The sequence below is a fragment of the Akebia trifoliata genome, chromosome 11, assembly GCF_017979445.1.
Source record: "Akebia trifoliata isolate Shusen 1 chromosome 11, ASM1797944v1, whole genome shotgun sequence".
Classification (NCBI taxonomy): domain Eukaryota; kingdom Viridiplantae; phylum Streptophyta; class Magnoliopsida; order Ranunculales; family Lardizabalaceae; genus Akebia; species Akebia trifoliata.
Window position 1 is genome coordinate 38432341 of NC_141385.1, and position 72089 is coordinate 38504429.

Sequence of the window (72089 nt, forward strand, 5' to 3'; positions counted from 1 at the left end):
ATATAATGGTGTTTTCATCACCACACTCTCAATCGGACTCCAATCGACTAGAAACAGGTCTTGAAATGTTCGAAATTTTGAAAGGAGTCTAGACTTGATGGTCTAAGACATCAAAACTTCTTCCATAGACCGTGGTGATCGATTGAATCAAAATCTGAAAAACACCCCCAATATTGATTGATCTTCAAAAACACTTGCAAGATAGTCTCAAAAAATTCCGAAGAAATCACCAACAATTCCAGAAAAAATAGGTTTTCTAACACTAGGTCCAAACGCAAAATTAGAGTTTTTACTGTTGACGTCAGCAGTACAAATGGTAACATCAAAAGTATTAGAACTTCTTTGGTGAGATTTTCTAGTCCCTTTTGTCTTCTGTACTTTGATCTACTCTAATTCCAAATTGTAAGTGATGAAATCTGTTAGAATGAACCCTCAAATCTAAAGTATAAATCAACAAGAACACAAATAATCTTACACAAGACACAAGATATATATGATTCGGTTAAAGCATCGACCTACGCCCATGGGCGAAAACGGCAATTTTACTATGATAATCCAAAGAAGAACAGGATTATAATCTCTCTACCTCTTGTATATCTCTCTCTCTAAACCCCTTAGGGTTTCATCTCTTACCCTTTATATACTTAGGGTTACAAAGAGAGTAAATGGGTCGGATCCAAATCCAAATCAAATAAGTCCAATATTTTGACTGGATTAAACGGGTCATTAACAAATCATCAAAAGATCCGAGTTGAATCCATGGCAACTCTTCATATACAAGAATTGAAGACATAACCCAACAAAATCTGAAATTAGATCGTGGGGAAAAATAGAAGAATGGAGAACTGGAGAGCATAAAATGATCTCATGTCTCCAAGAAATTATTTATATTAGGATAAATTTCGAGTAACAAAAATACCCTCTTACAAAGACTGAAAATACTAATAACTCAATAATATTAAGGTAAACGACTATTCTACCCTTAACAAAAAAAAATTCACCATTGATTGAAGGTGAGAGGAGAGTGGATTTTATCGAATTTAACTAATGGAGGAAGGATGAGAGGGCATGGAAACTTCAACAGCTCCTTCTAGCATCTGTGTCACCTTTCTCATTGAAGGCCTTAAAATTGGATCCTCCTGAATGCACCAAATAGCCACCATGACCATCCTTTCTAACCTCCTACCATCATTCTTTGCTTCCTCATCGTTCTCCACTAACAAATGGACCGTCCTTTCTACACAACAATCATAAGCCCAATCTGACAGCATAATTGCATCTTCATTCCCCAATCCCAATTCAACATTCCTCCTACAACAAATGATCTCCAACAACATGATTCCAAAACTATAGACGTCCACCTTAGCTGTGATCGCCATCTTCTTGAACCACTCAGGTGCAACATACCCTCTAGTCCCTCTTATAACTGTATTAGTTCGAGTCTGACCACTCTTCAGAAGTTTTGCTAATCCAAAGTCTGAAATTCGTGCAACAAAAGTGTCATCTAAAAGTATGTTTTGAGGCTTTACGTCGCAATGGATGATCTGGGTGCTGCATTCTTCATGAAGATATGTGAGCCCTTGAGCAATCCCAAAGGCTATTTGAATCCTTAGATGCCACTCAGGCCTTGAACCTCCAAAGAGGAAGCTTGCCAAGGAACCATTTCTCATGAACTCATATACAAGTATCCTGTTGGTGCCCTCGTCACAGAATCCGACTAGTTTGGCTAGATTCTTGTGATTGGTCTGGCCGATTGAACTCACTTCGATTTTAAATTCCTTGTCGATTTCTTGCGCCAATCTGTCTAACTTCTTAACCGCAACAAGACTTCCAGTATATGATTCTATAAGTCCTTTATAAACTATTCCACAACTACCTCTACCAAGTTCTTCCTTGAACCCATCTGTAGCTTCTTCAAGCTCTTTATAAGTAAAAGACCTTAGGTTCACTCCAACTGTGTTGGAATTTGGCTGTACTTTTGGCTGTTTCTTACGGTTTGAGCCATAATAAATAGCCAAAGAAATTGCCAATAAGTTGAGAAACAGAGAGCTGCCTAAGACAATCGATCCGGGCAAGATCCTATTGTCTCTATTATTCTTCTTATTTCCACCGAATCGAGGAGGAAGATTAGCTTGAGGAGAAGAGTTAGAATAACCCACCTTGATGAGAGTCTTTGATTTAAAGTTGGGATTCATCCTCCCAGACGATAGCGGGAACTTCTTCAAATAGCAATCTCGATTCCAAACGACGGAAGCAGCACAGTAACAATCATTCAAGCAAGTTTGTCTGCACCAGCCTTCGTCCACATCGGTAAACCATTCGTAGTTAGATGTCATCCAAAAAGTGTTAAGAATCTCCTGCATTTCAAATCCATCCGCTACACTTGATCCTTCTTCAGTTGCACAACTCTGTGGACGAAAGTTCTGTTGACATCCTTTGAATGTATCGTTTGGATCCGAGTAGTTATACCCAGTTGGGCATTCACAGACGGGTCTGGCCTGATCTAGTCTGCAGTAGCTGTTAAATCCACAAACTCCGCTCCCGACATCTCCGAAATCTGCTGTGCAAATGTCTCTAGGGACAAACCATCCTATAGACCAAGACTTAGTTCCGGTGCTCGAGGAGGTTTTCGGGTAGGTGTATTGCCTGAAAACTCCATCAAAATCTAGTGTGGCTCTGTGGTAGAAGTCCCTTGATGAAACTGACCTCTCCGATGTCAAGTTTAATAGGCTCCCATCTGTGAGATTTAGATAAATAGCGCCAGATTGGTTGAAGACCACCTCTGAGCCATTATTCACCGTGCCACTTACCCAATAAGCTTTGTAGTTGTTATCCATAGGACGAGCTTTGGGATGAAGAATAAGATTGCCATCATCTTTTAGCAAAAGCACGAATTTCCCAGACGAGTAGTCGTCCTTGGTTTGCCGAGAGATGAGTTTACTGCCACGAACTAGTATTTGGGTAGGCAAGATTGTGTCAGTTGGTTCGTCAAAGCTTGCCCATTTGATCATGGATCCAATGTCCTTCAGCACCAAGTTTCCTGTGTCGAGCATTGCAACGGAGGCAGCTCGACTATCGTTGATGGGTTTAGCCTTCCAAATTTCTGTACCATTTGGAGAAGTGAGGACAAGGGTACCATTTGATGTCAGCTCAATTTTCGATCCTTTTTGCGCCGGGGTATCTCTATTTGCTGTCCAAACAATGTTATCTACATTTATTTTAGCAAACCAGATTGCTAGCAAGAAGTAATCTCCACCTTGAATGGGATGGAACCCGAAAGCAAATTCGCCCGAAGGTGAAGAACAGTATGGGTTTTCATCAAGAGTTGATAGAGATGTGCCCATAGTTACATTACAGTAAGTTTGAGAAAAAGTGGAGAGAGGGAGCAACAGAAGTAAGAAACAGAGAAGATGAGGAAACAAAAAAGCCATTGTAGGAACTAAGGGTTTGTTACTAAAGCTGAATTGAAAGCGTGCAACTGTCAAATTTATAACTGATGTGTTCAACTCATCTTTGTAGGGTCATGGAGTTCTTGGCTTCTTGCATAAATTCTACCATTGTTATAGTAGAATTCATAATTTCCAATTAAAAGTATAAAAGTTAAAATTGATCAAGATTTTTTTAGTTTGTGACTATTCTATGTTAGATTTGAATTTCTTTTTCACATTTGAATCTTCAATCGTTCTTCTCTGAAGTTTAAAATTTTCTCTCCCCATCTATACGTTTTCAACTTAAGAGAAAAAGATTGATTTGTGTCTTCGAAAATGCCTTGTGGCGTACTAACTTGGGCCCACCACCGAATCTATCTTGGTGGAGCTATACTGCATTAGCACTCAGTTTCATGTTTCATTTGATGCAATTAAGCACCCACTTTTCTATATTAGAACTTCACATGGTTTACTTATTTTCAAAGTCGTCTTTAGTGGTTTTGGCCTCTTTTTTTTTTTCCCCCCCTGGAAATGCCAGGTGGAATTTTAAGGACATCGATTACCTGGATCGGGCTTGGGCTGATTGATATGCAGTTTGGATTGGGCTTGAGCCATCGATATTATCCAAACCTTTCGACTTGCCCTCCATAGTTTATAGAGAGAGATACGACCAAAATAAAAGAAAGCTAGGATTGTTAGTTAATGGGCTGGGCCTTAACCTGGCCCTTTGTGGACCATTTTAGTTAGTTTTTATCAGCCCATTTAGTAATCAGCCCTGTTTGAGTGTGATTCATGTTTAGGCTCGAGCTCGGGCTACCAATGAAGGGCCTAGTCCGACCCAATAACTTATATTGTAGTTTTATACATAAAAGTATTCTAACTTATATTTATGTATGCATGGACTCATGAAAGGGCCTTATAAAGTAATACAAAATCCTGATTGTATACAGTTGAAATCCAATGTTTGGGATTTATTTTGGAGATATGTGCTAGGAAAAAAATAGCACTTCATTTGGATTACAAGGATAATTTCAATCAATGTGAATCTCGGTGTTGGGATTGAACTAGTATTTGTCTCAAGGACTAGACTAACATATATCTCGATACATGTACCCAACATGTGTGTTATGCCACATGGCATGATTGAGTTTTGATCTTATTAAGTGGAAAGACATTTTAATTGATTGAGGTGGTTGCTTTATTGGTAGAACGATGGATTTGGTAGGGTGGATTTTAGATGGATTATGATTTATTTTATGATGTGTTTTTTTTTCTATTTAAATGGGGGTACATTTAATGAAAAAGGGAGGAACAGAGGCTATGTAATTTTTTTTATTTTTTATTTTTTTTTTGGGAATTTAGTTGAATAGCTTTGAGAAACCCAATAAAATAGTTGTTGGATTCATGATAAATCTCATAAATGAATCTCTTTTGAGTTCCTTATTTGATTGATTGATGAAGGGATTTGGGAAATTAATGGCATCCAATGTTTTTTTCTCAACAAGATGCATGAATGTATTCAATACTTACAAGTCAACATGTACTGGTCAAGATCAAGGTTAAGATTATTTATTAATGGGTGTGATCACTTTGAGATTGCACCTCTAATGGAGAGCGTCGCATCAACAAGACTACAAAATCCCTTCATTTTTAAATTTGGGAGGTCGATGACTATCCATTTTCAACCATTTGATCAACTGGTAAAAAAAGGTTTATTTTGTTTAAAAATAATGCTGAAGTGACCTCAAGATTGGACCTCAAATTGAATATCGAGATATGAAAGTGTATGAAAATCAAATATGTTTTTCTTCAAGATACAAGTGAAAAAACATATATAATTCCTATCCACTTTCATGTCAAGATGTGCAGTCCAATCTTAAGGTCACTCCAACACGACTCTTTTTTTAAATTGATCTAGGATTGAGGTGTCATTTTTTTTCAATGTGAAACTCTTGTGACTATAGAAAAATGCTACAACGAGCTACAAGAGAAAAGAGATATAGAGGATTAACTTTCATCAATTAGTCTCTTTTTTTTTTTTTTCTTGCTTTGACGGGCTGCACGTACAAATCACTCTAACACATTTTTAACAGTTAAATATAATCACTTTTTATGTGGAAGGACATATAGAGATTCAAATGTATGATTTAAGGAGTAAATCCAGTCGCCCTTACCATCTCAACTAACCCTTGATGGTTACTTTCATCTATTAGTCTAATTGCACTCCAACAACAAAAAGTTGCACTTCCACTTCTTTTTTCTTGTCCTTTTCTTCAAAGCGAGAAAGAGAGAGAGAGAGGTGCAAAAGATAGGATTTTTTTATTATTATTAAAAAAAATGTATATGAAGGTTGAAGTGCAAGGGGGACTTGAGATGTGCAAGTAGTTTCTCCTTTTATTGATCATTGAAAGTCAAGACAGTTTCCTACCTTTTTTGTTCCTCTTTCTTTTGCTAGGCAAAGCCAAGACAGTTTCCTACCTGTTTCCCTTGAATCTTTGCTTAAAGTGTTTCTCATTTTCCACATCTTCAACTAGACTTTTTAAAGTCAGTTTCCTCACCATGTGTGAATTTGTAGTCCTCATTTACACAAAACCTTCTTAGTCATCCCTCCAGAAATTACCATTTTTGCACCCTTTAATTTTGGGCCCACCATCTAATTATGTTAGTGATTAACATATTTTTTTTTTAAAACTCATCATTAAAGCATATAATATCCAACAATGGGGATAGAATATGTATCTCGAGGATACGTCATGTAACACTTTGTTAGGATCATGAGTCAACTGCTATCAGCCAACCCTCTAAACAATTCATTTTAATATCATAAATGGCCAAGCTGACTAATAATCAACTATAAAAAGGATGCTCAAATGTAATTATAAAAAATTATTACAATCAAACTGATTGTTTATGCAAATTGGCCCACCAAATGATCATCTTATAAGATTAATTGGCTAAATTACATCATGGCTTCTATTTGTATTGTATAATTATCTTATGTGAATCCCTGACATTAAACTACTTGGTCATCACTGATGATTGGTACTGGCCTCATAAGTTTTTGGGCACCCTTTCACTACATGGTTGGGATCTGTTGATTCACAAATAAACACAAAGTCTCAATCATTAAAACACAAAATCCAATTGTCAAAACTTATTATTGGGATATGTGATATGTGATATATCATCAAGATATGGGGATGGCAATTTTGCCTCATGTCTTTTCGAGATACAAGATAAGGCTGCAGTGATTTGGGAAACTGACAAAAGATTGTAATCTAAAGATGGAACAACTAAAACGGAGTCCAAATTCAAAGTATTAGTAAGGGTTAAGGATCCTTCCCCAGTAACTGGGGTCATGTTACCATTGGCTGTGGAAACAATTTTTTGTGAGGAAGGTTTAAGGGGTGAGACATGTCTAGAATCAAAAGTCATATGATCTGTAGCACCAGAGTCAATTATCCATGCGTTATTAATAACAGATGCAGAAATATTTAAAACGTTACCACTATTATCCGTAGTAGCTACCAATGCAGAGGCATTTTCGGCAACATTATCCTCTGTATTTAGTTTGGCAACAGCTGTAGTCGAGGTCTTTATTGAATCCTTCTTCTGTTGATCGCGATTATGATCCCACCATTCTGGATATCCCACAAATTCAAAGCAACGACTCTTGGTATGATCAGTCTTTTTACAATGAGTGCATTTGAAGGTTGACTTATCAGTACTAGGATTCGTCTTAAGATGGTTGGTCTTGGTTCGGTCCTACCAATTTTGGGTTGATCGTTGTTGAGCTATCATTGCTGAGGTGTCATGATTGTCAGATTCTCCTTTCAAAATAGCATGACGTATTGCCTCTCGTCGAATCAATGCATAGCATTCTTCCAAATCGGGAATTGGATCTTTACGTAGAATCTCTCCTCTAACTTGGTCGAAGTCACCATCCAATCCAACAAGAAAGATGTGCACACATAGTTGTTCAATGGATTTTCGATATGCTGCAATGTTGTCAGGATATTTCATGACTATCTTATCTCAATGATCCAATTCGCGAAAAATCTCAGTCAACTCTCCATTAGTTGTGACCAAATATCATAATTGGATTCAGTGAGGATGATTCCTGCATTAAAACTACTTTCTGACTGAACAATAACTGGAACTAATTTTGTCGCTGATGATTCCTGCATTTCTTTTTTGGTAAGATGCAGTTAAATAGATGAAACACTAGGCTTCGTACTGAAAACTCAAAGCAATACAGTTACTTCTAGATAGATCAATACAATAACTTTAGATTTCTGTCCTGCGATTCAAATTAAAGATATCCGCCATTATAGAAACTCTGTGAAATCGCATATAGACTATAGAGAGAGAGAGAGAGAGAGAGGATCTTTTGGTGATATTGGACGTTAAAAAAGAAAAGGGTTTGGTGTTCAATGTTAAAATAAAAAAAAGGGTAAAGGATGAAGAAAAAAGGGATCACGGCTATCGGTCGGATGTAGGCTGTTATGAGGGTGCTGGCTATTATGAAGATGAGAAATTCCAGTCTTCGTGCCTCTGTTCTCACAAATCCAGAGGTGGTGGAATGCTAACTTGCTCCATAAATCAGATCTCCAAGGCTAAAAAGTAATCCAATCAGATGACCCTAACCATCCAATCAGTTCAAAAGTTTGATTTCACAAGCTATAGAACAAGGAGTTTCTTTGTGCTCTTCGACGGCGGTGAAAATGGCATAGCGATGGCTATGGTGACGGCGGCAATACCACATTGGCTATGGCAGTGGTTTCGGCAGATTCAGCCGAGGCTTCGATGGGCGTTTGTGAGTTTCTAAGAACTCTATTTTTTTTTTTTTTTTCAATTTCTGGGTTTGCAATTTCTGCAAGTTGGTTTGATATTTTCAAAGAAAATTTTTTCCTTTTCTTTCTTCAACGGTTTCAAAGAGAAGGCTCTGATACCATCTTCAAAAAAAAGGGATGAACGATATTTTTATTCATATTAATCTGTCACATTACAACCAATATTTAAAGATGGTTTTCCTACAATTAAGCTCCTATAATCACTCTAATTTACAATCATACAATCACACCCAATCATACCCAATTAAGCATGATCTCACAGCTATTCTCACAGTTAATATACAACTAACAAGGAAAGAATCATATAGGCAATCAGACTAAGAAAGGAAAGAATCATAAATCTTCTAAAATCTCGATCGAGGAGATTATCCTTGCAAAAATTCTGCCCATTCTGAAACTTCTAACCCTATCAAAAGTGATTTACAAAAAATGGACGGTCCAAAATTCTTCAATTTATAAACATGGGGCTAAAAATTTTAGAATAGGCTGGTGAGGATGATCTCCTCACTATAGATATGATCCTCACAAAAAAATCAGTCCATTCCGAATATTTTTGCCCATATAAAACAAAACATACTGTAGTTTTACAAGTAACTTTATGTATCTACAGATCCTGAGTTATATATATAGATAAAGGGTGGTTCATGGGAGAATAATTGTGATAAAATCTATGACAATGTTGTATTGTAAACCACTTTTGACGGGGTTAGAAGTTTCAAAATGAGATGATTTTTAGTGAGGAATTATCTTTATGGTGAGGAGATCATCCTCACCAAAATCAGCCCATTCCAAAACTTCTAACTCTAATTTACAAATTGAAGAATTGTGGACCATAATTTTTTTGTAAACCATTTTTTATGGGATTAGAAATTTTGGAATGAGCTGATTTTTGGTAAGGAAATCATCTTCACAAAAATATCAATCCATTCGAAAACTTATATATATATATATATATATATATATTAAAAAAAATCAAGAGTCAATTTCTCTCTCTCTCTCTCTCTCTCTCTATATATATATATATATGATCAGGTTCAAACGACAACCATTTCAACACACATATAGACAACGTGTTTTGTCTTATATGGGCAAAAATGTTTGGAATGGGCTGATTTTTTGTGAGGATGATCTCTGTGGTGAGGAGATCATCCTTGACAAAAATCAGTTCATTCCAAAACTTCTAGACCGTCCAATTTTTATTGAAAAATTATAGACCGTCCAATTTTTGTAAATCAATTTTGATGGGGTTACAAGTTTTGGAATGGGATGATTTTTTTTGCCAGGATGATCCCCTCATCACAGAGATCATCCTCACAAAAAATCAGCTCATTCCAAACATTTTTGCCCATATAAGACAAACACGTTGTCTATATGTGTGTCGCAATGTGTGTTGCAGGAACCCGACCCATGTTCAAGGGCCAACTTTTTAGCAAACTTTTTGGCAAAACATTTTTCAAAACATAGGTTAGAGGTTTTGGAATGGGCTGATTTTTGGTGAGGATGATCTCTATGGTGAGGAGATCATCCTCACCAAAAATCAGCCCATTTCAAAACTTCTAACCCCATCAAAAACAGTTTATAAAAAATGGACGGTCCACAATTTTTCAACTTGTAAACATGGGTTAGAAGTTTTGGAATGAGCTGATTTTTGGTGAGGATGATCTCCTCACCGTAGAGATCATCCTCACCAAAAATCAGCCCATTCCAAAACCTCTAACCTATGTTTTGAAAAATGTTTTACCAAAAAGTTGGCCCTTGAACGCCCCCCATATATATATATCAACATCAAGGGAACATCCACAGCCCTGTTTTTTAGTTCAACTTTTGTTTTGCTATTTAGCTGTTAAGCAAGTCACACATGGACAACAGTTGAAACTTCAACCCTTAAGAAAATTCATTCCTTCCTAATTTAATGGCGACTTCTTCTTTTAATGGCAACTTCTTCTAGAAGAGTGCTGATATTCTAATTACTTGAAATACACAACTGCAAATCCCATAAAAAATGTGCAGTTTTGTATCTAGAAGAAATAGATTTATGATTCCGTGTCTGTGCCACAACAGCCGAGTATGGACCGCTTGAAGATTTTCGAGTTAGAAAATCATTATTTCTTCTGAAATTGAAAAATCTTGATATCTAATTAAACTTGTATTTATTTTTTTACATTAGTCAGTAGAATTAGGGGTACCATTGGATCTTAATATAAGTTAAGAGATGAGAAGAGTGGGCAGTTAAAAAGCTTTAGCCCTTTCTTTCAAACTAATGAGAATTCAAGACTGAATATAGATTATAAAAAATGAGATCTTAAGCATTAAGGGATGCAACATAAAAATATTTCTCAAAAGAAATTACAAAATTATCTTTAAAACTTAAAATATACCTTAAAACAAATAAATTATTCAAACAACTTCAAAACGCAATTTTGAAATCTTGAAAGGTCGAAGAATCATTATACCATTTTGGTTGGATTGGAAATTTGATTCCACCCTAAATGCATATACTATCTATCTGGAGAAAATTGGCAACCGTAGTACAAATGACGACCAAAAGAAGTTACGATAAGATTTTGGCACGAAATCAAATCTGAAATCCAAATCTTGGGCCATAACATTCCCTACTCCCTAAAGAAATTCTTGAAATCAGGGAATCTTTGCTGCAGCAAATGCCACTTTTCCCAAGTGGATTCTTTAGACGATGAATGGGCCGGGCCCAATGGACCAAAAACTTTGTTTAAGACAAAATATGAGACATATGAGATTTTTTAGAATAAGATAAAATAGAGATTTTCCTTGTTTTTTTTTTTTTTTTATAAACTTTTATTTCTTTAGTCATTCTTTCAACTTTTACCATAATTGCTCTTCCATCCTTTTGTAAATTTTCTTCACCAAAAATCCATATTTAACCTTTTTTCTCCCCATGGAACCTTCAACACATACAAAAAATAAAAATTCAATTAATTATGTTTAATTAGTATTTTAATTAATCACTATAAATTGAGGGTAAATAATAATAATGCATGCATTTATTAGGTGTTATTCAGTCCATTGGTTTGGCTTGGTCCCTACAAAACATCTTAGGTAGGTTTCAATGCATCAATTAACAACCTTCATTTGATAGTCCGTTTGTGGGTGGAAAGAAGTACTCATTTTACACATAATACCATTCAAACACCAAATTTCCTTCCAAAAGTTACTAGTCAAAATGGGATTTCGATCACTAAAAATAGATGATGGTGCATCATGTAGTTTAAGCCACTTTTGAGGTTGTGTATGGGTGAGATAGGGTTATGAAGTGTGCATATTTGGAGAGACGGTCTACAACAAATTAACACTTTTACCTTTTGATTAAGGAAGCCCATCAATGAAATCCAGGGAAATACCTGCCAGTACCAATTAGGTAAATGTTGGAGGATTCCTAGTGTTCGTAGAGAGTAGAGTTTGTGTCTTATTTCTTTGGCACACCTCACACTCAGCTACATATTTTTGAATATCACTCTTCATGCAACTCTAATAAAAAGTGCGTTGGATTAATTTATAAGTCTTATTAAACCCTGAATGTCTCGCTGATGCTGTGTTATGTGACTCATACATGAGTTGTTGGCAAATAGGAGATATGGGGGTTAGAACTACACAATGGTTGTAACGTAGGAGACCCTTGATGAGGGAATATTTGGAATTCATGGACTCATTATTTTCAAGCTTCTGATGTATCGCTTCCAGTGATGGGTCTTGGCTGTAAGATGCTCATATATGGTCTATTCCATCCCATACAGCTCTTGATATTGCTGAAACAATTGGTTATTTAAATTGACGTGACAATGCATCTGCAACTTAGTTTTCTCGATCCCTTTTGTAGACAATAAGTGAAATTCCTAGCAGGATGAGGCGTTGAGTGGTAATTAAAACTAGGAAAGGAAAAAAAATTAACATATTTGTGGAAATTCAGAAATATCTCCAATAGGATTAGGCTTAGTAGTTTGAGATGCTTTGGGAATGAGCAAAGCAAACCGGCAACAATACTGATGAGGAGTGTTTCAGGGTAACTTGGAGATCCTAAAATGGCAAGAGGACTAACATGACATGGATGAAAATAGTAAGATAATATATGAAGGAACATGCTTTGACTAAAGGGATAGTTCATGATATAGTTAAATGGTGAAATACGACTAGTAATTTGAATAGGATGTAGACGATGATAATGATCAAATGTTTTAAGCTTACGACTCACTTTGCGGTAAAGTTGATTACAAATCAAATCTAATTCCACCTCAATAGGTAAAGTTCATCTTAAGTATAGATCAGATGCAAATGATAGATTTAATGGGGACCTAGGTTAGGATTGTGATCCAAATCACCAACTTCATTATGTTATTTAGGTACTTGTGTGCAAGCCAATACAAACTCCATAAAGAAACTAAATTATAAACCATTCAACATATATACTCTAACATCACAGGCTTCGGAGAAAACATATGAGAGTAGTAGAGATGCTTAAATTTGTGGAGGATCTTATAGATTTTATCCAATTGAGCTAATGAAGGACAAAGGATCAGGTGGCATGGAAATTTCAACAGCTCCTTCTAGCATCTGTGTCACCTTTCTCATGGTAGGCCTTAAGGAGGGATCCTCTTGAATACACCAAATAGCCACCATGATCAACCTTTGCAACCTTCTGCCATCATTCTTTGCTTTTTCATCATTCTCCACTAACAACTGGAGATTCCCTTCAACACAGCAATCATAAGCCCATGCTAACAGTATCACTGCATCTTCATTCCCCAGTTCAAATTCAGCATTTCTTCTACAACAAATGATCTCCAGTAACATGATGCCAATACTGTAGACATCCACCTTAGCTGTGATCACCATGTTCTTGTACCACTCAGGTGCGACATACCCTCTTGTCCTCTGATACCCGTACTTGTTCGAGTTTGGTCATTCTTCAAAAGTTTCGCTAATCCAAAATCTGAAATTCGTGCAACAAAAGCGTCATCTAAAAGTACGTTTTAAGGCTTTACGTCACAATAGATGATCTGAGTGCTGCATTCTTCATGAAGATATGTGAGCCCTCGAGCAATCCCAAAGGCTATTTGAATCCTTCAATACCACTCAGGCCTTGAACCTCCAAAGAGGAAGTTTGCCAAGGAGCCATTTCTCATGAACTCATATACCAGTATCCTGTTGGTGCCCTCATCACAGAATCCAACTAATTTGGCTAGATTCTTGTGATTGGTCTGGCCGGTTGAACTCACTTCGTTTTTAAATTCCTTGTCAATTTCTTGCGCCAATCTGTCTAACCCCTACCCAATTCTTCCTTGAACCCATCTGTTGCGTCTTCAAGCTCTTTGTAAGTAAAAGACCTTAGGTTCACTCCAATCATGCTTGGATTTGGCTGTGTTCTTAGTTGTTTCTTTCGGTATGATCCATGGAAAATAGCCAGACAAATTACCAATATGAGTAATAAGTTCAGAAACCCAGAGCTTCCTAAAAGAATCGATCTGAGCAGGATCCGATTGTCTTTATCTTCCTCCTAAAAAATACATTTTGAAGAATTTGAATTGCCAACCTTAATGAGAGCCTTTCCTCTATCATTGGCATCCATCTTCCCTTTCGACAGCGGTAACTTCTTAAACCAGCAGTCCCCTCCACGGATGATCGCGACTGCACAGAGACAATCATTCAAGCAAGTTTCACTGCACCAAGCTTCGTTTGCTTCTTTAAACCATTCGTAGTCAGAGGTCGGCCAGTCAGTGTTAAGTATTCCCTGCATAACAAAACCTTCTGTTATCCCTGATCCATCTATTCTACAACTTTGTGGATCAAAGTTTTGTTTGCATCCTTTGAATGTATTGTTTGGATCCAAATAAGTATACCCAAATGGGCAAATACACTCAGGCCGGTCCTGATCTAATTTGCAGTAGCTGTTAAATCCGCAAACTCCGCTCCCAACATCCCCGAAACTTGCTGTGCAGATGTTTTCAGGTTCAAACCATGCCACAGACCATGACATAGTCCCAGCGCTTGGGGACGTTTTTGGGTATGTGTATTTCCTTAACACTCCATCAAAATCAAGGGTGACTCTATGGTAGAAGTCCCTTGTTGAAACTGGCCTCTCTGATGTCCAGCTGAATCGGCTCCCATTTTTTAGATTTAGATAAATATAGCCAGATTGGTTGAAGACCACCACTGAACCATTACTCACAGTATTGCTTTCCCAGTAAGCATCGTAAGTGTTTTCCTTAGGCCAAGCTAAGGGATACATAACAAGATTACCATCATCTTGTAGAATAAACTCGAATCTTCCAGTCGAATAGTCATCCTTGGTTCGTCGAGACACGAGTTTACTACCAAGGCCTAGTGTCTGGTTAAGCAAGATTGTGTCTGTTGGTACAGCAAAGCTTTGCCAATTGATAACGGATTGTGGGCTCCTCAGCACGAAGTTTCCTGTGTCGAGCATAGCAGCGGAGGTAGCTCGGGTACCGTCTGTGGGTTCGGCCTTCCAAAGTTCTGTACCATTTGGAGCATTGAGGACAAGAACACCATTGGATGTTAATTCAATTTTGGAACCTTTCTGCACTGGGTTACCTCCATTTGCTGTCCAAACAATGTTTTCTATTTGAATTTTAGTAAACCAGATAGCTACCAAGAACTGATCTGCTCCTTGAATAGGATGGAACCCAAAAGCGAATTCGCCGGAAGGCGAAGAGCAGTATGGGTTTGCATCAAGAGTTGATAGAGAATTGCAGGAAGTTTGAGAAAAAGTGGAGAGAGGGAGCAGTAGAAGTAAGAGACAAAGAAGATGAGGAAACACAGAAGTCATTGAAGGAATTATGGGATTGTTACTAAATCTGAATTTGAAACCAAGAGAAGAATCAGATGAACATTTTTCTTCCAAATTTAGCTGCTCTTGCTAAATTATGAATGGGAAATGAAAATCAAAGAGAAACCCAGATAAGAATCTCAGCTCATCTTCGAAGGGTATCGGAGTTCTTGATCAAACTATGGCCACTAATAGTGTAGAAGATAGGATTTGAATACTTCTCTGCTCTTACTATATTCCAAGTTAGAATTGGATTTCCACAATTATTCAGTCATACACGTCTCTTTTCTGGGCCAGAATTTTCTTGTAATCGAGATTAGTCAAGTCAATCTCCTGGTCCCAGCATTTGCTCCACTTGTCAATGTCTTATTAAGATTCAGACTCGTTTTCGGTCAATTTTTTTTGAATTTTTCTTACCTTATAAATATTTGGGGACCATCTTCCCATCTCTACATCATGGAGTCAAGTGGTGGGGATTAAAGGGCAGAACAACTCCGGTTTTAAAACTCGGTATTTCTTCTGGTCACCCCTATCAATCTAAATAACTTTTGTTTATAATTATTTATTAATATATATTTTTATATGTAATAATTATAAATTTATCAGTAAACTGGATTAGAAGATTAGTAGTCACAAGTTCATATTTTTAGTTAAATGAAAAATATTTAAGTTACAATAATATTTGTTTTAATTAAAAAAAAAAAAAAAAGTTCGACTCAATCAAGTTTTACCAATTTGGCCAAGACTCCAAGTCATTTATTATTGTCAACTGAGACATTGTGCGAGATGTTTCATATACACTATCTCAATCGTTATTGAACAATACCGAGATGGAGTCATCTTAGTCATGGATGAGATTTGAAACCATGCCCACAACCCTTTTTTATTACAACTTTTTTTAACTATTTCATTGTTAAGCAAATCACAAGTAGATACTTGTCAATTTAAAACATAAATAAAATAAAAAATAAAATTATACTAATACCCTCATCAAATTACTCCACACACCCACTATCTTCTCAATTTATTTATCTATTTACAAAATAAAAATCTCAATCATCTTTTCTATTCATTATCTCATTCTTTACCACTATCTACATCTCTCTTAATATTCTTGTTCTTGTTCTTGCTCTTCTTCATCATATTCATCTTTTTTTTCAATTTTGTGAGAGGTTGAATCAATGGAGTAATGGTTTTAAGGTTGTTTTTTCAATAATCTTATTTCTTGATTTTTCTTCTATATGTTTTTTACATTAAATCATCAAAGATGAAAAAATCACTATTAAAACCTTCAAAACGACGATTTCGAATAAAAAAACTCGGAGTTTTTTGACAAATTTTGTCTGATAAATTTTAGGTCAAATTTATTTTAGTCGATTCAATAAGTATCCTACCAAACATAAGTTCCTACGGAACATTACAAAATTGAATTTGTCGGAACCTGCCGAAGCATTCATAAATTTCTTTTATTATTATAGATATCGTTCAGTAGGTTAAGACAAAACTTATTTTAGAATATTTGATAAGTATCATGTCGGACATAACTTACTATCAAACATTACAAAATAGATTCGGTAGAGGTAATTGAAAGTTTTAAGCTTACACGAGAAAGGAAAAAAAATCTATAGGCGTCCACTGAATTGACTAAAACAAGTTTTGATTTAAACCTACCAAATAAAATCTGTCAAAAAACTTTGAATTCTTCATTTCAAAATTGTCATTGTGAATATTTTAATAGTGATTTTTTCATCTTCTTTGATGATTAAATGTAAAAAATAAAATAAAAATAAAAAATAAGATTTTTTTTTTTTTTTTAAATCCTAAAAACTAATCTCCACTAATTCAATCTCTCACAAAATTCAAAAGTTGATGAATATAAAGAATAAGAAAATTGAGGGACAGAGAGAGAAGTAATGGTGGAGAAGAATGAGAAATTGGATAGAGAAGATGGTTCGGATTTTTTTGATCAATAGATGGAGAAGATGATTGGTGTACGAAGAAGGATAAAAATGTAATTTCCTTAAAATAAAATAAAATAAACTTTGAATAGGCCCAGCGAATACGGAGAGCGCCAATAACAGGACTCTTATTTTGAGGAATTCCATGTAAAAGAGCCAATGAGATTGGATAAATCTAGGGAAAGAAGTTTCCTTCAAAGGTGGAGCAGCAAAGTTGATGTTTCACAAAGTGGTGGAGCAAATGATCTAGAGATAGGGGTCTGAAAGTATTCCACGGGGCTTTTTTTTTTTTTTTTTTTTTAAAAGATGTGATCAAACTCTGCTCCATCAGTGCAGCAAACTCTGCTCCATCCGTGCAGCAAACTTCTCTCACATGTCCTTTATTAAATTTTCCACATATAGGACTGCACTGCACTTCAAACTTCAAACGATGGGGACTACCTTTTGAAAATTCAACCCTTCTTTATTTTCCTTGCTTAATGGAAACTTCATCTAAAATTGAAAATTCTGGATATTTAACTAAGTGGGATTCTATTGTCACACAAACTTTTGCTAATGCCACCTCAATTCATATTAAATCATCAAAGAATTAGCCCACATCTTGGGCGGCATTAGCAAAAGTTAGTGCTGCAATAGAAGCTCTCTTAATTAAACTTGGTTTTATTTATTAGGACTAATATTAGCGTAGAAACTTGGGCCGGAGAAACCTGAACCCAATGAGTTGAATCAAACCTTGGGTCAGATTTGGGAACAGTTAGTTAGGATTTGGGCAAAACAAATTTTTGACCAAATTAAATTGAGTTGGGTTCAGGTATAGACATCACGTAATCAGATTTGCGTGAACTTGAGCTTAATATGATTATAATTTAAAAATATTTTTGTTTCTTTCTCATTCACAAGTCACATTTCAAAACTTTAGATGATCATCATCATCTTTTTCTTTACATGTACTTATGATTTTATATATATGAACATTGAAATATATTTCTATGACAAATAATTGCAAATTTTATATCCCACCTATTTTTATATAAGTCATTATTATTATTAAATTATCTAGTAGTAATGAGGAACGAATCAACCCGACTAGGGTAAGGCTTGGGTTGAATATTTCATGCCCAAGGTGGGGTTGGGCGTGGGCGCACGGGTTGGTGTTTGTTAAGTATGAGTTGAGTGCAGGTTAATCCCCAACCCATCTAAGTTGCAACCCTAACTATTAAATAGTAATAGATGAAAAATGAAAATGTCTCTCAAAAGAAATTACAAAATTATTTTTAAAACCTAAAAGGACCTAAAAATAAACTAAATGGAAAATTGTGACATAAATGACAATCAAAGGAAGGTATAATCTTGACAATCAACCTTTCGTTTTTAGAAAAGGGTCTGTCGACAATAAATTTTACAAATCTACCTCAAGATTTTTAGAATAAGATCGCAAATGATTTTATTAATTTTGATGAAATAGAGATACAAATCTCAGTATTTTCCTCTGATTAACAATCAAGTACAAAAATAGTGATGACACATGTGTAACTTTATTCTCTCTGAGCTTCATGCATGATCAATTGATAAGGTTGCTTTGACGGTGATTTTGTTTGTACTTGATCTTCTGTAGAGATTTTTCTAGATTTTTCTTATCTCTAAGTTTCGCGTTTTATCGACTGAGAATGAGAATGATTTATTGACTCTTGAAGAAAGACTTTTGAGCTTGATCTTTTGTAGAGGTTTATATTGATTTTTTTTTTTTTTTCTCCTTGAACTTAGTCTTGTAGTGGTTGAGAATAATTTGTTAACTTTTGAAGAAGGGTTTTTGAAGTTAATCTTTTATAGAGGTTTATATAGATTTTTTTCTATTTGGACTTTACGTTTTACAGTTGAAAATGATTTATTGACTTCTGAAGAAGGACTTTGAGCTTGATCTTTTCTTGAATCAGAATCCAAGTCTCTCTTGAAGTGCTTTACTTCATCTTTAGAGGAGGGCTTGAAAGTTTCTACTTCTCTAGAATGAGAACTTTTGTCTTCTAAGAGAAAGTGATCCAGATCCCCCTTTTAATTGAGGGAGACATTGGTATTTATAAACTTAAGTATAATTTAGCTTTCCAATTATGACCCGACTTAAAGATATTTGATTGGTTCATCTAAAGGAAAAATTCGTCCAAATCCAATTTTAAGGATTCTATGGATTGTTGGTGAGTCAAACCCATTTATTTGAGTGTAAGTCTCAATACTTAATGTAAATCACTTGACTTTGTTTAGATCATGGGCTTTATCTGTGAAAACTCAAATCATAACCATATGAGACTCATTATAAATAAGAACTCTATTGGATGTGTGAGTCCATTTTTTATGTAGGGACTTTCAATTGATTTGTAAAAATTTATGAAGACTTCCTCAAAATTTCGATGCATACAGAGTCCAATCTTAAAACAAACATGTATGATAATACATCGGATTAAGTCTAATTACTATTGCATCATTTCAAAACTCCTCATGATTTGATCTGAACTTGATATACTCATGTCCATAAAATCAAAGTGGACAAAAAGTTTGCTATGTTGATCATTTTACGATAATGTATAATAGTATAATAGATTGTCCAATATGATTTTCTTGTACTTCCATTGATCCAAGTAAAAGTTAAATTCAGACGTACCTCACATCTGATTCATGATTTAATCTGATCCAAGAATTAAATATTCAAATCAAGTTTTGGGGTTCCAAAAAAGTTTTGATCTGATTATATATATATATATATATATATATTAATTATAAGACTTTTAGTGTAAATATTCCATAGGTTTAAGGCAACCAAAAAAAAATGACCACTTTTATATTTTTAATACTCAAAATAGGACTATTTGCTACAGTAACTTATGTTTTTTTTTATAGAAATGCCCTCACTTGCAATTTTTTTAATAAACTCTTGAAAAATAATCTTCTAAATTGTAACTTCCTCCCTCCCAACATTTTACAGCAAAGAGAGAGAGAGAGAGAGAGAGAGAGAGATTCATTCTCTCTATCAAAACCTATCAAAAAGTCATTGGAGGCTTTAGATTTGAGGAGCAATAGTGAACCTGGTAGATCTACGAAGATTTCTACCAAAGGTATCAATCTCTCCTTTATTTCTTTCATTTTTTTTTTAAATCGTTTATATATTCTTATAATCTTTATATATTTTTCTTCCACAATTATATAAATAAAAAAATGGTAGCAAAAAATAAAAAAACTAAAAAAAATATATATTGATTTCACAAAATTTTTATGATTTTGTTCATAAGGTTCACCTAATGTCGAACCTCGACGTGGGAATATCTGATATCATTGAGGCTCAACGGTACCTTCTGTCAAACCTCGATGAAATTGTCTAATAGAAGTTTCTGTAAGTGAAAAATATTCACAACGTCGAACCTTGACAATAGGTATCGTTGAGCCTCGATGCTATAATACATTTCAACATCAATGTTTGACATAGGGTAAATTTTATGAACAAAACCATAAAAATTTTGTAAATCTTTTCTTTGTTTTCTTGTGCTACCATTTTTCATTTATATAACTATGGATGAGAAATGTATTGAGCTTATAAGAATATATAAATAACTTTATAAAAAATTAAAGAAATAGAAAAGAGATTGATAATCTTTGGTGGAAATCTTCAATAGATCGTGGATCCACTACAGTAAAATAGGGCTATAGCGACGGTCGAGACCGTCGCTATAGGTACAAAATACCGTCGCAAAAGCATCTCACGACAGCCAGGGAGGCCGTCGGTTGTTGTCGCTGAATAGTCCATCGCTGAATGTATATGAGTTATAGCGACAGCCGCGCTGGCCGTCGCTATAGAGTATTATTTAAAAAAAAAAAATTTGTTATTTAGCTACGGTTTTGGCCGTCCCTATAAAAGCTTTTGAAAAAAAAAAAAAAAAATTTAATTTTACACCAGCCCCCTCATGTATTGTTGAATATTGAAAATACCCTATGTTTTGAAATTAATGACCTTGACCCCTATTACCAGTATGAAAAGACCCAAATGCCCCTCCTATCTTCAACTTTAAAAAATCTATTTGCCAATCCAAATTCTAATCTACAATTTGAAACTCCTGCAATAAGCAATCCAGATGCATACAAGACAACCTCCACTTGCCTGATTCCATTGTGGATTAATTCGGTAGCGTGCCTCCCTCAAATCTACAATACTTCGCCTTACTTGTCGTGATAACAACACTATTTTGTGGCAATGTTTCCCAAATACATATATACTTGTCTGATTCCATTGTGGATTAATTCCAACACTTGGTAACTGCAACCACGAAAAATCAAAAAAATAAAAGATCATAAGTAGAATTAAAAAAAATCAAAACTTTAAAAGCACAATTGAAGATGAATCTATTGTGCATGAATCGGATCAAGATTTATCCCTACAGATCTGAACAAATCCAATTTCTGAGGTAGCTTTATTGCAACAAAATCGTTGCAAATATCTTATAGATGAAAAATGATAATCTAGGACTAGTTTAGAAACAAATTGCAGTCTAGAATCATACAAATGAAGATGAAATTGAACTATAAAAACCAATCCAAAGACATGATTTTTAGCACTAATTCAACTAAATATAAAGAACAAACATGAAATCCATAACTTTTAGAAAGAACAGATGAAATAGAACTCACCATCCACTACGTCATAATGCACGAAAAACGACTGTCCATGAATACCTACGTCGTCCATGAATCCCTCACTATCATTCCTACTCTCTCTATCCATGAATACCACGTCGTCCATGAATCTACACATATGCACATACATGTGTGTGTGACAATTTAAAAAAAATTCATGTATTTATTGTATTTTTTTAAGTACCTTTCCCTTAAGTAGCCAGCATTAGTGAAGTAAATAGGAGCATCAATGTGAAGTATGAGAACTCCAGGAACGGTATCGGCCGCTGGATACTGATCTACTTTCTGTAGATCATGGAGTTAGGGATGTTGCCTATGACACAGGTTCTTGGCCTTGCAGTAGCAAGTGTATTTAGAGCAGCTTTCCTAATTTCACCATCTCGTTCCAATGTCAAACCAGCAACAAGTTGCAAGGACTTCAAATAATTATAGTACCCGTCGACATTTAGAAGACCAATCTGTACCACATACACATAAAGTTAGAACACCAAGTCAGGTTCATGAAGTCATAAAATTCCCTCAAAACAGAGGTATCAATCAAGATAATAAAAAGGCACGGTAAAACTTTCATTTTGATAGGTGGTTGGTTAAGTGTAAGATGAGGTTTTGATCCCAGGTCTGGAATTGCTGCACACAGTTTCAGATCAATATGACCCATACCTGTAGCTGGAAAGCTAGCTCTAGCCCTTTCTCCTGCGAGGACTCCCCTTGTTGAATCCAATTCCTATTTTACATATATTCAATAGAACCGGTTCAATACGAATCAAAACTAAAACAATATGAGCTACTAATTCAAACCTAGTTACAAGAAGGGCAGATAAGAATGTGAACAGTGGCACACCTTTTGAGTATCATCCATAACTGCCTTGAGGAAAGCCACATCATGTTCAAGTCGTACATTGTCAGAGTGAACGATATTTGATAGGCTGTTGGCCTCTTCTTGTGCAAGCTCTACACTTGCCATCTTCTCTTTCAGCAACTCCATTTCCTTCACTGGTCATACTTCCAGCAATATCAGTATGAATTCATCTAGTGATTTCGTTCTCTGCTCCATTGCTTGAAAATATCAAAATTGGTTTTACTAGCAGAGACGATATAACCCATGTCATTATACATTGGTATATCCCGAGGTAATTCAACAATGGTTTCACACATGCTCAATATATATATTTTTTGTTAAATTTTCTAAACAATCACTGATTCAACTTATGACAGCAGAAATACTCAGCCCGCACATAGTTTTAGAATCAGGTCAAGTAAGGTGTGTCCTGTTCCTATAGAATAGGAACAGTGTCTATGTGGCACATCTTGGTTGGAGTTTAAAGCACATCGGCTCCTAACCAAACCATTTTCTACTTTGCACGCAGCCTTATGTGTTTTATCTCCAACCAAGAGGTGCCAAGTAGACACTGTATGTGGCTAATAGCCTACTATAGGAACGGGACACCGCTCTGGATCACGACTCGTAATTTTCATAAAATTATTGAAATTCGACGGATTAGAATCAAGTTTTATAATAAGAACGTTAAGGCGAGATGGTTTATCAGATATCTATAAAAAGCTCTATTGAATCAAAATTCAAGAACATTTTGTAGTTTAAAACAGACCTCAATAGGTACAAGAGCTGTTCGAATGACCCTGCATATAAGAGATTAACCAGAACCAGAAATTAACAAAAAAAAAAAAAAGCATTTTAATAAGAGCCAGAAGTTCATAGGTTGGTTTCATTATTAAATTTATATGAAAAATACAACCATCATGATATTTCTTAGTTACCCAAGAACATGGCAGCCACCATCATAAACTGTCTGAGATATCAAACCCATCAATCCATAAACCAAATCAATTCTCCTTTTCACCTGTAATAATCAATACTCATTAAACTTAAAAGAAAAACCCATAAAAGATTTCACAAAAGCAATCAAAAGAAATACACAAAAACTACCAATTAATTAACTAATATATGACTTACAACCCAAAATATGAAAAACGAAGAGGAACACAATTCAAAACAGCAAATACCCATTAATCAGAACCCTTAAAATCATTTAAAATAACTTTTCAGGGATGGCCTAGAATCATCTGCTGCCCATTCTGCAATTTAGATGGATATAAGTGTGGTCACTTTCAGAATTTAAGGGACATTTCAACCTTAACTCGACACACATTTCAGTTGTTGGAAACACCAGCCTCAACAAACGTGCTGCACAGACAAGTCATCCAATAAATTCCTTTTTTATGGGTAAAGTATGTCATATATAATGAGATGTTTCGATAATAAGGTCTCAGCATATCAGTGACGTGTGGTGCATACTAGGTGAGTGTCTCCAACCAACGCTAAATTTCATAAAATGGAATGGGTTTCTAAGTTAATGACAAGCACAACCCCTGGTAAAGAACATCAAATAGGTAGGGTCATCGTCATCTATGCCTTTTCTTTGATTCTGAAATCATTTTGTTATATTGTTTGTCTTCTTTTGGATTAGTGTTTGATCTTGCCTAACCAAATACATGTATGTATCTATATATATATATAAAGAGTTCCTTGAGTAGGTGAAAGAATTTAAAGACTGCTTTGGAAATAAATAGGGTATGGACTTGAATCAAGAAGTGAAATGGAAGCTATGATCCTTGAATTTGCAATAGTAAATGATCTTTCAATAGCAATTTTGTTTTCGAAAAGAGAAATAAAAATTGGAGGAATAGAATTACCAAAGGAGGGAGGCATTTAATGAGATAGATATATGAGAATTCATCAAAAAGAAAGAAAGAAAAAATTCTCCTTGCTATGTAATGAGAGACACACTATCAATGTCGCAAATTGAGATACAAAATGTCAAATACACAGCCCACAAACCAATTCACCAACATGTCCGTAAAGATTATTTCATATTTTGAAACATATCATCATCGATGCCGTTAACTATGCCTTATCCAACTAATGTCATTCGACTCTCCCGGAGAAATCTTCATTCATGGCATGTGTCTTCATATATTTTCTAGAATACTTAGTTCAGGTCATGTGTATAATATAGAAAGAATATACTTATATAAGCTAATATACATTAAAATCATGTACACAATACGCAAAAATAGGTAAAAGAAAATATTTGAATAAATAGAGCTCCAAACACGCGCAAGCAAACAGAGAAACAGATTTATAAGCATTTTTTTTAGCATGGGAACACTCCAAACTGTTACATAAAACACGAAGACGGGCAGAAGAACTCAAAGGATGCATCATGACTACCCATGCCCTTTGAAAAATATTCCTTATAAACAAGGAAACAATTTACACACTTTACACGCATTTTTTCACGAAATAGAAGTTCACAAAATCAACCATAAAAAAAAATTTGATCTCAAAGTTCACAAAATCTAGAGTGTTTTGGGGCATCAATCATGCATCCATTGAAATTGATGCAGCTTCCCATTCAATAGAAAATTTTATAATCAGATTAGGCACTTAAGAAGTGAATTGAGTTTACTAAAGGATATCAAACTTGCAAGAATAAGTTGTATTCCAATATTCCTAGGTTTACAATAACAGCTGTTGCTTCTGTCCAATTGAGAAGGACAGCATATGTTTATGGAAGGCACATTATTTTTGCACCTAAATTACGTTCAAGTATCAGTAAGTGAAAGTAGATATGGACACTTGATTTAATAGGAGCCATGACTTCAAGTAGAATTGAATGAAGGGACCCAAAATTTTGGGGGATGATGGTGGTGATGATTTAAGCATGTGTTGCTTCACAAATCTCCAAGCCCATTTGACAGGCATGGCCTGGTTGGGGTAATGGAATTTTGCATCCCAACCAAAGAAGAGTTGATTGGAAAATTGGTACTCACCAAATTAAATACATGCAAGATCCATCCAGCCGTCTATAATTCCCAAGTTTGACCTCAGCCATTACTTCACCCACACCACCGAACACTGAAAAATCACGAGCTTTAACGACACGAACATACAAATACTACATTTGTTCAACCAAATCATAAGTCGAACTGGTTTTATCTTTGTTCATCGGTCCACCGCCAAGGTGAGGATTAGTTTCTTTAAGTAAAAACTCATTAGAACCACCAAACCCATTAAACCCAGCACCATTAACACCAGAAACAGAAACAGAAACAGAACCAGAACCAGTCAAGGATCATATCTATGAATTGTTATAAAAGGAATTTCATAGAGATTCGTTAGAGATGATTAATCTAGCGAATCTCTATTTATAACTTTCACCAGCGAGTTAGGGCATATCTACGAATTCAAAGATATTAAAATGGCAAAGTTTAGGTAAAATGGAGGAAGCAACAAATGAATCAAATAAACTGCATATTACATTCAAGGATCCAACCAACCTACCAGTGGAATCCAGAAGCAAAGCCCTAATGTTATCTGTATGTCCTCTTAGCTTCATAGTTTTTGAACAAGTTCTTGGATCCCAAACACGAACAACCTACAGAGTGATTTTCGAAACCATTAACAACTCTTCTAACCAAAAGCTATAGTCGAGCAAAGCCAACCTGAATATAAAAACAATTATAGTTTGACTAATACATATAATAATACACAAATATAGAAAGGTTGGACATAGGAAACTAAACGTAAGCATCACATTATACCTTCTCAGTTCCACCAGAAACAAGTAAAGCGTTACTATCATTCATTGCCAACACATATACTGATTCTTTATGACCTTTGGCAGCAATGGTGCTACATCCGTGTGGCCGTGGTGTGTGCGGAGAAATACTGCTGCTTGAACTAATAGAGTGTAGACCTGTATTGGGCAACCCAGAGTTGCTAGAACTAATTGTACCATTTGAGCTATCACCCTCCATCACATCAGCTAGCTTTGAAACTGGAACAAGAGCAATGAAGTGTACGTTTTACAAGTATACATAGCATACTAACCTGGATCTTTAGCAATGAAATGCAATACTAGATTAATAAAATTGCCCAAGTTATAGAGCAACTTGCTGTTATGTTTTGCTTGCAAGTCTACCAATGTAAATAATGTGTCTGATACCTAAGTTGCACAAAAAAAAAAAAAAAAAAATTACAAATCGAACTCCATCTAAAGAGTGTCTTCAAATAAAAACCCAACTGTATGCAATTCATATGTTACAAATTTACAAATACACTTGTATGCACCACACAATATCTACACCTCAGAACAATCATAGACATTTGTGCATAAATGAGGTTTGATAATTAATAACTAAGGGAAAAAAAAGAATCAACCAAGCATTGGAAAAGGTCATAGACTATAGAGGGTCCGCAGTGAAAAATTCTCTGTTCCCACAAGAAGCATGCTCTATAAATAAATTTCATTTGAATCCATTAAAATTAAAATGAGAAAAAAAAAAAAAAAAGATTTGAAACCAAAAACTGATTATGATTATGATGCAAAGAACTGGATTGAAGTAGTTTTTCTGAAACATTCATCATCATCTAAAATGATTATGATGCAATTCCAACAAAGCAAAAACAAAAAACAAAAAACAAACAGAAGGAGTGAGATGAAAAGATATTTGTAACTTACAAGTTGTTGCCTAGTAAACTTCCAAACAAGTTTCTGAAGAAAATTGTGCAGAAAAAAGTTGTGTTAAAATAAGATAGTTAACCAAATGAAGCTAGAAACTAGAAAGAAGCCAAAATGTAACAAATGAGCATGATAAGGCATATTTACATATCATACAAGTGATTTGGTTAGGGCATTTTCAATTAAACACACGATACAAACTTAATGCTCCCAAACCAACCAAATATAAAATCGCACAAGGAAACACACAATCTACACCATACTATAGAATTTAAGAGGTGCAGATGCTGGAAACCGAGTGAAAAAAATGTTAGCTTCCCTTCACAGTACTAATATGGACATAAATCAGTCCTTATATATGAGATTTCTATAGTTAGTTTGCCTAAAATAAATGAGATTGAGCCTTCACTACTAAACTGCAAGGGTAAGATGAAAATTAAGTATTATGGAAGAGGAACTCACATTCCTTCTCCTTTCTTCAACATCCAATCAAGAACAGGTCCAGTCAACAAATTGCTAGTCAGGTACGTAAGCCATCTCATTAGTTCTGTTTGATTGCCAACTTTTTGTTACATACTAGCATACTAATCAGATCACTTACATGAAATCTATCTTTGACAGACTATCAAAGCTACTTGGAATTTGTCCTGCTAGCTTGTTAAAGCTGAGATCTTCGTGGAAAACATATCATCACAAAACATTTACGGAAAAGTTTGCAGCCCACAAGAACATGTTCAACAACAATGTTTGGTAGTACTCTATATAAGCATTCAACTCACAGGCTAGTCATGTTTAACAAGTTACTTAGTGGTGGTAAAGCATTTCTTGTGCCATTTATGTCACTAATCCTCCTACATAAAGAAATTCAACCAAGCATTAACTACTACAATGAATTGCTTAGTCAAAGATCACCAAAAAACATTTACAAAATAATTAAGAGAACATGATATACGGAAGGATTACTCACAGCCTATATAATTTGGTCAAAAGAGAAATGTAGATGGGATAATTTAGTTTACAAATGTTATAAGTTCTAGTACTACCTCTAGCTTACCTCCCAAGCCCAAGGATTATCCATTTCAACCATGGAATTGAATTTTTAAATATTTCTATAAAACATATAAGAAAAATATTTTTCATTAGAGCTCGATTAGGGTGTAAGATATGCTATATGAAATCTTAATTGACTGTAAATTTACATTGATTTACTGTTGTAAGCTAAACTCCAATCCATAACATATCTAGGGCTCAAGCTTGATAATCCATCAAAAATAAATTGAGAAAAAGAAATGAACAGCTTGAATTGGAAAAAATTACAGATTCTAGGGTTTCAAATCAAACAAAAACCACAAATTAAATTACTTGAATCAATAAAAAACTAAAGAACTAGGGTTTATCATGATGGGATTGAAGAAAACTAATGTTTCTTCTTAAGGACTTACAAATTTGAAATTCTTTTATAGATCTTCTATCATTATCTTCCATTTGACTTCAATCGTTCTCGAAATCAACCAAAGAGAATGAAATCCCTCTACCGCCCCTTTTTCTTCTTCTTCTGGTGAAACAAAGATCAGAAGCCAGCTTTCAAATCAAATGTGAGAGACAAATAGGGTTTTGTGAGAATAGGAGAAGCACAACTTTGAAATCGACTATGGTGAGTAACTGAGGATGGGAGACATTGTTTTAAAATTGAAGATTTGAAGAAATCGAAGATCAGAGATTGATTTACAGTCGGATATTTAGGGAAATCAGAGATGAGAGATCAATTTACAATCGAAGGTTAAGAGAAATAGATGACGAGAGATCAATTTTCAATTGAAGATTTAAACAAATCGAAGGAGAGAGATCGATTTACAATATAAAAAAATTTAGAGAAATCAAAGGTTTCTTAGAGGAGTACGAGTTTTGATTTCGTAAAAAATTGATATTAGAGAAAAAGACGATTTACAGAGTAAGTAACCACGATCAAAGAGTGAGAGCCGGGAGAGAGTGAGAGCCGAGGGAGAGAGAGGAAGAGCCCTTCTTCCTTACTTCCATATATAAAAAGTCACATTTTTCTGTTACTACAGATGGGTATAACGAGGGTTTAAATGTGACCGTCGCTGCAAGTCGTTGCGATAGAACTAATTTCCTGTAGTGATCGAACACAAGAGTGCGTAAATCTACAAAGTTCATTATTGTTCCTCAAATCTATAGCATCGTTGATGTATTTCAATTACATTTTGGTTGGTTTTGGTAGAGAAAATGAATCTCTTTGTATTTTGGTGGTATTAAATGTTGGGAGGAAGGAAGTTACAACTTAGAAAATTATTTTTCAAGGGTTTATTAGAGAAATTATTGGTGAGGGCATTTCTATCCAAAAACATGAGTTGTTATAGCAAATAGTCCTATTTTGAATATTAAAAAAAAAAGATGACCATTTTCTATATTGTCTTATGGAATTTTTATGCTAAAAGTCTTCAATTATATGTTTACATTTGTTGTGCACTTTTTCCTTTATTAGATAAGATTTAAATTGATTTGAAACCTGTAATCCATAATAAATAAATTGAAAAAATTACTTGGAGGACCCTGATGGAGGGATTTATTTCTAATTAATCCTTAAGTTGCAGGACTTCTCTTAATAGTTCGTTTAGTAAAAAATTCTTTCAAGTCAGTCCTTGAACCTCATTTCTCACGATTGAAATGTTAAATGTGCCTTAATCTCACCATTTTCATCTAAAAAGTGGATTTTTGGTATCCCAATTGAGTTTCAGAGACTCCATTTGGACGTAAAGGATTTGAGAAGGAAGAACAAGTCATTTCCAAGCATTTTGTAGATGTATGTAAAAAATTAGGAATTTTTCAAAATTTTTATTCATTTTTTGATGAAAATCGATCAAAGGTGGTTCTTTTGTTTTGAAATCATCTAGACAAGTAATTATACAAAGTTTTTAGTCAATTTTCCCGTATGTTTTAGTCGAAAATTTTCAAAATGGGTGAGTTTTACAAAGTCAAGTTAGACAATTTTTAAAAATTGTCAAGTTCAACAATAAAAACAATGTCAGACTTGACAATAAAAAGTGGTGAGCTCGACAATAATAAGTGGTGAGTTCGACAATAAAAATATTAACTACGACAATGACACTTTGTTTGGATTAAGAGAGGAGAAGATATTCTCTCCATTTCTCGTCTTTGGGAAGTTAAGTGAGGAGAGAATATAAAGTTTATAGAGAGAAAAAATATTCAATTTTGTTACCCAGCAAACCTTTGAGTCCATATCCACGTCATAAAATTCAAATTTATGGGGTTAATTTGTTACTTAACATACCTTAGAGTAGATTCTAATTGCATCAATTTGTGGCACCTAAAAATATGATGTGATAGCACTAGGTTATAAAGGATAAAATTTTAAGAATTTTAAAAAATATATAATTTTTTCTTTTTTCTTTTCACCATGGAATTTTAATTTTAAATTTGGGAGTTTGGTAACCATCCATTTTCAACACCTACAATCAAGCTCAAAAAGGAATTTTTTTTTTTTTTTTTTTTTTTTTTAATATTTTCCTTTGAATCTGATTTTTTTCCATGAAATTTAGAAGGCTGTGGTGTTGGATTGTTAATTTGATAATCTATGTGGGCCCAACTACTCTTAGTAAGATTTTAAGAAATCTCACTAAATTAGTCATTCTAGTATGTTTCATAAAGTAAGGTTTGGTCAGGTAACAAACTTGTTACAGTAAGGGAGTTTTTTTTAATAAAATTGCAACAGTTGGGTCTGCCAGTAAATCTCTCTGTTGTAAATTAAAAAAGTTTACTAAATGGACCGTCAAAAACAAATTCCTTGAGGATCCTCCAAGAAATTATCCCTAACAAATCCGTACCTAATTCTACAGTTTAAATTGCAAAAGTCAACATAGACGTGAAAAAAGTCAAAGTACAAGAAAGTCTTGAAAAGAGAGCAGCAACAAGAAACTGCGTACGCGATCGAGAGCGGTGTCCGTGGCATGCTTTTATTGGGTTCAACATTTTTGCGTGAACGGCTTGTTTAGGAGTCCAACGTGTTTTAAACACCAACAAATGCATGCCACGTAGACACCAAACTTATTTTGTTGGAATGAAATACCGTATTAGATCTCTGTGTTTCTTTGTGGAATGAAATACCGTACCTCAATCTTAAGAGAACCATGTAAAATCTCTATGTTTCTTTGTGTGATTGCATCTTCTATTTGTTTTCAACTCGTTTTCTTGTTTCGATTGCACTTGTTTTCTTAATAGAAGTGTTGTTGAAGGAGTGGAAGTCTTGTCAAGGAGATAAAGACCACCAGTTTTGTGCCTAGTGCCAATAGTTCTCCCTCGTACCCAAAGTCTTGAAACACCCAATATAACTGAAAAATGATGCTACAATTCAAATTTTTGTGAGTGAGAATAAGTTAATAGAAAAATTGGGAACATGGAGGGCTGAGGATGAAGAAAATTTTGGTGAAATATTAATATTCCCTTTACCGGACTTGGAAGAAAGGGTACCATCTACAATCCTAACTTTATCTCTACTTAAACAAACCGAATTAGAGGAGACATGGATGACATACCCGTCATGTGTGCGAAAGTACCAGGATTAATAATCCAGGAAGGAGTAGGAGAAGAATTGGACACATGATGAGCATAACCAATGACACCTGACTGTGCAAAGGAAGAGATAGCTAATGGTTGATCCAACTAAGTCAAGGCATGGAGAAGTTATTCCAATTCTTCATTGGGAATAGTAAGCATATCATAGTAGCAGTGTGAGTTATGGGGATCTTGACCGATTAAATTTCTGTGGGCAGTCAATCAAATCCCAATACTTCTCCTTAGTATGCCCTTTCCTGCCAAAGTGCTCACATTTGAGCTTATCTCGATCACCTGAATTTATGTTTCCTTTACCTCTGAATTTCTGGCCCCTACTTCGAATATTCCATTGAGGCGCTGAGTGCGAAATCAATGCAAATCTTTTAGTGGTTGGAACATGATTCATAGCATGCCTTTTACTCTCTACTCTGGACATAGGAGTATACTTGATTAAGGGTTAGCATATCATCCCTGATGAGGATTTGGACCCAGCCAACTCAAGCTCCGAGTTGAGTCCTGTAAGAAACTCAAATATTCTATTTTGCTTTACTAACTTATTGTATTGTTTTCCATCCCCATGACCCAAAGACTAGAACATCTTATAATGGTTTACCTTCTCCTACATGCTTCTGAGAGAAACAAAATACTCAGCCAAGGTACTCTCTCCTTGGCGCATATGAGATATATCCAAATATTCTACTTTTGGCTGTTTCTTACGGTTTGAGCCATAATAAATAGCCAAAGAAATTGCCAATAAGTTGAGAAACAGAGAGCTGCCTAAGACAATCGATCCGGGGAAGATCCTATTGTCTCTATTATTCTTCTTATTTCCACCGAATCAAGGAGGAAGATTAGATTGAGGAGAAGAGTTAGAATAACCCACCTTGATGAGAGTCTTTGATTTAAAGTTGGGATTCATCCTCCCAGACGATAGCGGGAACTTCTTCAAATAGCAATCTCGATTCCCAACGACGGAAGCTGCACAGTAACAATCATTCAAGCAAGTTTGTCTGCACCAGCCTTCGTCCACATCGGTAAACCATTCGTAGTTAGATGTCATCCAAAAAGTGTTAAGAATCTCCTGCATTTCAAATCCATCCGCTACACTTGATCCTTCTTCAGTTGCACAACTCTGTGGACGAAAGTTCTGTTGACAACCTTTGAATGTATCGTTTGGATCCGAGTAGTTATACCCAGTTGGGCATTCGCAGATGGGTCTGGCCTGATCTAGTCTGCAGTAGCTGTTAAATCCACAAACTCCGCTCCCGACATCTCCGAAATCTGCTGTGCAAATGTCTCTAGGGACAAACCATCCTATAGACCAAGACTTAGTTCCGGTGCTCAAGGAGGTTTTCGGGTAGGTGTATTGCCTGAAAACTCCATCAAAATCTAGTGTGGCTCTGTGGTAGAAGTCCCTTGATGAAACTGACCTCTCCGATGTCAAGTTTAATAGGCTCCCATCTGTGAGATTTAGATAAATAGCGCCAGATTGGTTGAAGACCACCTCTGAGCCATTATTCACCATGCCACTTACCCAATAAGCTTTGTAGTTGTTATCCATAGGGCGAGCTTTGGGATGAAGAATAAGATTGCCATCATCTTTTAGAAAAAGCACGAATTTCCCAGATGAGTAGTCGTCCTTGGTTTGCCGAGAGATGAGTTTATTGCCACGAACTAGTATTTGGGTAGGCAAGATTGTGTCAGTTGGTTCGTCAAAGCTTGCCCATTTGATCATGGATCCAATGTCCTTCAGCACCAAGTTTCCTGTGTCGAGCATTGCAGCGGAGGCAGCTCGGCTATCGTTGATGGGTTTAGCCTTCCAAATTTCTTTACCATTTGGAGAACTGAGGACAAGGGTACCATTTGATGTCAGCTCAATTTTCGATCCTTTTTGCGCCGGGGTATCTCTATTTGCTGTCCAAACAATGTTATCTACATTTATTTTAGCAAACCAGATTGCTAGCAAGAAGTAATCTCCACCTTGAATGGGATGAAACCCGAAAGCAAATTCACCCGAAGGTGAAGAACAGTATGGGTTTTCATCAAGAGTTGATAGAGATGTGCCCATAGTTACATTACAGTAAGTTTGAGAAAAAGTGGAGAGAGGGAGTAACAGAAGTAAGAAACAGAGAAGATGAGGAAACAAAAAAGCCATTGTAGGAACTAAGGGTTTGTTACTAAAGCTGAATTGAAAGCTTGCAACTTCAAGAGTCGAATCAAAATCCTAAAGATTGTTCTGTCAAATTTATAACTGATGTGTTCAACTTATCTTTGTATGGTCATGGAGTTCTCGGCTTCTTGCATAAATTCTACCATTGTTACAGTAGAATTCATAATTTCCAATTAAAAGTATAAAAGTTAAAATTGATCAAGATTTTTTTTAGTTTGTGACTATTCTATGTTAGATTTGAATTTCTTTTTCACATTTGAATCTTCAATCGTTCTTCTCTGAAGTTTAAAATTTTCTCTCCCCATCTATACGTTTTCAACTTAAGAGAAAAAGATTGATTTCTGTCTTCGAAAATGCCTTGTGGCGTACTCAGTTTTCATGTTTCATTTGATGCAATTAAGCACCCACTTTTCTATATTAGAACTTCACATGCTTTACCTATTTTCAAAGTCGTCTTTAGTGGTTTTGGCCCCTTCTTTTTTTTTTCCCCCCTGGAAATGCCAGGTGGCATTTTAAGGACATCGATTACCTGGATCGGGCTTGGGCTGATTGATATGCAGTTTGGATTGGGCTTTAGCCCTCAATGTTACCCAAACCTTTCGACTTGCCCCCCATAGTTTATAGAGAGAGATACGACCAAAATAAAAGAAAGCTAGGATTGTTAGTTAATGGGCTGGGCTTTAACCTGGCCCTTTGTGGACCATTTTAGTTAGTTTTGCTCAGCCCATTTAGTAATCAGCCCTGTTTGAGTGTGATTCATGTTTAGGCTCGAGCTCGGGCCTCCAATGAAGGGCCTAGTCCGACCCAATAACTTATATTGTAGTTTTATACATAAAAGTATTATAACTTATATTTATGTATGCATGGACTCATGAAAGGGCCTTATAAAGTAATACAAAATCCTGATTGTATAAAGTTGAAATCCAATGTTTGGGATTTATTTTAGAGATATGTGCTAGGAAAAAAATAGCACTTCATCTGGATTACAAGGATAATTTCAATCAATGTGACTCTCGATGTTGGGATTGAACTAGTATTTGTCTCAAGGACTAGACTAACATATATCTCGATACATGTAGCCAACATGTGTGTTATGCCACATGGCATGATTGAGTTTTTATCTTATTAAGTGGAAAGACATTTTAATTGATTGAGGTGGTTGCTTTATTGGTAGAATGATGGATTTGGTAGGGAGGATTTAGATGGATTATGCTTTATTTTATGGTGTGTGTGTGTGTTTTTTTTTTTTTTTTTAATTTAAATGGGGGTACATTTACTTAAAAAGGAGGAACAAAGGCGATGTAATTAATTTTTTCTTTTTTTTAATTTTTTAATCTTTGGAATTTAGTTGAATAGCTTTGAGAAACCTAGTAATATAATTGTTGGATTCACGACAATAAATCCCATAAATGAATCTCTTTTGAGTTCCTTATTTGATTGATTGATGAAGCGATTTGGAAAATTGATGGCATCCAATGTTTTTTTCTCAACAAGATGCATGGATATATTCGATACTCGCAACTCAACTTGGACTGGTCAAGATCAAGATTAAGATTATTTATTAATGGGTGCAATCACTTTGAGATCACTATTATGGATTGCACCTCCAATGGAAGGGGAGGAGGTGTCCACTTTAACTTTTTTTTCTTTTAGCTCACTATAGTGCTTTCAATGATTGGGAGAGCATCACATCAACAGGACTATAAAATCCCTTCATTTTTAAATTTGGGAGTACAATGACAATCCATTTTCAACCATTTGATCACTTGGTAAAAATATATATATATATTTGTTTAAGAATAGTGCTGAAGTGACCTCAAGATTAGACCTCACAAATATTGACTATCGTAAGATGAAAGTATATGAAAACCATAAATGTTTTTTCCTGAGATACAAATGAAAAAGCATATATTGTTCGTATCCACTTTCATGTCAAGATGTGCGGTCCAATCTTAAGGTCAATCCAGCACGACTCTTTTTTTAAACTGATCTAGGATTGAGGTGTTATTTTTTTTCAATGCGGAACTCTTGTGGCTATAGAAAAATGCTACAGCGAGCTACAAGAGAAAAGAGTTATAGAGGAATTTACTTTCATCTATTAGTCTTTTTTTTTTCCTTACTTTGGCGGGTTGTACGTACAAATCACCCTAACAAATGTTTAGCAGTTAAATATAGTCATTTTATATGTAGAAGAGATTCAAAGGTGTGATTTAAGGAGTAAACCCAGTTGTCCTTACCATCTCAACTAACCCCTGATGGTTACTTTCATCTATTAGTCTAATTGCACTCCAACAATAAAAAGTTGCACTTCCACTTCTTTTTTCTTGTCCTTTTCTTCAAAGAGAGAAAGAGAGAGAGGTGCAAAAGATAGGATTTTTTTATTATTATTAAAAAAATGTATATGAAGGTTGAAGTGCAAGGGGAACCTGAGATGTGCAAGTAGTTTCTCCTTTTATTGATCACTGAAAGTCAAGACAGTTTCCTACCTTTTTTGTTCCTCTTTCTTTTGCTAGGCAAAGCCAAGACAGTTTCCTACCTGTTTCCCTTGAATCTTTGCGTAAAGTGTTTATCATTTTCCACATCTTCAACTAGACCTTTTAAAGTCAGTTTCCTCACCATGTGTGAATTTGTAGTCCTCATTTACACAAAACCTTCTTTGTCATCCCTCCTGAAATTACCATTTTTGCACACTTTAATTTTGGGCCCACCACCTAATTATGTTAGTGATTAACTTATTTAAAAAAAATAAAAATAAAAAAACTCATCATTAAAGCATGAAATCCAACAGTGGGGATAAAATATGTATCTCGAGGATACGTCATGTAACACATTGTTAGGATCATGAGTCAACTGCTATCGGCCGACCCTCTAAACAATTAATTTTAATATCATAAATGATCAAGCTGACTAATTATCAACTATAAAAAGGATGCTCAATTGTAATTATAAAAAATTATTACAATCAAACTGATTGTTTATGCAAATAGGCCCACCAAATGATCATCTTATAAGATTAATTGATTAAATTACATCATGGCTTTTATTTGTATTGTATAATTATCTTCTGTGAATCCCTGGCATTAAACTACTTGGTCATCACTAATGACTTGCACTGGCCCCATAAGTTTTTGGGTACCCTTCACTACATGATTGGGATCGGTTGACTCGCAAATAAACACAAAGTCTCAATCATTAAAACACAAATTCCAATTCTCAAAAATTATTATTGAGATATGTGATATATTGTCAAGATATGGGGATGGCAATTTTGCCCCGTGTCTTTTTGAGGAGGTTTCAATATTGAAAATTAAAAATCGATTCAATTTCAGGGTTGTAGCAAACAAATATAACCGGAGCCAGGGACGGGTTTAGCTAAACCCCAGCTCGTTGCCATCCCTTTCAAAATACGCTTAATCATACAATTAGATTTTGTGTTTTAATGGTCAGGATTTCGTGTTTTTGATTTTGGAATCACCCATTCCTCACTCTTGACAAGGACCTATGAGAGAAAAGTTCAATTCCAAAAAGCCAAAATTCACCAATCAAACTGGTTTTGATGTGTATATTGGTCGCGTTAAGGGCCAAACAATGACGCGTAAAATCGGACACATGGCATAATAGTTTTTTCCATTTCAACATGATTTAGAGGGACACTTTGCAAGAATATGTGGTGTTAAAGTTTGAAAATAACAATAGGTTGAATCAATGGTTGATTCCATTAAAAATTTTGAAGTCAAAAGCAGTTGTGAGTAGTTCACCAGAAAAAACTGAAAGATTTTGATTACGTTGAGAAGTTGATTTCTTTATTTTTCTTGCTTGTTTTCATGACTAAAATCTTTCTGTCCACTAAACCTTTTTTTAGTTCACACTTATTGTGCTCCAATGGATTCTATGATTAAAGAATTTTTCTTAGAAAAATCATTTTTTTAGATAAATGGTCACGAGAAAATCAAATTTCTTAAAATGTATTTACAAGTTAAAATGCCAAAAAGAGATTTGATTTTTTGGTTTTTTTACTTTTTAGTTTTGTCGGGTAAGGGTAATCATGAGAGAATAACATTAGTATTTTCCTTCCCAACAATAAAATCATTTTCTAGTTGAGAAGGAAAAAATATATTCATAAAATTTGATTATTCTTGAAAATATGCATTCAAACACTTGTAAATTATATTTTTCTATTGATTTTCCTTCGCATTTGTACATATTTTTAGAAGATAATGTCATCTTTTAATTATAGAGCTCATTTTTTTTTTTTTTTCATTATATAATCTGAGCACATTGGCGTGAATGCATGGACATATCTCAATCTTCAAGGAATCACGTAAAATCTATGTGTTTTTATCAATGTGATTGTACCAGAGTTCCTTCAACATGTAAGGCACGCATTGTTCAATAATCTAAAACAAGTTATCTTTATTTGAACAAACCAAATCCCTAATTATGATACAATTTAAATTTGATTTTAAAAAAATTATATTTATAAATCATATTTATTTTTTTACTATAAAGTAGATTAATATAAACTCTCATTCACAAAATATTATTTCATATAGTATCATTTACATTTCTTTATCAAAAATACCCTCCGAATGATTAAAACCCTGGACCGTCCAACATTTTAATAACTTGCTTTAACAACCCAACATGTACAGTAAGTTACTAAAACGTTAGATTGTCTAACGACTTTATTAATTTTTAATAATTTTTTTTAAAAAATTATTTTTTATAAATATTAAAATATTTAATCTTCTTTTAGTAATTTTTCCTTTTTATATTATGAGGTCTTGTGCAAAGTGATAATCATCAAGAGGCAAAATACTAGGAAATGTGATACACATTCATCAAGATAATGGTCCCATATTGGAAAACCGATGGTCAAAAGTCAAGATAATGTACTTGTAAACAAAACTTAGTCAAAAGAATTAATGTCTACCAGAGAGACCAACCAATTGGACATGGGATTTCCTAGACTTTGAAAGGTCAGATCTAGCCATTCATTTTTTTTTAATATCTTTGCAGAGGAATGTATCCTCTTTAGGGCCCACAGCATTATTTCCTTGAGATTTGCACAGATGAAATTATAATGATCATGTGTTTTTTTTTTTTTTTTTTTTTTTCTTTTCTTTTTAAATGCTTTTTCTGGAATTACTAATTTGGCTTCCTAGGTCAAAGGGTTTTGTGAAGTAATAAGAAATATAAAATACTTTTTTAAAACATAAATATCTACACATCAATTTAATTTTTTTTATTTCTAAAATAATTGTTTTATTCAAAATTATTCCATTTATATATATAAAGTATATATAACCAAAAAAAAAAAATAGCATGGATTATATTTTATAAAAAAACTTTATTTTCAAAAGAAATAAAATTTTCTTTTAGTGAAATAAATTCATACCTGGTGGGACTCGAACCCACAATCACTTGATTAGAAAGTCAAACGCCTTATATATTAGGCCACAGGTACATCACCATTATAACTTGTAATAATAAATATCTTGAATAATTTCATAATGTTTTTACCATTCTCATTTAAAATGATATAATAATAAATAAAAAATTACTTAGTCTATTTAATTATTTATACATGAACCTGTACGCGAGTCATCACACAATGCAATGGATAGACTTATTTATATATATATTTAATAAGGATAATATTGAAGTAACATTAAAATGAACATTGAACATTCTGATGTGATGGTACACACAGCACCATAGATGATTTTCATCGAATATCGATAAAAAATATCTATGGTTACAAGTGTACCAATCCATCAGAATGTCAGAATCGATGTATATTTTAATGTTACTTTAGCACGACTCATTCAATAAATATATATATTATATTATTAAAAGGAGCACATGAAAGTTACATGTAAAATGGTGCCTTTCACATCCCAAAAAATGCTGTTTCCACATGTCAAGTGAACTTGTGATAAACATTTCCATATAAAAGCAATATATATAAAATTAAAGGATTTAATTAATATATTAACACAAGAGAGTTATATCTATCATTTAAATGTAAAAAAATGTAAGGTGTAAGATTTTTTAGGAATAAAATTTCCTTAGAAAAATATTTTATTTGAGAAGATGATTTCAAGAAATAGTTTGCTTTGAAAATGTTTGCTGGTTTTTTAATTTTGAGGTAGGGGTAATCTTGAGAGAATAATATTAGAATTTTCCCGCAACAATGAGAAAATCATTTTCATAGGTGAATGGATGAGGTAATATCCACTAAGATGAGAAAATTAATTTTTTTTTGCAAAAATGCATCATCGCACACTTGCCAATCTCATTTTCACAATAAAATTATTTTATTTACCAATTTCAAATCTAATATTCTAGGAATAAAAAATAATTATATATTTAATATAATACAATTGTTTGTTTCTATGAGTCTTTGGAACCTATGCAAAACACCGTAAATTAATATAATTTTTTTTCTATCATAAAAATTCGTGTTTTAACTATTGGGATTTCATGATTTTTCTTGGGTCAATATATCTCAACCTATCATTATAACCGAAAAAACTAACACACACTTGCCATCTTATCATTGGAAGAGATTCTCTTGAAAATTAGTGTTTTAGAATTCAAAATTAGATCAATAGTTCAACCAAATGTTGTAATCAGGGTATTAAGGGGTTTTTGTTTTTTGAATAGACGACAATGTTTTGTTAATGAGTCTTAATGAAGTTATATATTATAATCTCCAATTAGAATGTGCCATGTAGGCATCATTCATATTCGATAAGAACAGAACACCTGACAGGAATGTGATTCTTTTAAAACATTACTTCAAAAGTTCGAATCACTCAAAAAAGAGTCTAAACCCACTTCAAAATTTCGAAGGAACTCTCCTCGTTACAGGACACATGACATTTTGTATTTATTTCACTTCTTTACATTTTTGTCAATATTAATATTACCTTCTTAAAAAAAAAATGCCACGTGTAATTCAAAGGAGAGGTCCTTCGAAAATTTAAAGCGTTGTAAGAAGTAATGTAGTGTAATTGTTTGGGTCTCTAGCTAAATGTTCATTCTAAGGGACTATTCAGTAATTTCCTCTTGTATGAAGTACCCTTATTGTAATTTTGAAGAGAGAGAGAAAATAGATGGAAGACTAGTAACCAACTTGCTTGACCCGCCATGGGAGAATTTTCGTTGCCGGCCTTATGTGTATGAAATTGATGTGGTAGGGTCCACAAGGAGGTACTGGAACGCGTGTGACGTGATTATCACGGATTTTTGACACGAACGGAGGCTATTTCCTCGTCTCTTCGTGTGATATAAAGGCTGCGGTCAATTCTACCTTTGACTTCCACACAAAATATCCAGTCAACATCAAACCAAATTTTTTTTTTCCCATTTTTTTTACATTTAACCTTCAATTATTATGGTTATTCATTAAACTTACATTTTTTTTAATATTTCGATGATTTCGACTTACCCCTCAACATTTTTGTGAATATTTGAGATAACCCTATGTTTTCAAACTATTGAAATGGTCTCTCTTGACCCTGGTCTTTTCTTATAAACCAATAGAAAACCATCTTAAGATCATACAAAAGATATATATATCCACATCCAATACAATAGATTATCAATAAGGAATAGAATATAAAACAAAAAGAGGTGATTTTCAAAGGAATTTCTTTTTCACGTCTCTATTACAAAGAATGTCTGGAGAAAGAATAAATCTTACTAATTGATACCTTCATATCTTCATTATTATTATTATTATTATTATTATTATTATTTTGTCTATTTGATTAGTACTTATTATGAAAAATCAAATGAGACTAAATAGGGGGAGCAACTTGGTTCGATTTGATTTGGTTTGGGGCCAAATTGAAATTGAACCAACCTAGGTTGTTTCTACTAAGGTTGATTTGGTTCGATTTGATTCCATTTTATGGGTTGTGATATCTTATAAACTTTCCTGAAAGCAGCATATAATTCAATAAAAATAAATAATAAATGTGAAATATTTCATATAGAAAATCATTAATATATGTACTAACTCCAAGTAAACATAATAAAACGAAATTAATCATCCTCCACCTTCCTTACTACTCTAATACATATTAAATTAATAAATATCTATTTATTTTAGAAGGGTAAAAGGTCTCGGTTGGTCAGTTCTATACAAATCTTAAACTTAAAATCAATCCGAAATAATCAATTCTCCATTTTCCTAACCCAGAACTAAATCACAACGTGTTTCAAATTGAACCAACCTTACTCAAAGTTATCGATTTGGCTTGATTCTCAGTTTGAACTGAACAAAGTTGCACCCCTAAAGACAAATAGTCACGCATGAATTATCCATCAAAAACCAATCAAAACTTCAACCTCTATGATAAATTATTTTTACTTCTCCGAAAATGTGATCTCATTATTGAGGTTTGAAGGTTGAAGTATGTAGAATCTCGAGATAAAAGATGATGGGAAAAAATAGTTTATTATAGAAATTCAAGATGACTGATTTTGAAAAGAAAAATCAATAATTTTTGCCTACAATTGAAGACGATGGCATATAGGTTATTTTTTCATTAGTTTATCATAGAGGACCTAGGTATAGGGGGGCTTGTCATCCATTTGAAAGCGCAAGGGTATCTCAAATATTCACCCAAACATGGTGGGGTATGCCTATATCACCCTCAGTATTTTAGGTTCATAATGGAAGTGATACTTTAAAACCTAAATAAAATAATCCCTTTAGACTAGGATTTGGTCTTTCTATATGTTAAGTCATAAGTGTCCCGATGTGTAAACAATCCTAAATTGTTTTGATTCGTCAAGGTTCCATTTTTGATGATGTTCTTAGATATAATTGTATTTTTAAAATATTAAATGTTTTGTAGAATTAGGAGCACATAATTTATGTGTATAGTGTCATCTCCAACTCCAACAAAACTAGTATTTTATGAGTAATGATTTTCTGACACCTCCGATCATAGAATTGTAGATCATTTGCCTCGGGATACATATAATTATAAATATTTTTTTTAATATATCTTGGGGCAAATGATCTACGATTCTGTGATGGGGGCATGTGTCAGAGGGGGGGGGTCATTTTATCACAACTCATATAAGATATATCCCTATATTTTCAAATTGATGACATTACTCTTAGAGTCTTATTGTACTTTGAGGAACACTATAATTGTAAATAGGATCTTATAATTAGTTTTTTAGCGATTACGTAAAATATACTACGTGGAATCCTCTATGTAATTTGATTTTTTTTTTTTTTTAAATTTGACAACAATGAAAATTAAATAAATATCTTCAAATTATAATGGTTAAACAAAAAAACTATGAGAATGCATCTGAATTGCATATGCATTACCTCGAATTTTGTGTTTGAAGTATTCGAGGTAAGTAGGGTTATGGCTTTTAAGAACCACGAAGGGATGGTTGTCCTGAAACTTTAGGTGGGTTCTAATTATAAAAAAAACTCTCAATTTTGCAAGGATTAAAGGAAAGCAAGACAACAGACAAGAGTTTCATACTATCACATAATCGATCTAAAATTTTCAAAAAAGTGAAAATCACAATCATCAAAAATCAAGGAAAACAGTATGAATGTGTGGATGATAGAAATGAAAAGGGACAACTCTACAAGGGAATCTTTTATATAATTCAATTTATTTAAAATTAAATATTTGGGTCAGAGCTTTTTTTCTTATACACTACATAGGTGTCTAAGAGCAAAGTAGGGGGAATTAATTGAATTAAGGTATAGGTTTGAAGAAATTTTTTTTTTTTGTCACAGCTACTAATAGAAACCACATAAGGTATATATTATATTGTAAAATTATAGTTTGATTAAAAAACATAGAACCTCTAGGTGCCCTACCAAATAAGTGTAGAAACCACTGACACCACCCAAGTTGTCTTGGATACTAATTCGCTATACAAAACTGGTAAGATTATTATTTTATGTGTTATTTAGACACACCCCTCCACGATTTCGTGAATATTTGAGAAACCAATGAGTTTTAATAGAACATCCCTTGACATGGTTCTATTCTAAAAGACTAATTAAAGAGAGTTTGAAAATGACACAATTTTTGGAGAAAAATCAAGATTTTTTTTTATTATTAGTTTTAAGATGAGGCATTTTAGTCATTTTTATTCATCTTTAAGGTCAAACAAGAGTCAAGGGTGCATATCATAAGTTTTAAAATTAGGGCATCTCAAACAATTAGAAAACTCTGGAGGGCTATGTCTAAAATATTTTATTTTGATTTCAAAGTCGTCATATTATTGATGGCCGTTTTCACGAGGTCGCTCAACCTTCCTAATCCATTGTTCAATTAATAAAATATTTTTATTAAATAAATAAATATTAAAAATAATAGAAAAAAAATTAAAAAATTAGGTTGGTTTCTTGCAACCAACGTCTCTGTGGTTTGGGTTCGGAGTTAGGTTCGGTGGGAGACTTTGAGCTGATAAGAACGACCCGACTCATCCGTCACCATCCACCACCATCTCTACAAGTACAAGAACCCACACCACATAACCCTCTAATGTTTCCCCTCTCTCCCTCTCTCTCTCTCTCCCTCTCTCTGTAACTCTTCAAGCTGGCGATCGATAATCAGGAACCTATTGTGAAGGAAATCAAACCCAAAAACAGAAGAATCATGGTAACCATTTCTCAACAACAATTCTCTATTTTTCAACTTTCATTATGTATTAATTTTGATTTAAAGTTCAAATTGGCTTATGTTGCTCTGTTTTTTTTTTTTTTTTTCAATTAGGGAGCTGGAGGTCCTGAAGAAGAAGAAGACAATAGGTGGCCACCATGGCTTCGTCCTCTATTAGACACAAGCTTCTTCGTACAATGCAAGTTTCATGTCGATTCACACAAGAGCGAGTGCAATATGTACTGTTTGGACTGCATGAATGGAGCCCTCTGTTCTCTTTGTCTCGCTTACCATAAAGATCACAGAGCCATTCAGGTCTGATCAATGTTCTTCTTCTATTATCTATCCTTAAGAGCATCTGGGGTCTCCGTTTTCCCGCCAAATTAGTCGCTAGTTTTGATGATTCTTGTCGATTTTCCTATTTTATGATATTTCAGTATAAAAATTCCTCTTTGGAGGCAAATGGGTAATGGGTATTCCTGATTCCCGCCAAAATAATGGCTAAATTTGATTATTTTTGTAGCTTTTCCTTTATTTGGGCATCTGGGTATTCCATTTGCAGACAAAATGACAGCTAGTTTTGATTATTTTTGCATAATTTTTGTACTTGTTTTGGGTATCTGGGTTTTCCTTTGTCGTTCTTCCCCAAAAAGGCTTAATTTTGATGGGGTTATCTCCTTTTCCCCTTCCAAATTAATAGCTAATTTTGATGATTTGTACCATATTTCCTCTTTTTGTGATCATCTGGGTATTCCTTTTCCCGCCAAATGATATTTTAGTATTAAAAAAATCCTCTTTGGTGCCAAATGGGTAATCTTGTTTCTCAAATCCAACCAAAATAGTGTCTAAATTTGATTGATTTCCGCAGATTTTACTCTTTTTGGGTATCAGGGTATTCTATTTCCAGCCAAAATGGCAACTAGTTTTGATGGTTTTTGCAGATTTTCACTAATTTTGAACATCTGGGTGTGTTCCTTTCTCCTCCTTAAAAAAGGTCTAATTTTGATGGAATTTGCTCTGTTTTTTTTTGCATTTTTCTCAGATAAGGCGATCTTCGTACCACGACGTGATTAGGGTTTCTGAGATTCAAAAGGTACTGGACATAACTGGTGTTCAAACCTACATTATCAATAGTGCAAGAGTCGTGTTCTTGAACGAGCGCCCTCAACCCAGGCCTGGTAAAGGCGTCACCAACACTTGCGAAGTCTGTGAGCGAAGCCTCCTCGATTCTTTCAGATTCTGCTCCCTTGGCTGCAAGGTATCATACTATGAACGATATTTCAATTATTTGTAGAGCAATTTTTTATTTTTGAGAGAAATTCAAAAAGGGTTTGTGTTTTTTGCGTTTAATTTTCTCAAAATTCTCGCTTTTTGTTCTCAGATTGTTGGGACTTCAAAGAACCCAAGAAAGAAGAAACGTTCGACAGCTTCAGATTCTGAAGAATCTTACAGTAGCTGCAACCATGGCCTTGAAAAGATCAAAGTTCAGAGCTTTACGCCTTCAACGCCCCCGCCAACGGTCGTAAATTACAGAGCTGCAAAACGACGAAAGGGAATTCCTCACAGGGCCCCCATGGGAGGACTTATCTTAGAATATTAAAAAAAAAAAAAAATTTATATATAGTTGTAATTACCCATATACCCCTCAGATATCAACTGAATATCACAATGCCCCCTGTAGTCTTTCATGCTTTACAGTTTTCACCTCAACACTCGAGCTTTTTTAACCCCAGGAGTGGAAGGCCAGTGTTGGTTACTCAAGTTGAAGCTGCTTTGCTTGGTATACGTATATAGAAAGGCAAGAAGGGAAAAAGGAGGGAAAAATAAATTTGATGCCCAGAGAGGGAGTAGAAAGTTAAATTAGTTTTTATCGAGCTACACCAGAGTAATTTTTATAAGTTTTCTTATTAAAGTGGGTAAAAATGTAAATGTACGTGGTGAGTAGAGGCAAAAATGTAATGAAATAGAATGTACAAATAGAACGAATAAAAGATAATTTCCGATTGTTACGTATTAATTGTGGGTCCCACTTGCCTACTTGATTGAAAAGTCAAATTGACGTTGATCTGATGAAACACGTGGCGATTTGTTATTGGTTGGAAAATGATTCATATAACTTGTACAGCCGCCATAGACGATAAGTCACCGGGCTGTATGGCGTTTTTCTCGTGGAGGGTAACTGGCTGTATGATCTGATGGTTCCGTACGCAATGTAGCTTATGAAGCATCATAACGAATGTTAAATAAGAATGCTTATACTTTATAATGATAAATTTCACTCTCCTCCGCAAAGTCTCCCACGTGGCTGTGCATAGAATCATAGATATTTTTGGGATACACAACTGCACATAGGTACACGTGGCATTTTTAAGGAGATTTTTCAAGTTTTGATGAAAATTTAGGTGCATTAAATAAATTAAAAATGCCCTATATATTGTAACAAAGAGGGTTCCTTCAAAATTTTAAAACGGTTGACCCCCTTCAAAGTTGGACCCAATCAAAAGAAGTAAAGATCTTATAATTTTGGCAAACATGAAGGGTCGAAATAAATTCAAAACGCTACATGTATTACAATGAGGAGGGTTCCTTCTACTAGAGCCTTCATGGACTCTTGGAGCTCAACCCCAAATTTACTCTTAATAGTCCAATGAAATGCTCGTGGGCTAAGTCTTTAGAAGGAAGTTATGTACTAAATATGGATGGCTCTTTCAGAGGTAATGATGGAAGAGAAGGTGTAATCATCAGAAACAGCAATGGAGACAACATGGGGACCCTAGCCGTTAACACCAGGGAAATCAATCCTTAACCATGATTTACAAGCTATTCAAAAAGGATTGAATATGGTATTGAGTCTTAACATAAGATATATCACGGTTAAAGCAGATTCAAAAGTGGCAATTGACATCATCAATGGGGAAAACATAGTGTTGTGGACCGAAGAAAGAACCCTTAAGACTATCAAAACAGTAGTGCAACAATTCGACATCATTAATTTCTCTTTTTGTTACAGGGAAAGCAATCAAGCTGCAGATTTTTTGGCCTCCTACCTCTCCTCTCTTGGCAGTTTGATGTTATATCCATTAGACTTTCCTAAGGAACTCAAATAAATTATATGTAAGGATGCCAATGGGCACGTGTATGTAAGAATGTAAGTTGTTTCCTTCTGGTTGGGGGTCTGCCTAACCCCGTCTTAATCTAAAAAAAAAAAAAAAAAACAAACAAACAAATGGGAGGGTTCCTTTAAAAGGCCCGCTTCAAAGTCTTGTTCCATTTTGATCATTGTAAAGTTTTGGAATGAGCCACAATATGGAATTTAAGTTTTTATCTTTTAAAAAAAAATTGGAATATGTATGCAATGCGATCGATAGAAATAAAATTTTATGCACATCTTCACGTCAGCTCAATGTCTAATGCAATGTCTTTCTTAGTCACTTTAGCATTGTTCTTAACTTTAACGATATCGACGAGAGTAATAAAATTTATTAATGAAATTATGTCTTAAAAAAAATTATGGCTTCATCCTCGTTCATAACTCTGTTACATTTTCATTATCCCCATAGTCATATCCGGATTCTATTTCCTCTCACTGCTTGTTATGACTTAACTAAGTACCACTAGTATTGTTGTTCTATCAATTTCGAAACCTATAGCCATATCGTTCTTAATCAATAATATAATTGTGACAAATTTTGTTGATAGTTATTGATTCAAGTTGTAGTTAGTATGGGTCTGCTTGATCCTGATAGCTTTTCAAAAAAAAAAAAAAAAAGTTTTACTAATGCCAAAAAGATTGATTACATTAGGTAGAGATAAGCAGACAACGATTCTGAACAAGCAATGTAGGCAAGCATATGTAATATTGGATGATGAGAATAATGAAATGATTCAATACAAAAATATATTTATGAAGAAAGGGGTTAATTTTAATGATTTAAAGTAAATATCACCAGTATGTAGAGTGTAAATTTGTATTAAACATGTCACTCCCCAAAATCCTAACACGAATCCCCATGAATAAGTATTAGAATCTTGATGTATGATTAACTAACTCATCCCATGATAATATATAATAATAACAAAATAGATATTCTTTAACAATTAGAATGGAACAAAATAATTACTAACAAGAGTAGATTAGAGTTCGTGAAAACTAACAATCAATTAATAATCCATAATTCTCAATTTGGTGATATCATAAACTAATGACCCTAAAATAGACATATAAAGATAGCTAATAAGTAATATTTAAATAAAATGACACACAGTGTTCTGACACAAGTATCTCAAAGTGAAACATAAAAAAGAAACAACTACTAAATTCCAAGACTACTAAAACTAATGGAAACAACTGCTCATCCACATACTCTATCTTACACAAGTATCTCAAACTGAAACATAAAAAAGAAACAACTACTAAATTCCAAGACTACTAAAACTAATGGAAACAACTGCTCATCCACATACTCTATCTTTGGTGCCTTCTTGTAAATTTCTTCATCAAAGACTAACTCCTCTAACATTGCATGATCTGAAAATGTGAATGGTAGGATAAGTAACAGGAGCTACTTAGTATGATATATATTGGTCTAACAACTAGTTACAGCATGAGCCGAATAAATATACTGAAATTTAAATCATGCAGGTTTTGATATAACATAATATTTGAATAAAAACTAAAGAAATTGTAAAATAAAATTTACATAATTATCAATCTATATGTTCTTTCAAATATATCATTATCAGTTTTAACATGTTTTCAAAGTGTAAACATTTATCCATCAATATACAAATAAAAAGATACATAATACAAGCATGGTGGTGTAATCAATAAGAGGGTTGAGAAACATGTCGATGTAACAACCTTGACATAACTAATCAATCCAAACTCCTCGCGATGTGGAATCACATTGTTTGTATCTAATTTTTTTGTCAGTTGCTACTACCACAATTGAGTGACTATTTATCCGACTCAAAATTGGTTGTTAATCAAGGTTCAAATACTTGAATCAATTATGTTGGTCATTAGCTTGACTACTACTGACTCTTAGTGATTACTAACTAAGCCAGAAGCGAACTCCTTGCGTCTAAATCTATCAAGAGGTAATACATATGAACCTCAACTATCACTACTCTATATAAAGACCGTCTTTACACATACAATTTTCCCAAAAAAGATGGGAAATTCTTAGATCTCACAAGCTACCAAACTCTCTAAGGTATCCTATACTACCAAAGATAATAGGATATCAAGTGACCCATCCTTTTCGAAAATATAGCAACGAATCACTCTTTCTAAGTTTCCTACGATTATTTTTGGATAAACAAAAGTAATTTTATTTGAATACTTATATATATATTCTATCAAAAATACAAACAAAGATATGCTAGTGTCATCTAGTTACATTCATCTGTCAAGTCATTCGTCCATCAATTATATCTCGCATGGTCATGAGAACGTGAGATATCCATCCATCCATCTATCTATTATGCATAATATGTCATAAGTTCTTTTTATCCCTCCATCAATCCATATATATATATATTTTATCTAAGTAACTATCAAGATATATAGTTTAAAAACATATGTGATTTCAATAGTATCAATCAAGAGTATCAACTAATCCCATGTGATGCACTTGGTTGAGTAGAAAAGATTTGGAAATAACGATAAAATCATAAATAGTAAAAGATGTAGAAAGCTTAGAAAATATGGTTAAGTGTTCGAAAAAGTGATTTTTCAAAATCCTCAAAACATAAAACGGGTTTTTGGAATTGAAAACTTTAACCATTATATTTGACATCATATAAATTTTGTAATTGGAGTTACGTGGGCTTTGAAATCTTTTGAAGGTTTGAGTTCATTTACTCGAATTTTGGAGTCGTTACTATTCAATTAAGGTGTGAATGGACATTATAAAAATATTTTGAAGTTCGGAGTTAGGTTGAGGGACAAAAAAGGTGTTAGGCACCTTGTTCCTCCCATCTTAAGATGGTTACTATGGATTAATCATAAATGAAGTATTTAAAATTATTTTTTTGAAGTTTTGAAGATATAGGGAGTTGTAGAGAGAATTAGGAAAAGTAAGCTATAATCTAATTTTAGAAAATGGACAAATTAAAATGATGGGCAAGCCCCTACTAGAAATAAGTGTTTCATGGATTTTTTTGTGAGCTTGGGACTTTGATGAAAATTCACTTGTATTTCCTTATTTTTGGTCTCAAAACTTCAAAACAAGTTTATGTGCTCCTTAAAGAGATTTTATTTATTGATTTGATCTTTTGATGAGATCTATGACTTGAACCACACCATGTAGGAATCAAAATTACATTCATGAGATTTTATCCATTTTTAGATTGTTTTTGCTATAAAGGTTAGATGTAAGTCTACAAAGACTTATACCCTTACTTGTAGTCATTTTAGTGAGTGTATGCATGGGGTAGACTTAACAAGAGAAAATTACCTCCTATAAGATATTACTATTTAATTCTATTGCCACCAAGGAATAAAAGAATATAAACATCTAGTCTAAGAAATTTAAAAAAAAAAAAAAAAAAGAGGGGGGGAGGAGAGATTAGATGGGGAAATGGAAGATTTGACCCCACTTGGGTATTATTTTTCCTTTTTTTTTTTTTTTTTTTTTTCTTTTTGAGTTTTTCTTATAGGGATTTTAAGATAATGAAAGATTAAAGAGACAAGGGAGGGATTTAGGCAAAATTCTGAATCACCAAATAAGCTTCTCCATTTATCTTAGAAGGGTCTCCTATTTATAAGATTTTGGGAGGCCATTGGGGAAAGATTGGTCTTACTTTTTCAAGTTCCCAATAATTTCACTAAAAATTTCATGAAATATCCAAATTACCTTTCTTCTCCTTGGCCTTGATGGTCTTTCATTCACTCAAGGATCACCAATTAAAATGATCAAAGGATGTAAAATGCAAAAAATTCTAAAGAATACTTTGAGGAAGTTAAAGTGGTCATAAACCTTAGGCTTTGAACCAATTTTGAGAAATCCAAACCAAATGGTATGTAAATATGTGGTTGATTTTTGGCTTCTTTGAACACTTCCTTTGAGAGAGTCTCTAACAAACTAGAGATTAGAGGGTTATTAGGCACAAGTTCTAGAGGACTTTCTAGGGCAAACAAAATGGTCATAAGCTTTGGAAGATTGTTAATTTACATTGAATGCCATGAAATTTTTTGGACTTCGAAGAATATTATAACGATAGAAAGGAAAATCTTCTCTAATGAGTTTCAATAAATTAGAATTAGAAGAGGTAATTCACCTTAAGTGGAGACCAAGAAGGGTTTTGGGTCAAGATTATGAGAATGAGTTTACCAAAAGGCCCTAGGTAAAAGAATTCATGAGGGTTTAGTATGAGCAAAAGTGAAATTTATAGGAGATTAGAAGAGGTAAAATATTAAATTAGAGGGTGAATGCTGTCATTTCCCATGAAGAATCTCGTGCATACATAGGCTCTCTAGTTGCCTAATAAAATTGGATGTATGCTATGTATGGTTAGAAGGAATTATCTTTAGTTGTTCTTAAGGTAATGCTAGAGAAAATTAAACCTGCACATATCAATTGGAACAACTAATGTAAAAAAATTGGCTTGGCCATATGCACCAAACGGTTAGGCAAAACTATGATTTGCCTTTGGTCCATATGGACAAGCAAAAATCAATTTTTTAATGATCATCTTTGATTGGTTTAAGTAGGTCCCACTGATTGTTTGAATTTTTTTTTTATTTGACCCTTAATACTTGGTTCAAACGAGCACTTGAACTTGTTTGATCAAATTAGGGTGTCAACAATATCTTAATTCAAAATAACGTAAAAGATAACATAATTTGAAAATTTGACAAAAATGTCGTAATTTCCATTTTATTCTTTCAATCAAAAATTAAATTTTGATTCGTTGATATTTGGATTTAAAAATTATTTTCATTATTTCCAAATGGGGGGTAATCCTTAATTTTATTAAAAAACCTAAAGTAAATTAAACATGACATTTACTTAAATGTTTTTAATAAAAATAATGTATGATCAAATTGTATAAGTTGTAAGAAAATTTTAATATTGAAAATTTCAGTGTTGGGAAGATTCAATGGCAAGTTTCAATACCACCAAAAAAATCCTTTCGACAAAAGTCGGTGCCATCGAATGCATTTTTCGGTGGTAGAAACATTTTCTATCTGTAGCAAGTTCGATGTCACCGATAGATGCAAACTAGAATCGATTTATTCAAAAAATCATCTGAATTTTGTCCCAATTTTAACTAATTACATTTACTAACTTTTTAAACCATTTTTGATTTATTATGAAGTGTTCAATTCATAGTATACATCATAAGATTTACTGATAGAAATTAAGATTTATAATTCAAAAACATTAAAGCATGCATGAGTTTTAAGAAAATCATCATAAATTGAAAAATATAATCAATATCAAGGATTAAAGACAATCTTCTACAAAAAATTGTATAATTATAAGGTAAAAGGGAAAGCATCGTACCTAATTGTGTCTTCTACGAAATATAGATTCCAATTTCGGCTAGAATTGATAATCGTCTTCTGCTCTCTAAATTTTCCTCTAGCAAAACAAGATTTCATTGGATCAACTTAAAGCTCTTGAGAAGGTGAGACCTTTACTATTCTTCGTCGACTCATGAATCTTGCTTTATGACTATAGATCTAGGTTGAAGCTTGAAGGTTTCATTGTATAACTTTATCGAAAGATTTCCTTCTTTGGTTCCTATCAAAGCTTACGGCGAGCTTGTCTATTTCTTCTTCTACGTCAAAGCCAAATAAAATCTTTGTATAGATGAAAACTTAAATAGAAAGTGGAAGAAAGCTAGGATTTATCTTTAGAAGAGAAAAAGAATGCAAGAGATATAAAATTTTGGAATTTCACTTAAGTTTAGTATATTTATAGAGTACTAGGGGTAAAAATGTTAGTTTTTGTATTTATTTTATTTTGATGATAATTCAGCACTAGGTACTCAAAATTTCGTAAACTTATACTCTGTTTTTCATAATTTTTTGCAATGAATCTAATGGCGTGATCAAATTTTAAAAATTTTAATTCCAAGAATAATTTTTCCTTTTGAGTGTAAACTTGAAATGAAATTCAATGATTTGACAATTTTTTCGTTCAACTTCTAATTAAGGTGTACTTACAGGTTAAAATATGTTTTGTTGCTTTTAAATATATTAGCGATGTCAGATTGTCTCAAAAGTTTGTAAATCAAGATCAATATTTTTAAATTATAATATAAACTTGAGATTTACAAAACCATAACTTCAAATTATTCTCGAGATACGAGTTGAAAATTTCAAGTCATTACAAAACACCCATGAAGAGTAATGTCCAATAAATATTGATGTTATGAAAATACCTTGAAGTGTCAGTTTTTATTATCTCAAATTTTGTTGTGTGAAAGGGAAATTAAAATAAATCAAACAAACACACAAAGAACACTAGGATTTACATGATTCGACTAATTGTCTTTACCCACGAAAAAGAGGTAGATCAATCCACTATCAATGATAAATATTATAAATTCTCAAACCTTTAAAACTCTCTCAACTAGCAGAAAACTCATAGAGCAATTGATGAAGACCCTGATCATAAAATAAAGGGTAAGTTACCATTTTGTGCGTTGAATATCACGAAATTTCAATTTCGACTCACTGTCATTTTAATTCTCAAAAAGTGAAAAACAAGATAAAAAATTTTAAAGTGACAATTTAGAGACATAAGGTATCGATATCCGTCTTGGGAATTTCACCAAAGTTGTGCATATTTTTAGAATTTTCTCAAGAATAAAAGTTAGTGATGAAGACGTCTCTATGAAAAAATTGATTGGAGGAGCATGGTTCCTTTTAACTTACCTAGGTAATATAGAATTTTCCAATCTAAAACTTGACTTGAACCCAATCCATTAAGAGCACTATTAGAGCTTTGATTTCATAATTTATTTATTAAAAAAAAAAAAAAAAATCCTTTACCCATAAAGAAAGAAACGGTGACACATAAAACTTGAATCGTTAATCTAACTACCCCACATGGCATATTCAAAATACTCTCCCGACGTGGTATGCACTAAGAGCAAAAATCTTTTTTCCTAGGCATAAATAACTGCACGCATTCATGGGAATGTGCAGATAATTACTCGTGAAACATTTGAGTAATGATAACCTAACACCCCCACGTGGTATACTCAAAATCCTCCTATGATGTGGGATATATTTTCTTTCATCGGGATACATAATTGGACAGATTTTATAATGATGTGCAGTGGTGTATCCCGAGGCATAAAGTCTATGATTCTATGACTGCCACGTCAATAGAGTATTTTTAATGGGAGAGTCAGATTATCACGGCTCAAAATATTAATCTGAAAGGTCAGGTTGCTCTCACATCTAGAGAGTGGTAGCTGAGATAAAGAGCGAGAGAGAGACACGGAGGCGTGGCTCGACGCCTTGACACGTCATTTAACAAACTTTCATCTTTGTCGGTTTTCCCGTTATTAAAGATAAGAGTAATGCTGGGGTGACACGTGAGAAGAACATTCGTGGCTGTCTTGATTTCATAATTAAATAGTATCACTGAATCACAAGCCGACACGCTTACGCGCTTAGCTAGCTTTCTCATTCGATCTCAGCCGTTGAATGTATTTACGACGAACGTTAAAGTGCAATAAATACATTTTAAAAATTGAAATCTGAGGTAAAAAATAATTTTTCCAAAATCATTTTCGAAACAAAATCATTTTCAAAGTGTATTTATTGCACATTAACAAAATCCTTTATTATTTATGGGTTTTGATAATGGTATATCATGTGCCCTTGGGACACATTGATAAATGCCCATGGTTTTTTATGCGTGGATGACGTCTTAACGGTGTAGAATTGCATATCTTTTTTTTGTGTATCTCAAAGAAAAAGATTTATAGTTCTATGTCCTTACCACGTCAGTCGTGTACAAGAAACTATGTGCATTCATCACGACTTATTAATAAAATCCATTGTTTATTGGGTATTTTAGAAACACCCTCTTGTAAAATTTGTGATATTAGCTTTATCGGCTTACTAGGTGGTAAGGACATAGAATTTCGACGGGCCCTTCATGTAAAATGTTTAACATTTCTCAAAAAAAAAAAATTAGAATAGGCCCAAAGCCCAAACCTCGCAAAATTTCACTTACCTTCCAATAAATAATGTAGGGCCCCCTCTTGCATGGCCTATGTGCTAGGGATCTACCTTTCCTTTAAACCATCATCATCTCATCACTCAACTTAAATTCATATTCAACCCACCACTTAAGCCTATGCATACTCAACCCACCATCTAAACCCATTAGACTTAAAACCTAACTCTATGTATACTCATCCCACAACCTAAACCCATTAAACTTAAAGTCCAACTCAAAACCTTTATCCTAAGCCTCAACCAAAATCCAACAATTACTACCAATCCCTACAATCAAGATCATCATAAAGGGGCAGATGTCATCACTTCAATCCACCTTCCTAATTCATCTACTAATCCCATCACCTTTCTTTAAAAAACTAATCTACCCACATTTCACCCATAGTTATGTCATAACCTATATTCTCTTTAAATCCCTCATGACAAGCTAGCCCTACACCCTTTCTCCCTAATCAACTCTCTTAACACATACCCCCAACACCTTTGGACATATGTCACCATATCCTCCACCCTCCAAAAAAATCAACAACTATTATCTTACACACTCCATTCTTCTAACCAAAATCCACTTTACTCAACTCACCTAACACTCAACCCAAATGAGTTAAATGATTCAACTCATTTGAGTAACAAGTAACTCATTTACATCCCTTCTAGAAATGCTCTTATACCATTCTCAATTTACATACACCGCCTTTCACAAACCTTACACCATTCTACCTCTTTTTACCTTTTTATCCCATTTTACCCCCAAAAACTACCCTTAAAATCTTATAAAACTTTCCATTCTCAACACAATAGCCAAGTCTTGAAAATCTCTCTCAAGCTTCATTCTTAACTCTCAACTCTTTCACCACCTCTACTATACAAGCGCATCAAAACTAATACCAAGAAGTCCATTTTTGAAAAATCAAGAAGAAGATCCAAAGGAGATCAAGTCAAGAAAGATAGAGTAAGGACTATAAAAAAAAAATAATCCCCTTTAACTCCCTTCTTTTTCTCTTTTATTTTTATTTTTTTAGCTTCAGGATGAGATGAAAACCCCCCATCTACCTCCGATAGATTGGGTTTGGGCTCGATTGAAAAGGTAAATATTAAAAATCTTTTAAAAACAAAATGTTTCTAAAATCCCTACACTAATGCACACACCATATGGAAATGGGACTTTGACTACAAAAATCAACATTTTTTAAACTAGTTTAAATGTTTGAATCATAAAAGGGTCCCTTCCTCAATAAGGAAGCTATTTTTAGTTTAAACCAAAATCAAAATTCCTTGCACTCAAGGGCACAAATCGATTTCTCAACTTTTCTTATCTTCATTTTCAAGTTGATTTAATTTGAGATTATCACCAATGGTGGAGAGAGCAGGGTGCCTAAAACCTTTCCTATTCCCTAATATGAACCCCCTTACCTAGATTTAGGGTAGACCAATGGATTTTATTCGTACAAGAGTCACTAACAAAAAAAAATGATTTTTTGAAAAGTACTTCCCGACTGACCATTCACACCATTTTCTAAAAAGAATGATGACGACTCCAAACCTAAGTAGGAGAGATCTCCGGACTAAAAAATCTCATGTCTACACTAGACTTGTTAGCAAAACTCATTATTCATTGGGCATTTTATAAACACCCCCTATAAAATTGGTCATATTAGGTTTATCCCCTTACAAAATGCAAGACTAGGCTTAACCCCCCTTGACCGTAGGTCAATAGTGCTTCTCTGATGATTTAACAGTGAAATTTTGATCTTTTCCAAATTTTGATTTAGTAATTTAAATATTTAAAGAATTAAAAAAAAATTAGCATTCTCAACAAAACAAAACATTGACTTAGATCAAGGAGGGTGTTTCTACACCAGAAGATGGCATGTGCAAATACACATATATTTGAAGGGCTTATTTATAATTTAAAATATTAAATAAAGAGTTGTTTTGAAGATTACATGGTCAAAAAGATATTTTTATAATTTTAAAAACTAACTCAGGTCAATTTTAGGGATGTATGATTACAATTTTCTTGGATTTTTTATTTTATTTTACCATAATGCCTTGATTATATTAAATTTAAATATTAATATGGGGGCATTTTTGACATCCAAAATTTGGTGCCAAGCCAGTTCTACTCCACCTTCTCTTATTATAATAGTCAAGATGGAGGAAATTTTAGAAGTTTGTCATTTATAGCTGCCTTAAATTAACAAATTTAACAAGTGTCTCTAAATATTTTTACTTGGATTGGATAAAATAAAAATAAAATTTGGACTGATTTAAATTTGAAGATACAATATATTTGCTTGAATTTTTTTTTATATTAGATCTCTGTCTCTTATGAATGTATCTTTGGAGATATATACGTTATCAAGATCATTGGATTTCGTGTTTGCAGGGTGGTTGTTATTTGATTCTTCGTAAATCATTTTTCATGAGTCTGTGACCCTTTTCTATAAGGTTGGGATCTGTACACTTGTGAAAGAGACCTAATAAAGAAAAAAGTGATAAATTATGAGTGTTGTTAACGTGTGCTTTCTTTCTACGGTCGTTTTGGTGCTAAAAATCACATCCCAAGGTATATTTAATGCACTTTAACGTGTGCCTTACAAAATTCATAAATCATATAGGATGATGACACACATTAAAGTGCATTAAATACACTTTGGAATCTAATTTTTATATCGAAACTGCCCTAAAAAAAATTGTGCCCGACCAAAAATACCCTTAGGTGCTTGTTCTCATGGTGTATTTAATGCACTTCAATGTGTGTCTTAAGAGCACATGTTAACAAGACCCTATTATATATGAATGATAAGCATGAGTCATTTTACAGAAGTTCGTTGATATTGGCTTTTTTCTACATATGTTAGAGAAGTAATCGAATCCACTTTCTATTATATCTCTATAGTTTTCTTTTTCTCAAAGACATTTTTTAACTCCCTATAAATATTAGTCTGTCTTGAGTACAAATAGTTTACTTGAATTTTGTTGTTGTTGTTGTTGTTGTTATTTGCTCACTATCAATAAATGAATGTTTACTCTCTTATGATTTTTTTAGGGTTTATAAATAAGAATATTGATGGTTGTATAAGTTTAATTAAAATGTACTTCGCAAGGTAATAGGTTTCAGATGTGCATGATAAGGATTCAAGACCTTTCTCTTCAAGGTGAACAAGTTGGCCTTGCTCAAAGTATATAACTCCTCACTTTGAACATGATGTAATGGTAGCTCATGTTATTTTAACTTGATTTGGAAGTGGTGAATGTGGATGCTATTATGCTTTCTTTTAAAGGATGGTTACTTCCAAGCCCACTCTTAGGTTGTCAAATGATTATCACTACTTTTGAAACTAATTGCATTAAGGGTCGGAGGCATGATTGTGTCAACGAGGGGTTAATTAATAATTCTTTTAGGGATAATAGCAACGGATATTTTTTTTCTTTTCTATTATCAGTCGTAGTAGCATAAAATCCTTATATTTTTAAAAATAAATTCTTATTAACTGGGGTAAGTACCCTCATTGCCTCACATTGTAAATCCACCCCTGATTGCATTGAGACCTTAGCATACGATGTGAAAAATTTACTTCTCAACTTTGGATTTTTTCACCCAAAGTTTATCTATATATATATAATTCTCTTGAAAAAATAATTTCCTATCTTACAAAGAAAATATTCAGCTGACAAAGAAAATCCTAACTTTATTATCTCAGGATTACCCTAGTCCAATACCTAAAAAGCAACTATCTTTCGATAATTACATTGGTGTAATCAAGTATTGTCAAATATTTTCTCATGAAATTGATTTTTAAAGAAAATACATTCTCTACAATCATAAACCCTAATCCAAAAATGTTTGCGCGAGTCTGAAAATTTGGCAAAAAATTAGGTAGAATAGGTATTAGTGGATCACATACTAATTTTCCTCTATTGCATGTATATTTTTCAACTTTTCAATCCTTGTTGGTGGTGGTGGTGGTGGTGGAGCAAGCATATAAAAAGTAATAGGAGTGGGAGATGAATGGGGATCTCACTCTACTCATTAACTTCTTTAGTCTTTCGTTTTTCTTATTTTCTGTGACTATGGATATGAAACCTATCAATTTCAATGGGCAATGTAATGTTCTATCATCTTCTTTAACTTTTCTATGTAATTTGACTTTTCATTTTTTAATACTAAACTCATTATTCTCTATCAATTCATACTTTTTATTTGTTTATTTTGATTTTATTATGTCAACTTGTGCGAGTGAGAGCAACTCTTATCTAAACAAAGTCTTCGAGGGCGAAATTTATACGTCAACTCATAAAAGGTGGGTCCAACAATAATGAAGTGTCCGAGCCACGATGTCACTTAGTTACTAACCCTTATCTCCTAAAGCCAACCTCTTTCATACTCACTGCCCACCATGATTCATGACACTTTACTCATACCTCACGCATTTCCACCCTTCTCCTACCCTGACCCACCATTGCTATTGATCATCATTGATTGGTTAATCTTATGTCGACATACCACATCAGCAAATTTGGCTTTATTAAATGACATGTCGACAAACACTTTGAAAGGTCTAGAATTTCTTAGGTGAGGTTAGTGATCTATCATACCATACTATTCATTCTTCATGAAATTTAACTTTTATTTTATCCTCTTATTTTATGTTATTTTTTATTTAAAAAATAAGTATATTTTAAAATAATAATTAAAATGCCCTCTGAACTTTCATTTTACCCTCTTATTTTATGTTATTTTTTTATTAAAAATATATATTTTAAAATAATAATTAAAATCCCCCCCCTCCCACTAAGCATTCATTGACCTCATTTTTTTAATAGACATACTTTTATTTTACCCTCTTATTTTATGTTATTTTTTATTTAAAAAATAACTATATTTTAAAATAATAATTAAAATGCCCTCTAAACTTTTATTTTACTCTCTTATTTTATTTTATTTTTTATTTAAAAAAAGTATATTTTAAAATGGTAATTAAAATCCCCCCCCCCCCCTCATTGAACTCCTTTTCTTAATAGACATACTTTTATTTATAAAAAAGAATAGCATTTCAAAATAGGTAAAATAATTTTTATAAAAAGAATTTAACGGTTAAGTTGAGGACAATTTGATGGAAGGGGGTTAAGTGAATCCTTTGGATAATTATAAGAGAGATAAGTGCAATGATCAAAATATTAGAACGTCAAAATGAAATTAAGCCAACCTAGAAGGGGGGGGGGGTGTCAAAGTATAATTTACTCTTAACTTTATTAATTCATCTCTTATTTATATATTTGTAAATATATATTTCTTAAGGAATCTAATACAAATTAAATGTCAATTTTGTTAATCCGATGAACCCTCTTTTTCATCTAAGTTGGGACCGACAATGCAAGCCTAACGCTCGTAGAGACGGACATTGATTTTATGTTTAATTAGGTATTTAATTTAGATTAAGAGAGAAACCATATGCTAATGTACTTGTTGGTCTAGTTATGGATGTCTACTCAGCTTCTTCCTTGGACATTGGTGGGGGTGGATTTAATGATAACAAAAAAGATAAAGATAATGATAAAATGGGCACACCATTATTGACAAGTTGCATTTAGGGGCGGCTAATAGTTAACAATGACATTCTCCTGTTTTTTGTGGGATCACACATTCCATAATTTTGAAAAAGTAGAAAATAATGTATTTAGATATACTCCTCCACATTTTGATCAATGTTAGAGGCATCCTCGTGTTTCAAATGGATGATATGTCCCCCTTGACCTGTGTCCTCTCCAGGAGACTAATAAAAATAACCTAAAATGCACCTCATCTTCATTCTCTAGTCAATGTTGGAGGTATCCTTGCGTTTCCATAAAAATTAACAGGGGGAAATCTTTTAAGGCTAAATGTTGAAGATGAGTGTATTTAGATAATTTTCTATTAGTCTCTCATAGAAGATGTAGGTGAAGCGACATGTCATCATTTTAAAAATACAAGGGTGACATCTTAAATGTCACATCCCCAAAAAAAATTATAAAAGAAAAATTGGATGGGTCTCGTTGAAAGTTAACTTGTTTGGGATTGTATGGGATGATGTGTAAAACCCCAAATTTTTGATTCGTATCTCGAGAAAAAATAAATAGTAAAATTTTAAGAAAATCTTAAAAGTGGGACTCAAGATAAAACTGTAGGACTTCGTTCTAATCATTTTTAATGAAATCTGACCCCACCATTAGATTCAAAACGATCGAAAAAACATACTTTAACCTATAAGCACGCTAAAATGTAAGTCCAAACCTAAAAATTGTTAAATCCTCGATAATCAAGTCAGATTAAGTTAAAATAGTGACTTTTTGTTAGAGCAAGAATTATTAATATTTGATTATACCATTGTATTCGTAACAAAAAATGATTGAACATGAAATATTTATTTGTCATTTTTGGAACACAAAAAGTTGAATTATCATAAAAAATGAAAATGACGTCAATTTTAGGGGTCACCTCAGGCTAAAAATGTAAACTTTTGTTAGAGATAGAATTTGTAGAAATTGATTACACCATTAGATCCAGAATGAAAAATTGGGTTAAATAGAATATTCATTCGTCACTTTTGGAGTCTAGACGGTCAAGTTATCGTTAATCAAAACAATAAGCAAAATACCGATTTCATCCCAAAATATATATAAATAAATTTTTTTAATTTTTTTTCACTTTCACCTTCGTTTTAAACGAACCAAAATCAACCAACTTTAAAAAAAAATTTATTTTTTCTTCAAATTTCAAATTTAGATCTCTTACAAAAGGCTCGTCATTGACTTCTGACATAGAAGGAAAAAATGTCCGCAGTTGAAAGCGTCCTCGATCCGTGGGGTGCGCGGATCCGCTTTTGACCCTTGAGGTTTGGGAGTCGCCACCTAGTTATTACGGTTTAGGAACCGAACATTGACTCTAAAAGGCAAAAGAAACTAATCTACGAAAAATAAGAAACTAAGTTTGGGGATCACGTTACGGAGTTGGAAGGTATTAGGCACCAACCCCGCACGGCAAACACCGGTCTTTACTAATTCCCAAGTAGAACTACATTGCTAAAAAGACCTAATCAATAAAAAAAATAAAAATACTTACCTTTTTCGAATGCAACGATTTTCTTTTCCCTCAGATCTGATAGAACAACTTCTTGTACAATACTCTTCACGTTGTTCTGTCACCGGATCTGATTTCTGATTTCCAAGTAGAAGTATCTCTTTCTTAGATCTGAATTCTTCGAATTTATTTGTGGGTTTTGAGGTATTTTTGAAGGGTTTCTAGGTATTTTTCAAGTTAAACTCGAAGTATGGGTGTTAGGTAAGGAGTTGGGACTTCAAAATTGAGGTTTATGGGAGGTTAGGGAGGCTTTTTGACTTACTTCTCTTAAGATTTTTGATTTAATACGAAAATAGGGTGTGAGCACCTCTATTTATAGATTTTTTTAGGGATTGATTGTGATAGAGTTGTGTTTTAGTTAGAGTTGTGTTTTAGTTAGAATTGTTTTTAGGTAGAATTGTGTTTTAATTAGAATTGTTTTAGGTAGAATTGTTTTTTAGTTACAACTCTATTAGATAAAGTTATTTTTTTAGTTAGAATTCTATTATGATTTTGAATTTTGATCTTATTTGATTGACTTTTAATATTTTGACTTTAGTCTTAATTGATTGACTTTTAATATCTTGACTTCAGTCTTGCTTAATTGACTTTAATTTTGACTTTAGTCTTACTTGATTTACTTTAATACCTTGACCTTAGTTTTGCTTGATTGATTTTAATTTTTTTGGAGAATCTCCCTCTATTATGTCTTTAATTCTTTGAAAGCCCGATTGATCGACTTTTTTAATTCAAAATTTTAAATTAATTTCATTAATGTTTCACTTTAATTATTTAATGTTTTATTTATTAATTTCGAAAATTTTAATTATGAAAATTGTGAAATTACCGTTTTGCCCTCGGAGATGACTTTTCACATTTTAAGTCGATTTTTAATGTTCTAGGATGTTTTAGAATCGATTTTTCGTAAGAAATTCAATGAAAATATTAGTTTGTGTCATTTGTGAAATTTTTTGTGTGAAATGGTTGTGAACTTTATGAGGGGCATTTTCGTAATTTTGTCGAATTTTGTGAAAATTGGCTAAATGATTTATTTGATTTCGATTTTTTGTTTTATGTGTTTGAATGGGTTTTTTTAAGCGTAATGTCGGCTCTAGGGTTGTTTTGATGTTAAGAGTATTTTGATAATTTGATAGTTTTTTAGTGATTTTTATCGTGAAGCTTCTTTTTATCTGAAAAATGATGATTTTTATGTTTCTAGAGTCATATTTTCCTAGCGTAGCGTGGTTTCTAAGGTTTTGTCAGTTCGAGATACCTCATTCGGATTTCTAAAATATTTTTGGTAACAAAATAAAGCACTGGAAATAACATCCATCATTGGGAATCATTGCGATCGGGTTGACGAGTTGATTAATCAAGCGAATGCAAAACTGGGGTGTCTACAGCAATCTCGACATCTACAAAACCCACCCAAATTCCTTTCGTTTTCTTTTCTTTTTCGTCTCGTGTCGTCAAAAAACAACTGTATATATAGACGGGGGTTTCGTAACTTCGACCTTGGATTTCATCCGTTTCGAGGTCAAACCGTCCTCCGTTGTAGAAGGGAGAAAGGACGACAACATCAAGATCTTCAAAATCACCTAGTCGATTTTAAAAATTAACTGGTCGATTTTAAAAATTAACTGTCTCGAAGTACGAGTTACCTCGATTTCTGCGCTGATCGCTTCGATTGCCTTGCACGTGCTTCAATTCCGTCGCCCAAAGATAGTAAAGAACTCTCAATTTCTATTAGTGAAAATTTCATTTATAATTTTATTAAAAATTTGTGGTGTTTCAAAAATATAGAATTCAATTGATTATTTCAAATTCACGCCAGAACTTGCATGTTTGATATGTTTAACTGTATTTTATAACAAAATATACGTGGGTAGGATATCTTACTGGGTTATTTTCATCAGTTGGGTCCTATGCACTCCTCGGACCCTATTTTTATCTAAGTTTTGTACTTTTTTAATGCTATTGATAAAAATAAGTTTTATAATTGAAAAAAACGATTTAATATTCAATGAACTCATATTGAGTTGATGAATTTCAAAAAGTGGATATTTTGTATAAGAGATTGAAAATTGTAAAATTTGAAAAAAGGAAAAAATGATATGAAAATGGTAAAATGTCAGAATTATATAAGAGGGGTGATGTCTGCATTTTACATTATTGTGTTGTATGTAGGTTGGTGAACGGGTATCCAAGGATAATATTACTGGTTGCATGTTTATTTACTTTCTGGTAGCACGAGGTGCTGTTTACATTTCCGTTCTATTATTTATTTTAGGCTGGTTGGCCACATTTGCATGGTAGGAAACTGGATATCCATTCTTAACCTTGTATTGTTAATTTTTCTTTTATTTTCAAATGAAAATAATATATATATATATATATATATATATATATATGTAACTATTTTGTGAGCTATTAAAGAGTCTGTGAATGCCTAAAGGGATAGTACGTCATATCATCCGGATTTGTATACTATCTTGGGATGTACGGTTAGAACCACTAAGCTCATACGTGGTATGGTTCGCGTATGAAGATGGTGTCACGACTAGAATCCGGGTTATTTCTCTCTATCTTTACTAGTGAACATATAATGTAAAGGTGATCGTATACGAATAGTTTGTATATTTGAAAATCACATGCACGATTGATAGGCATAGACGAAGATGATTAGTCAGTGATCACTAACAATCTATAGTAATCGAACGTTCTAACACATTGAAAAGAGACCCATTGCTTACGGTCACGTCAAACGGTTATTCTGAGCTGAATAAATGGTCAACCAAGCGTGGTAAGTGCAGCGATTGACCACAAAATCATGAACTAAAAGATAGAGAAAAATTGTAACATTATGTCCTGATTGGGAGCGATCCAATCGTGAATCCCAACTCTCTAATTCCGATACTCTACCACAGTGTATTATGTATATGTTGTTTTACTTTGGTATATAAAATGAAATGCACGTTTAATGTTTCTATTTAGTTAATTAGATTTGTATATAAGAAAAATACTACAGTGAGTACTGTTGATTGATGTAATGTCAGTTTTAAAATATTTAGTTACTCATCCCTGGCTATATGTACCAGTTAATCGTAGTTTATTCTGTAAAAACTTTGCATATGTTAAAATGATTTAGTATGCTTATTCGTTCATGCTAGAAGAGGTTATTGGCATAAATTGTTTGTTTCTTTACTAGATAACCATTGTTACTCACCCGATCCTTCCTATTTTTTTTAGCTTCAGAGCCTGCAATTGGTGAGACAAGTATAGAACCAGCGAGTAGGGACCATTTAATGGGTCAGATAGACGACCAAAGTCCATTACCTGGTGAGTATTGGGGTTATTAATCCTAGTGGTGTCGATTTGTCTAAGAGTAATATAGATTTTGGTTTTGAGCATTAGGACTTTTGTTAGAGTGAGGAATTCCTGTATAATTGTGTTATAAACTTTTTCTTCCGCACTCTGATTTTTGTTCGTTATTAAATGTATATAGGCTTCCGCTAGTATTGTATTTTGAATGTATATATGTAGGAATGCATGTCGTTTATCAGGTGCAGGTTGAACGCCTTGGAATGCTAACATAAACAGAGGAGACCATGCCGAAATTTCGAGGTGTCACCTATTACCTCGAGATCTGATATGTAGATTTGTATTAGCATTTGGCAGGGCACCACATGATGGTTCCATGATGAAGAAAGAGTAATAAATAATACGATGATTTATACATACTACCTTAATAATTTGCTTAATGTTTGAGATACCTATGTTTTCAAACCAATGGTATGCACCACTTGACCTAGATCTATACTTGAAGACTAACAAAAACATCCTAAATACCCTATCTTCAACCTCTAGCCAAAAACCCTTGATTTTTCTCCTCAATACGTATTAGGACTACAACTTGGGCAGGGCAAGCCAAACCTAAACCCACTGGGTTAAATCCAACCTTGGGTCATGTCTGGGCATTATTTGCTTGGGTGCAGCCTTGAGTTTGGGTAACAATCACCAATTTTTACTAATGCCACACCAATTCCTTTGTAAATCACTAAAGAATTGTACGCAGTTGGTGCACTATGTGAAAATCGAAAAATTTTAACATAAAAAATTAACGGGCCAAGGCCTACGAATTTTAGAAACTGAATTTTGATGGTCTAAGATCGTCGAAATTCTTGATGTTCCTAGATTTGATGGCTTAAAGCTGTCGAATTTCTCCCATCCTTTATTAACTTGACAGTTTAGACCCGTCGAAAAAAAAAATTTGACAATAAAATATTCGATGCCAATTTGACCCCTTGATTTGTCAAATTTTATGAATTTTGATGGCCTAGGGCCATCAAAATTTGAGTTTTTTTCACATTGTGATGTGGCGTTAGTAAAAGTTGAGATGGCAATAATTACTATCTTTAATTTTATCAAATTCAAAACCACTATTCCAAGTTTGGAGAGATGATTTTTTTAAAGAGAGAGAGAGAGAGAGTAACTTGAGAGAAGGGGGACATGGTTATCTTTTTTTTTTTTTTTTTCTAAGTTTAGAGCAATTAGAGAAAAATTGGGGTGCAAAGAGGGCTACCTATAAGGTTAAGAGAAGATGACTATTAAAACCAAATTTTGGAAATCAGGGACCATTAAGTCTTTAGTGTTGAAATATGTACCATTTAAGGCCCAGTTTTAAAATCGTTACCCTATGGAGGATCATTTAAAACTTCCACCTAACTTTTGTTAGTAAAATAATCAAAATACCATCTTTTAATTAAAACACTTAAATTAATCCCTAAACGTCTTCTCTAATATCCATTGATCTCAAAACTGCAAAAATAAGAACTTCATTAATGATGTTGACTTCATGAAGTGAAGAATAATCAATTTTGAGAACTATTCCAAACTACAATATGATGCAATAAATAAATTAATAAATAAATAAAAATGAAAACATACACTAGGATATCTACATATATTTTGAATTATATCAGAGGCACTATAGAAAATCAATTTATTCATATTAATCCTATCCACCAATGAGAAAATAGAGTCATTTCCATAAACCAATCCAGTAGTCCTTGAATCATAAGTGACACAAAAATTATCATCAAAGGGATAAACAGGACGGACCCCATCACTTCAATGGATTGTAGATGGAATCGTACTTGTTCAAGCATTAGAATACTTACATCAAACAAAAGGGCTATGGCTCAATTGGGCCTACCTACTTAAATGACTTCAAATTTGATATTTCAATACATATTGTGTGGAATTTATTTAAATTATTAATGTTTTTATCTGTGCTCTGGAACTCTGGGTATGAAAATTGAAATTTGATTTTGTAAAAGTTAAATCCGTGAAAAGGTTGGCCTTCTATCAAAACTATAACAAGAAGTAAGTACTATAGAAGATCTCTTAGGTCAATTACCATAAGAACAAAAAAATGATTTCAATCCTCTATTGGGGATTCATTAGAGCTTTTTTTTTTTTTTTTCCTTTACTGAATCAATAATCACTATTTTTAATGAGACCAGACCTTAGTATGATGAGAATTAATCCTAGGTCTATGTTATTGATTTTTTTAATATAAAAAATGAACAATTAATTAAAAAAATAGAATAATCCATATCTATTTGGATTTTGATATGAAGCCAATAACATTAATAGAGTTCCTATTTTTTCAATTTTGAGATCAATGGATATTAGAGAAGAATTCTAGGGATTCATTTAGGTGTTTTAGACTTTTTCATACTAATTTAAGTATTTTAATTAAAAGAAGGTATTTTAGGTATTTTTTTTTATCAAAAGTTAGACCGAAAATTTAAAAAAATCCTCCAAAAGAATAACGTTTCTAAAATTGGGCCTTAAATGATACATATTTCAACACTAGAGAATTAATAATAATAGTATTCCAAAATTTGATTTTAATAGTCATTCTAGAAGGCATGATTGCCGGATCTAATAACTATTCGTCTTGTCGACCTAGTCCTGAAATAATTGAGCTCACGGGCACTAAGTCAAAACAGTAGGCATCGTATCGTTTTGTGAAGACTTAGTCGTCAAGTCTACAGGCAAGACAATGAAGAAGTTTATTTAGAGATCAGCCCCTTAAATCTAAAAAACTTTTAATTAATCCAACTTTGGCAATATCTTGATATATTCTTCTTTGAATTAGTAAAATTCATAAATAAAATAAAAAACACTAAAAATAAAATCATAAATTTAGAAAAATTGTTGAGTGGTCAAGAAAATGTATAAATTTTTTAAGAGCTAAACTATTTTATTTTGGTAAATGGTCAATTATGCAACATTTTTCAATCAAAATATTTTGGATAAAGTAAAGAAATGTGATGTGTGGTCATAAATGTCACAATTAAGCATTGTTATTTTGTGCCAAGTCAAGACCGGACACAACAACTTGGTCATACTAACCTTTTTATTTTCCTTAATTACACAAATCAAATTTAAAATCCATTGACCGAATTGAATTTCACTTGAAACAAACTTTCCTGAAAATCACCCATATGAAATCCAACTCCAAGTATGATTGTTTTACATCATATTATCAACCATTTTAACGACTATTCAAGACCTTTTAGATTGAAATTGCATGCAATATAGAATATAGAGAATATTAGTTCTAGTAAATTTATATTTTCTCACAAAAATAATTCGATTAGAAACATAACTTTTATTACAATATTTCTTTTCTTTTCTTTTCTTTTTTTAAATTGCATTTTCTGTCAACCAAGCACCCCAAAATTTTATGGGAATTATTCAGAGTTTCTACCAAGTACATATACACATCAGAATTACGAAACTTCATGTTTTACAGTATTTTATGGCATACCAAGCAGACCCAAAAATTCCAATAGTAAATAAATAAATAAATAAAAGAAGAAGAAAAAGTTGTAAGGAAGTCAACTGTAAATAATTTGAGTCCAGGGATGCATGTCTAATATACACCATTAAAGAGGTTGGCAAGTAAAAAAACCCCCATAGCTCCTTATATTATTTACACTTCAACCCATTTGACACACATATATAACAAGAGAACCATACACTCCTCCTCCTTCAAGCCGTCACATCTTCTTCTTCTTCTTCTTCTAATTGTGATCATGGCTCGTGCATTTGATTCCATATCAACTCTTTGGGTTCTCTCTCTTTTGTTCATCAATGGTGCAGTTGCGAAAAAAATGATCATCAATGGTGAGGGTCTGAAAACAGGAGAATTCCTTGAGAATGATCGCTACAAGTTTATAATGCAATCAGATTGTAACCTTGTATTATATGAGAAAATAGATAATCCTATCTGGTCATCTGCAACCAATGGTAAGGGAAAATCATGTAGGGCCATCCTACAAAACAATGGCAATCTTGTGATCTTTTCGGGCATGGAAGTCATATGGACTAGTGGGCCTGCACCTGGACCAAATTACTACCGTTTGATCGTTCAAACTGATGGAAATGTTGTGATCTATGGTGGTGCTATTTGGGCTACAGATACTGTCAGAACTAAGAGACGCTTGTTCTAACGACCAAGTACATGTCTCATTTCTAAAGAAAGAAAAAATTCCTGAAATATATTTTCTATTATGGGCCTCAATGTTGACTTAATTTGGATTGTTTGGTTAGGGTTGAGAGTTAAATAGTTTAAAGGTTTGGAACTAGAACTTGTAAATTTTCTTGAGAATATTGTCTTACGAAAATGTTTTCCTTTCAGGACCTTACTTTGTTTTTGTTTTCGCTTGTGTTGGAGTGTTTGGTTGTTGATGGAGCTGCAACTTGGGCAGGCTGACCCAAGCTCAACCCGATTGATGGGCAAGCCCCCAAACCCAACCTTGATTTGGGTTGGGAAGCCCAACTCAACCCGAACCCAATGTTATATAATAATGTACAATATTTTTCTATTAATTTTATAATTTTTTAAAAGTATTTTTCAATTATTTTTTTTGTTTAAGATATGAATTTTATGTATAGTAATGATATTTTTTTATTTAAGATATAATTTCTTTTGTTAATAAAAACAAACTTAGGGTGTGTTTGGAAACTGAGAGTTCATCATGAGAGTTGGATTTTCAGAGGTTCAACTCTTGAAAGTTAATTTTAACTTTAGTGTTTGGTTGCTCAAGAGAGTTGTAAAAATGGTCGAAATTTGATTAATTACAAATGAGAACTAAAAAATTCCTGAATTTTAACTAAAGAATAAAAAAATTTATGCAAAACCCATATTCCTTGCTTTCATCATTCAACTCTCTAAAACCCACGGTTGATAAAATAAATTGAAACCCCATTAATTTTTTTTAAAGAAATCATATTTCTCTTTAACATTTCATCAAAAAGGTTTCATTCAAACATATCCTAAAGATTTGTTTAAGATATTGGATGGTTTTACATGTTTTTAAGACAAAGGTTGAATTGGTTTAACCCTAAAGGTTGAAGAGTTTAATAAAAAAATGGGCTAACCCTAAGGATAGAAGAGTTTGAAGATGTCGAGTCTTTGGCTATAGGTTGAAGATAGGACATTAATGGAGAAGAAAAAATTACCAATTATGTGTGAAAAATGAAGAGTTACACACACATATCACCATTAATGTGGGTTTCGAGTTCCTTGGTCTCAAAAATGAGAGAGAGAGAGAGAGAGAGAGAGAGAGAGAGAGAGAGAGAGAGAAATTTTACCTGAATTGTAGGAACAAAAAATATTCATTCCTAGGGATTAGAAAATTATTAAATTAAGATGATCAGATCCACATAAACCCGATCCGATACATAGACCTACTTAAAAAAAATATAGAGGGGTTCGACCACCTTGGTCGAACTTTTTTGTTTATCTTTCTAAGAGGTTTGGACATAATGTCTAATCCCCCCTTTATGTTTGACCTCCTTCTCAATTCACTAAAGGTTCAGACACAATGTTTGACCCCCCCCCTCTCAATTCACTAGAGGTTCAAACATAATGTCTGATCCTTTCTCAATTCGCAAGAGGCTCGAGTATTAAAGTTGACCCTTATCTCAAACTCTAAAGTGATTTCGACCAAGTTTTACCAACGGTCGTAGTTGATGCTATTGCTTCACTACAACAATTTAGAT

The 72089-nt window shown here is 33.4% G+C and overlaps 4 protein-coding genes and 2 pseudogenes across 15 annotated transcripts; 2 read left to right on the forward strand and 4 right to left on the reverse strand.

Annotated features, from left to right (window-relative positions):
• Window positions 1–911: 911 nt before the first annotated feature.
• On the reverse strand, window positions 912–3400 carry LOC147391541 (G-type lectin S-receptor-like serine/threonine-protein kinase LECRK3). The gene has a single exon (XM_086459383.1). The coding sequence runs from the start codon at window positions 3342–3344 to the stop codon at window positions 1041–1043; it is 2304 nt and encodes a 767-aa protein (XP_086315509.1). The 5' UTR covers window positions 3345–3400; the 3' UTR covers window positions 912–1040.
• A 9217-nt stretch (window positions 3401–12617) lies between these two features.
• On the reverse strand, window positions 12618–15362 carry LOC147391542 (G-type lectin S-receptor-like serine/threonine-protein kinase LECRK3; annotated as a pseudogene).
• A 5594-nt stretch (window positions 15363–20956) lies between these two features.
• Window positions 20957–29406, reverse strand: LOC147391543 (uncharacterized). Of its 12 annotated transcripts, none has more exons than XR_015182863.1 (9): window positions 28716–29406; window positions 27875–28124; window positions 27736–27789; window positions 26354–26589; window positions 26094–26187; window positions 22572–22723; window positions 21915–22188; window positions 21725–21840; window positions 20957–21353 (listed from the first exon to the last, which is right to left on the reverse strand). XR_015182863.1 is itself a non-coding variant. In XM_086458632.1 (6 exons), the coding sequence occupies exons 1-6, from the start codon at window positions 28756–28758 to the stop codon at window positions 22157–22159; spliced, it is 621 nt and encodes a 206-aa protein (XP_086314758.1). In that variant the 5' UTR covers window positions 28759–29406; the 3' UTR covers window positions 22011–22156. The 12 variants fall into 12 exon arrangements, 4 of the variants coding, with proteins under 4 accessions (XP_086314757.1, XP_086314758.1, XP_086314760.1 ...); XR_015182861.1 differs by having other exon boundaries at window positions 20958–21353; window positions 26354–26757; XR_015182866.1 differs by lacking the exon at window positions 27875–28124 and having other exon boundaries at window positions 27736–27820.
• A 3295-nt stretch (window positions 29407–32701) lies between these two features.
• LOC147391544 (G-type lectin S-receptor-like serine/threonine-protein kinase LECRK2) lies at window positions 32702–33931 on the reverse strand. Its single transcript, XM_086459079.1, has one exon. The coding sequence runs from the start codon at window positions 33929–33931 to the stop codon at window positions 32702–32704; it is 1230 nt and encodes a 409-aa protein (XP_086315205.1).
• Window positions 33932–44533: 10602 nt separating this feature from the next.
• On the forward strand, window positions 44534–46711 carry LOC147391545 (protein RGF1 INDUCIBLE TRANSCRIPTION FACTOR 1-like). The gene is made up of 4 exons (XM_086459807.1): window positions 44534–44694; window positions 44809–45009; window positions 45737–45952; window positions 46076–46711. The coding sequence occupies exons 1-4, from the start codon at window positions 44692–44694 to the stop codon at window positions 46292–46294; spliced, it is 639 nt and encodes a 212-aa protein (XP_086315933.1). The 5' UTR covers window positions 44534–44691; the 3' UTR covers window positions 46295–46711.
• Window positions 46712–70117: 23406 nt separating this feature from the next.
• On the forward strand, window positions 70118–70534 carry LOC147391546 (mannose-specific lectin pseudogene; annotated as a pseudogene).
• The last annotated feature ends 1555 nt before the right edge of the window (window positions 70535–72089 follow it).

Coding starts and splice junctions, on each gene's coding strand:
- LOC147391541 (XM_086459383.1), bottom strand. CDS start 3,344: ATGGGCACATCTCTATCAACTCTTGATGAAAACCCATACTGTTCTTCA.
- LOC147391543 (XM_086458631.1), bottom strand. CDS start 28,758: ATGGAAGATAATGATAGAAGATCTATAAAAGAATTTCAAATTT. Junction 26,590..28,715: donor TATAAAAGAATTTCAAATTT/GTAAGTCCTTAA, acceptor CTCTTGTTCCAG/TTTCAAAGCTAGCTGATGTG. Junction 22,724..26,093: donor TTTGCTTCTGGATTCCACTG/GTAGGTTGGTTG, acceptor AAGTATGACCAG/TGAAGGAAATGGAGTTGCTG.
- LOC147391544 (XM_086459079.1), bottom strand. CDS start 33,931: ATGGGCACATCTCTATCAACTCTTGATGAAAACCCATACTGTTCTTCA.
- LOC147391545 (XM_086459807.1), top strand. Junction 45,010..45,736: donor AAGATCACAGAGCCATTCAG/GTCTGATCAATG, acceptor CATTTTTCTCAG/ATAAGGCGATCTTCGTACCA. Junction 45,953..46,075: donor TCTGCTCCCTTGGCTGCAAG/GTATCATACTAT, acceptor TTTTGTTCTCAG/ATTGTTGGGACTTCAAAGAA.